We start from the raw sequence: 72089 nt of genomic DNA on the forward strand, positions 1-72089 counted from the left end.
TCTCAGCACCCAGCTTTCCCATGCTCTGCTATACATCTTCTCTCAGCACCCAGTTTTCCCATGCTCTGCTATACATCTTCTCTCAGCACCCAGCTTTCCTATGCTCTGCTATACATCTTCTCTCAGCACCCAGTTTTCCCATGCTCTGCTATACATCTTCTCTCAGCACCCAGTTTTCCCATGCTCTGCTATACATCTTCTCTCAGCACCCAGCTTTCCTATGCTCTGCTATACATCTTCTCTCAGCACCCAGTTTTCCCATGCTCTGCTATACATCTTCTCTCAGCACCCAGTTTTCCCATGCTCTGCTATACATCTTCTCTCAGCACCCAGTTTTCCCATGCTCTGCTATACATCTTCTCTCAGCACCCAGCTTTCCTATGCTCTGCTATACATCTTCTCTCAGCACCCAGTTTTCCCATGCTCTGCTATACATCTTCTCTCAGCACCCAGCTTTCCTATGCTCTGCTATACATCTTCTCTCAGCACCCAGTTTTCCCATGCTCTGCTATACATCTTCTCTCAGCACCCAGTTTTCCCATGCTCTGCTATACATCTTCTCTCAGCACCCAGCTTTCCTATGCTCTGCTATACATCTTCTCTCAGCACCCAGTTTTCCCATGCTCTGCTATACATCTTCTCTCAGCACCCAGTTTTCCCATGCTCTGCTATACATCTTCTCTCAGCACCCAGTTTTCCCATGCTCTGCTATACATCTTCTCTCAGCACCCAGCTTTCCTATGCTCTGCTATACATCTTCTCTCAGCACCCAGCTTTATCATGCTCTGCTATACATCTTCTCTCAGCACCCAGCTTTCCCATGCTCTGCTATACATCTTCTCTCAGCACTTAGCTTTCCTATGCTCTGCTATACATCTTTTCTCAGCACCCAGTTTTCCCATGCTCTGCTATACATCTTCTCTCAGCACCCAGCTTTCCTATGCTCTGCTATACATCTTCTCTCAGCACCCAGCTTTCCCATGCTCTGCTATACATCTTCTCTCAGCTCCCAGCTTTCCCATGCTCTGCTATACATCTTCTCTCAGCACCCAGCTTTCCCATGCTCTGCTATACATCTTCTCTCAGCACCCAGCTTTCCCATGCTCTGCTATACATCTTCTCTCAGCAACCAGCTTTCCTATGCTCTGCTATACATCTTCTCTAAGCACCCAGCTTTCCCATGCTCTGCTATACATCTTCTCTCAGCACTTAGCTTTCCCATGCTCTGCTATACATCTTCTCTCAGCACCCAGCTTTCCTATGCTCTGCTATACATCTTCTCTCAGCACCCAGTTTTCCTATGCTCTGCTATACATCTTCTCTCAGCACCCAGCTTTCCCATGCTCTGCTATACATCTTCTCTCAGCACCCAGCTTTCCTATGCTCTTTTATACATCTTCTCTCAGCACCCAGCTTTCCCATGCTCTGCTATACATCTTCTCTCAGCACCCAGCTTTCCTATGCTCTGCTATACATCTTCTTTCAGCACCCAGCTTTCCCATGCTCTGCTATACATCTTCTCTCAGCACCCAGCTTTCCCATGCTCTGCTATACATCTTCTCTCAGCACACAGCTTTCCCATGCTCTGCTATACATCTTCTCTCAGCACCCAGCTTTCCCATGCTCTGCTATACATCTTCTCTCAGCACCCAGCTTTCCCATGCTCTGCTATACATCTTCTCTCAGCACCCAGCTTTCCCATGCTCTGCTATACATCTTCTCTCAGCACCCAGCTTTCCCATGCTCTGCTATACATCTTCTCTCAGCACCCAGCTTTCCCATGCTCTGCTATACATCTTCTCTCAGCACCCAGCTTTCCCATGCTCTGCTATACATCTTCTCTCAGCACCCAGCTTTCCTATGCTCTGCTATACATCTTCTCTCAGCACCCAGTTTTCCCATGCTCTGCTATACATCTTCTCTCAGCACCCAGCTTTCCTATGCTCTGCTATACATCTTCTCTCAGCACCCAGCTTTGCCATGCTCTGATATACATCTTCTCTCAGCACCCAGCTTTCCCATGCTCTGCTATACATCTTCTCTCAGCACCCAGTTTTCCCATGCTCTGCTATACATCTTCTCTCAGCACCCAGTTTTCCCATGCTCTGCTATACATCTTCTCTCAGCACCCAGCTTTCCTATGCTCTGCTATACATCTCTCAGCACCCAGCTTTCCCATGCTCTGCTATACATTTTCTCTCAGGACCCAGCTTTCCCATGCTCTGCTATACATCTTCTCTTAGCACCCAGCTTTCCCATGCTCTGCTATACATCTTCTCTCAGCACCCAGCTTTCCCATGCTCTGCTATACATCTTCTCTCAGCACCCAGCTTTCCTATGCTCTGCTATACATCTTCACTCAGCACCCAGTTTTCCCATGCTCTGCTATACATCTTCTCTCAGCACCCAGCTTTCCTATGCTCTGCTATACATCTTCTCTCAGCACCCAGCTTTGCCATGCTCTGATATACATCTTCTCTCAGCACCCAGCTTTATCATGCTCTGCTATACATCTTCTCTCAGCACCCAGCTTTCCCATGCTCTGCTATACATCTTCTCTCAGCACTTAGCTTTCCTATGCCCTGCTATACATCTTTTCTCAGCACCCAGTTTTCCCATGCTCTGCTATACATCTTCTCTCAGCACCCAGGTTTCCTATGCTCTGCTATACATCTTCTCTCAGCACCCAGCTTTCCCATGCTCTGCTATACATCTTCTCTCAGCACCCAGCTTTCCCATGCTCTGCTATACATCTTCTCTCAGCACCCAGCTTTCCCATGCTCTGCTATACATCTTCTCTCAGCACCCAGCTTTCCCATGCTCTGCTATACATCTTCTCTCAGCACCCAGCTTTCCTATGCTCTGCTATACATCTTCTCTAAGCACCCAGCTTTCCCATGCTCTGCTATACATCTTCTCTCAGCACCCAGCTTTCCCATGCTCTGCTATACATCTTCTCTCAGCACCCAGCTTTCCTATGCTCTGCTATACATCTTCTCTCAGCACCCAGTTTTCCCATGCTCTGCTATACATCTTCTCTCAGCACCCAGCTTTCCCATGCTCTGCTATACATCTCTCAGCACCCAGCTTTCCGATGCTCTTTTATACATCTTCTCTCAGCACCCAGCTTTCCCATGCTCTGCTATACATCTTCTCTCAGCACCCAGCTTTCCTATGCTCTGCTATACATCTTCTCTCAGCACCCAGCTTTCCTATGCTCTGCTATACATCTTCTCTCAGCACCCAGTTTTCCCATGCTCTGCTATACATCTTCTCTCAGCACCCAGTTTTCCCATGCTCTGCTATACATCTTCTCTCAGCACCCAGCTTTCCTATGCTCTGCTATACATCTTCTCTCAGCACCCAGCTTTCCCATGCTCTGCTATACATTTTCTCTCAGGACCCAGCTTTCCCATGCTCTTCTATACATCTTCTCTTAGCACCCAGCTTTCCCATGCTCTGCTATACATCTTCTCTCAGCACCCAGCTTTCCCATGCTCTGCTATACATCTTCTCTCAGCACCCAGCTTTCCTATGCTCTGCTATACATCTTCACTCAGCACCCAGTTTTCCCATGCTCTGCTATACATCTTCTCTCAGCACCCAGCTTTCCTATGCTCTGCTATACATCTTCTCTCAGCACCCAGCTTTGCCATGCTCTGATATACATCTTCTCTCAGCACCCAGCTTTATCATGCTCTGCTATACATCTTCTCTCAGCACCCAGCTTTCCCATGCTCTGCTATACATCTTCTCTCAGCACTTAGCTTTCCTATGCCCTGCTATACATCTTTTCTCAGCACCCAGCTTTCCCATGCTCTGCTATACATCTTCTCTCAGCACCCAGGTTTCCTATGCTCTGCTATACATCTTCTCTCAGCACCCAGCTTTCCCATGCTCTGCTATACATCTTCTCTCAGCACCCAGCTTTCCCATGCTCTGCTATACATCTTCTCTCAGCACCCAGCTTTCCCATGCTCTGCTATACATCTTCTCTCAGCACCCAGCTTTCCCATGCTCTGCTATACATCTTCTTTCAGCACCCAGCTTTCCTATGCTCTGCTATACATCTTCTCTAAGCACCCAGCTTTCCCATGCTCTGCTATACATCTTCTCTAAGCACCCAGCTTTCCCATGCTCTGCTATACATCTTCTCTCAGCACCCAGCTTTCCTATGCTCTGCTATACATCTTCTCTCAGCACCCAGTTTTCCCATGCTCTGCTATACATCTTCTCTCAGCACCCAGCTTTCCCATGCTCTGCTATACATCTTCTCTCAGCACCCAGCTTTCCTATGCTCTTTTATACATCTTCTCTCAGCACCCAGCTTTCCCATGCTCTGCTATACATCTTCTCTCAGCACCCAGCTTTCCCATGCTCTGCTATACATCTTCTCTCAGCACCCAGCTTTCCCATGCTCTGCTATACATCTTCTCTCAGCACCCAGCTTTCCTATGCTCTGCTATACATCTTCTCTAAGCACCCAGCTTTCCCATGCTCTGCTATACATCTTCTCTCAGCACCCAGCTTTCCCATGCTCTGCTATACATCTTCTCTCAGCACCCAGCTTTCCTATGCTCTGCTATACATCTTCTCTCAGCACCCAGTTTTCCCATGCTCTGCTATACATCTTCTCTCAGCACCCAGCTTTCCCATGCTCTGCTATACATCTTCTCTCAGCACCCAGCTTTCCTATGCTCTTTTATACATCTTCTCTCAGCACCCAGCTTTCCCATGCTCTGCTATACATCTTCTCTCAGCACCCAGCTTTCCTATGCTCTGCTATACATCTTCTCTCAGCACCCAGCTTTCCCATGCTCTGCTATACATCTTCTCTCAGCACCCAGCTTTCCCATGCTCTGCTATACATCTTCTCTCAGCACCCAGCTTTCCCATGCTCTGCTATACATCTTCTCTCAGCACCCAGCTTTCCCATGCTCTGCTATACATCTTCTCTCAGCACCCAGCTTTCCCATGCTCTGCTATACATCTTCTCTCAGCACCCAGCTTTCCCATGCTCTGCTATACATCTTCTCTCAGCACCCAGCTTTCCCATGCTCTGCTATACATATTCTCTCAGCACCCAGCTTTCCCATGCTCTGCTATACATCTTCTCTCAGCACCCAGCTTTCCTATGCTCTGCTATACATCTTCTCTCAGCACCCAGTTTTCCCATGCTCTGCTATACATCTTCTCTCAGCACCCAGCTTTCCTATGCTCTGCTATACATCTTCTCTCAGCACCCAGCTTTGCCATGCTCTGATATACATCTTCTCTCAGCACCCAGCTTTATCATGCTCTGCTATACATCTTCTCTCAGCACCCAGCTTTCCCATGCTCTGCTATACATCTTCTCTCAGCACCCAGCTTTCCTATGCTCTGCTATACATCTTCTCTCAGCACCCAGTTTTCCCATGCTCTGCTATACATCTTCTTTCAGCACCCAGCTTTCCTATGCTCTGCTATACATCTTCTCTCAGCACCCAGCTTTCCCATGCTCTGCTATACATCTTCTCTCAGCACCCAGCTTTCCCATGCTCTGCTATACATCTCTCAGCACCCAGCTTTCCTATGCTCTGCTATACATCTTCTCTCAGCACCCAGCTTTCCCATGCTCTGCTATACATCTTCTTTCAGCACCCAGCTTTCCCATGCTCTGCTATACATCTTCTCTCAGCACCCAGCTTTCCTATGCTCTGCTATACATCTCTCAGCACCCAGTTTTCCCATGCTCTGCTATACATCTTCTCTCAGCACCCAGCTTTCCTATGCTCTGCTATACATCTTCTCTCAGCACCCAGCTTTGCCATGCTCTGATATACATCTTCTCTCAGCACCCAGCTTTATCATGCTCTGCTATACATCTTCTCTCAGCACCCAGCTTTCCCATGCTCTGCTATACATCTTCTCTCAGCACCCAGCTTTCCTATGCTCTGCTATACATCTTCTCTCAGCACCCAGCTTTCCTATGCTCTGCTATACATCTTCTCTCAGCACCCAGCTTTATCATGCTCTGCTATACATCTTCTCTCAGCACCCAGCTTTCCTATGCTCTGCTATACATCTTCTCTCAGCACCCAGCTTTCCTATGCTCTGCTATACATTTTCTGTCAGCACCCAGTTTTCCCATGCTCTGCTATACATCTTCTCTCAGCACCCAGCTTTCCCATGCTCTGCTATACATCTTCTCTCAGCACCCAGCTTTCCTATGCTCTGCTATACATCTTCTCTCAGCACCCAGCTTTCCCATGCTCTGCTATACATCTCTCAGCACCCAGCTTTCCCATGCTCTGCTATACATCTTCTCTCAGCACCCAGCTTTCCCATGCTCTGCTATACATCTTCTCTCAGCACCCAGCTTTCCCATGCTCTGCTATACATCTTCTCTCAGCACCCAGCTTTCCCATGCTCTGCTATACATCTTCTCTCAGCACCCAGCTTTCCCATGCTCTGCTATACATCTTCTCTCAGCACCCAGCTTTCCCATGCTCTGCTATACATCTTCTCTCAGCACCCAGCTTTCCCATGCTCTGCTATACATCTTCTCTCAGCACCCAGCTTTCCTATGCTCTGCTATACATCTTCTCTCAGCACTCAGTTTTCCCATGCTCTGCTATACATCTTCTCTCAGCACCCAGCTTTGCCATGCTCTGCTATACATCTTCTCTAAGCACCCAGCTTTCCCATGCTCTGCTATACATCTTCTCTCAGCACCCAGCTTTCCTATGCTCTGCTATACATCTTCTCTCAGCACCCAGCTTTCCCATGCTCTGCTATACATCTTCTCTCAGCACCCAGCTTTCCCATGCTCTGCTATACATCTTCTCTCAGCACCCAGCTTTCCCATGCTCTGCTATACATCTTCTCTCAGCATCCAGCTTTCCCATGCTCTGCTATACATCTTCTCTAAGCACCCAGCTTTCCCATGCTCTGCTATACATCTTCTCTCAGCACCCAGTTTTCCCATGCTCTGCTATACATCTTCTCTCAGCACCCAGCTTTCCTATGCTCTGCTATACATCTTCTCTCAGCAACCAGTTTTCCCGTGCTCTGCTATACATCTTCTCTCAGCACCCAGCTTTCCTATGCTCTGCTATACATCTTCTCTCAGCACCCAGTTTTCCCATGCTCTGCTATACATCTTCTCTCAGCACCCAGCTTTCCTATGCTCTGCTATACATCTTCTCTCATCACCCAGCTTTCCCATGCTCTGCTATACATCTTCTCTCAGCACCCAGCTTTCCTATGCTCTGCTATACATCTTCTTTTAGCACCCAGCTTTCCTATGCTCTGCTATACATCTTCTCTCAGCACCCAGCTTTGCCATGCTCTGCTATACATCTTCTCTCAGCACCCAGCTTTCCCATGCTCTGCTATACATCTTCTCTCAGCACCCAGTTTTCCCATGCTCTGCTATACATCTTCTCTCAGCACCCAGCTTTCCTATGCTCTGCTATACATCTTATCTCAGCACCCAGCTTTGCCATGCTCTGATATACATCTTCTCTCAGCACCCAGCTTTATCATGCTCTGCTATACATCTTCTCTCAGCACCCAGCTTTCCCATGCTCTGCTATACATCTTCTCTCAGCACCCAGCTTTCCTATGGTCTGCTATACATTTTCTCTCAGCACCCAGCTTTCCTATGCTCTGCTATACATCTTCTCTCAGCACCCAGCTTTCCCATGCTCTGCTATACATTTTCTCTCAGGACCCAGCTTTCCCATGCTCTGCTATACATCTTCTCTTAGCACCCAGCTTTCCCATGCTCTGCTATACATCTTCTCTCAGCACCCAGCTTTCCCATGCTCTGCTATACATCTTCTCTCAGCACCCAGCTTTCCTATGCTCTGCTATACATCTTCACTCAGCACCCAGTTTTCCCATGCTCTGCTATACATCTTCTCTCAGCACCCAGCTTTCCTATGCTCTGCTATACATCTTCTCTCAGCACCCAGCTTTGCCATGCTCTGATATACATCTTCTCTCAGCACCCAGCTTTATCATGCTCTGCTATACATCTTCTCTCAGCACCCAGCTTTCCCATGCTCTGCTATACATCTTCTCTCAGCACTTAGCTTTCCTATGCCCTGCTATACATCTTTTCTCAGCACCCAGTTTTCCCATGCTCTGCTATACATCTTCTCTCAGCACCCAGGTTTCCTATGCTCTGCTATACATCTTCTCTCAGCACCCAGCTTTCCCATGCTCTGCTATACATCTTCTCTCAGCACCCAGCTTTCCCATGCTCTGCTATACATCTTCTCTCAGCACCCAGCTTTCCCATGCTCTGCTATACATCTTCTCTCAGCACCCAGCTTTCCCATGCTCTGCTATACATCTTCTCTCAGCACCCAGCTTTCCTATGCTCTGCTATACATCTTCTCTAAGCACCCAGCTTTCCCATGCTCTGCTATACATCTTCTCTCAGCACCCAGCTTTCCCATGCTCTGCTATACATCTTCTCTCAGCACCCAGCTTTCCTATGCTCTGCTATACATCTTCTCTCAGCACCCAGTTTTCCCATGCTCTGCTATACATCTTCTCTCAGCACCCAGCTTTCCCATGCTCTGCTATACATCTTCTCTCAGCACCCAGCTTTCCGATGCTCTTTTATACATCTTCTCTCAGCACCCAGCTTTCCCATGCTCTGCTATACATCTTCTCTCAGCACCCAGCTTTCCTATGCTCTGCTATACATCTTCTCTCAGCACCCAGCTTTCCTATGCTCTGCTATACATCTTCTCTCAGCACCCAGTTTTCCCATGCTCTGCTATACATCTTCTCTCAGCACCCAGTTTTCCCATGCTCTGCTATACATCTTCTCTCAGCACCCAGCTTTCCTATGCTCTGCTATACATCTTCTCTCAGCACCCAGCTTTCCCATGCTCTGCTATACATTTTCTCTCAGGACCCAGCTTTCCCATGCTCTGCTATACATCTTCTCTTAGCACCCAGCTTTCCCATGCTCTGCTATACATCTTCTCTCAGCACCCAGCTTTCCCATGCTCTGCTATACATCTTCTCTCAGCACCCAGCTTTCCTATGCTCTGCTATACATCTTCACTCAGCACCCAGTTTTCCCATGCTCTGCTATACATCTTCTCTCAGCACCCAGCTTTCCTATGCTCTGCTATACATCTTCTCTCAGCACCCAGCTTTGCCATGCTCTGATATACATCTTCTCTCAGCACCCAGCTTTATCATGCTCTGCTATACATCTTCTCTCAGCACCCAGCTTTCCCATGCTCTGCTATACATCTTCTCTCAGCACTTAGCTTTCCTATGCCCTGCTATACATCTTTTCTCAGCACCCAGTTTTCCCATGCTCTGCTATACATCTTCTCTCAGCACCCAGGTTTCCTATGCTCTGCTATACATCTTCTCTCAGCACCCAGCTTTCCCATGCTCTGCTATACATCTTCTCTCAGCACCCAGCTTTCCCATGCTCTGCTATACATCTTCTCTCAGCACCCAGCTTTCCCATGCTCTGCTATACATCTTCTCTCAGCACCCAGCTTTCCCATGCTCTGCTATACATCTTCTCTCAGCACCCAGCTTTCCTATGCTCTGCTATACATCTTCTCTAAGCACCCAGCTTTCCCATGCTCTGCTATACATCTTCTCTCAGCACCCAGATTTCCCATGCTCTGCTATACATCTTCTCTCAGCACCCAGCTTTCCTATGCTCTGCTATACATCTTCTCTCAGCACCCAGTTTTCCCATGCTCTGCTATACATCTTCTCTCAGCACCCAGCTTTCCCATGCTCTGCTATACATCTTCTCTCAGCACCCAGCTTTCCTATGCTCTTTTATACATCTTCTCTCAGCACCCAGCTTTCCCATGCTCTGCTATACATCTTCTCTCAGCACCCAGCTTTCCTATGCTCTGCTATACATCTTCTCTCAGCACCCAGCTTTCCCATGCTCTGCTATACATCTTCTCTCAGCACCCAGCTTTCCCATGCTCTGCTATACATCTTCTCTCAGCACCCAGCTTTCCCATGCTCTGCTATACATCTTCTCTCAGCACCCAGCTTTCCCATGCTCTGCTATACATCTTCTCTCAGCACCCAGCTTTCCCATGCTCTGCTATACATCTTCTCTCAGCACCCAGCTTTCCCATGCTCTGCTATACATCTTCTCTCAGCACCCAGCTTTCCCATGCTCTGCTATACATATTCTCTCAGCACCCAGCTTTCCCATGCTCTGCTATACATCTTCTCTCAGCACCCAGCTTTCCTATGCTCTGCTATACATCTTCTCTCAGCACCCAGTTTTCCCATGCTCTGCTATACATCTTCTCTCAGCACCCAGCTTTCCTATGCTCTGCTATACATCTTCTCTCAGCACCCAGCTTTGCCATGCTCTGATATACATCTTCTCTCAGCACCCAGCTTTATCATGCTCTGCTATACATCTTCTCTCAGCACCCAGCTTTCCCATGCTCTGCTATACATCTTCTCTCAGCACCCAGCTTTCCTATGCTCTGCTATACATCTTCTCTCAGCACCCAGTTTTCCCATGCTCTGCTATACATCTTCTTTCAGCACCCAGCTTTCCTATGCTCTGCTATACATCTTCTCTCAGCACCCAGCTTTCCCATGCTCTGCTATACATCTTCTCTCAGCACCCAGCTTTCCCATGCTCTGCTATACATCTCTCAGCACCCAGCTTTCCTATGCTCTGCTATACATCTTCTCTCAGCACCCAGCTTTCCCATGCTCTGCTATACATCTTCTTTCAGCACCCAGCTTTCCCATGCTCTGCTATACATCTTCTCTCAGCACCCAGCTTTCCTATGCTCTGCTATACATCTCTCAGCACCCAGTTTTCCCATGCTCTGCTATACATCTTCTCTCAGCACCCAGCTTTCCTATGCTCTGCTATACATCTTCTCTTAGCACCCAGCTTTGCCATGCTCTGATATACATCTTCTCTCAGCACCCAGCTTTATCATGCTCTGCTATACATCTTCTCTCAGCACCCAGCTTTCCCATGCTCTGCTATACATCTTCTCTCAGCACCCAGCTTTCCTATGCTCTGCTATACATCTTCTCTCAGCACCCAGCTTTCCTATGCTCTGCTATACATCTTCTCTCAGCACCCAGCTTTATCATGCTCTGCTATACATCTTCTCTCAGCACCCAGCTTTCCTATGCTCTGCTATACATCTTCTCTCAGCACCCAGCTTTCCTATGCTCTGCTATACATTTTCTGTCAGCACCCAGTTTTCCCATGCTCTGCTATACATCTTCTCTCAGCACCCAGCTTTCCTATGCTCTGCTATACATCTTCTCTAAGCACCCAGCTTTCCCATGCTCTGCTATACATCTTCTCTCAGCACCCAGCTTTCCTATGCTCTGCTATACATCTTCTCTCAGCACCCAGCTTTCCCATGCTCTGCTATACATCTTCTCTCAGCACCCAGCTTTCCTATGCTCTGCTATACATCTTCTCTCAGCACCCAGCTTTCCCATGCTCTGCTATACATCTCTCAGCACCCAGCTTTCCCATGCTCTGCTATACATCTTCTCTCAGCACCCAGCTTTCCCATGCTCTGCTATACATCTTCTCTCAGCACCCAGCTTTCCCATGCTCTGCTATACATCTTCTCTCAGCACCCAGCTTTCCCATGCTCTGCTATACATCTTCTCTCAGCACCCAGCTTTCCCATGCTCTGCTATACATCTTCTCTCAGCACCCAGCTTTCCTATGCTCTGCTATACATCTTCTCTCAGCACTCAGTTTTCCCATGCTCTGCTATACATCTTCTCTCAGCACCCAGCTTTCCTATGCTCTGCTATACATCTTCTCTCAGCACCCAGCTTTGCCATGCTCTGCTATACATCTTCTCTAAGCACCCAGCTTTCCCATGCTCTGCTATACATCTTCTCTCAGCACCCAGCTTTCCTATGCTCTGCTATACATCTTCTCTCAGCACCCAGCTTTCCCATGCTCTGCTATACATCTTCTCTCAGCACCCAGCTTTCCCATGCTCTGCTATTCATCTTCTCTCGGCACCCAGCTTTCCCATGCTCTGCTATACATCTTCTCTCAGCATCCAGCTTTCCCATGCTCTGCTATACATCTTCTCTAAGCACCCAGCTTTCCCATGCTCTGCTATACATCTTCTCTCAGCACCCAGTTTTCCCATGCTCTGCTATACATCTTCTCTCAGCACCCAGCTTTCCTATGCTCTGCTATACATCTTCTCTCAGCAACCAGTTTTCCCGTGCTCTGCTATACATCTTCTCTCAGCACCCAGCTTTCCTATGCTCTGCTATACATCTTCTCTCAGCACCCAGTTTTCCCATGCTCTGCTATACATCTTCTCTCAGCACCCAGCTTTCCTATGCTCTGCTATACATCTTCTCTCATCACCCAGCTTTCCCATGCTCTGCTATACATCTTCTCTCAGCACCCAGCTTTCCTATGCTCTGCTATACATCTTCTCTTAGCACCCAGCTTTCCTATGCTCTGCTATACATCTTCTCTCAGCACCCAGCTTTGCCATGCTCTGCTATACATCTTCTCTCAGCACCCAGCTTTCCCATGCTCTGCTATACATCTTCTCTCAGCACCCAGTTTTCCCATGCTCTGCTATACATCTTCTCTCAGCACCCAGCTTTCCTATGCTCTGCTATACATCTTATCTCAGCACCCAGCTTTGCCATGCTCTGATATACATCTTCTCTCAGCACCCAGCTTTATCATGCTCTGCTATACATCTTCTCTCAGCACCCAGCTTTCCCATGCTCTGCTATACATCTTCTCTCAGCACCCAGCTTTCCTATGGTCTGCTATACATTTTCTCTCAGCACCCAGCTTTCCTATGCTCTGCTATACATCTTCTCTCAGCACCTAGCTTTCCTATGCTCTGCTATACATCTTCTCTCAGCACCTAGCTTTCCTATGCTCTGCTATACATCTTCTCTCAGCACCTAGCTTTCCTATGCTCTGCTATACATCTTCTCTAAGCACCCTGCTTTCCCATGCTCTGCTACAACACATATACAATACAACAGTCTCTGGTGGATGTAGACTATAATGTGTGACTGAGAATATGAATGATACCAGGAGAGTCGCCCCTAAAGAGACCCAAGGACAGTGGAGCCAGCAGGGGAAAGAAACCCCGTGGTTTACGTATCATGGAGCCTTATAGATTTACATTATGTAAAATATATGATGAACGCCATTAAAGCTACCGCATAAAACCCCATCATCCCGTCACCAAAAGCCGCAGACAAACTCCTGACGCGTCCAGTGCCGTCCACTATCACCCGCACTGAATATAGCCGAGTGCGTCACTGAACGCCATCCAATCAGAATGGCCCGCCCATCATCCAATCAGATTACAGAAGCACGCTCCAACGACCAATGAGGACGCACTGTTTGGTTTAAAAGCGGGTGCCGCGAAGTGTTTAGTAGTACTACTAGCGCTGAGCTGTTGATTTCGGTACGTAACGGGAGAGCGCGGCTGGGGCGGAGGAGGCGTGTGCACGCCGAGGCTCGGTGGGCTTCTCGCTGGTTGCGTATTCTCGGTGACCGGTACATGCGCCGCCGGAGGTGCTGTCGTAATTTGTCTTGTAGCCGTTTGTGTTATGGCGTTTTATCCCCTCCGGTGCCCTGGAGGCGTTTTTCCGTGAGACACTTCCCAGTATGCCTCGCTGTAACTTCATGACGGTAGTGTTTCTGTGGGTTCCCCTGGTCTCGCACGTTTAGCAGTAAACTGTACTAGGGAGAGCCCTGTATATAGGATGTGTATGGGATATTATGCCGGAATCTATACACCAGGCTCCCCCTAGTGGTGGACACAGGCATAGCATGCCGCTCTTGTCACCGAGCACTAGATACCTACAGCTTTGTGGGGCTCTGGCTGCACCCCTCATTCATTGCAGTGACTGAGGGGAGGGTTTTGGTCTCACTCTGGGGCTGAACACCCATAGTTTATCTCGTATTCCCAGTATTAGATTAGTGAGGTTGACTGTGGATGTCCTCTGCCTCTGACAGTGGCTTGAATTGGAGCATATTCACACTGCAGTCATTGGTGCAGGGAGAAAATGTTTTTTAAAAAAAAAAGTTGTTTGCCTAACACTAACCCCCCCTTCCCCCCACTCTCAATTCATCAATGGGGAAAAATACTGAGAATTTTTTATCCTGAAGATGTGAAATTGCTTGAAATCTGCAATGGGGAAAAACAAGCACCATGTGCATGAGGTCTCAGGACTGTTCACTTTGCTGAAGCTATATAAAGGGTGTGTGCTGACCTGCTGTATCCTTTACATGGCAGGTCCTGACCTGTGAGACTCTTCTGCAGGAGACCGCAGCTTCTTGTGGCCACAATCATGGTTTGGGCCGCTGCGCTGTCTCGTCTTCTCCCTGCAGAGACCGCTTCTGTCTCCGCAGCAGAGAATTGACATCCTGTGGCTTGGAAAGTTGCACCGCTGGTCAGTTTGGGGATTTCTCTAAATCCCATTCACTGTGCTTGTGCTGTACATTGCAGCATTTTGAGCACAGCTGACACACTGCCTCCAAAACTCTGTGACCCCCCCCTCCCCTCAGCATGGGTGTTAACCATTAAATGCAGGATGTTGTGCTGGTTCACATGAAGGGCATCCTGAAGTTAAGAGGTGCCCACACCTGGATGAAGTCTGCATCTTGTCCATGTCTTCCAAGGAATGCTTTGTCAGACTGGAGCAGCTTTGCTGAATTTGGCAGTTCTCCAATGTCTTGGCGCTGCCTCATCCTGGTGTGAAAACCATTGGTCTTTGTTGTGCAAAGATTGACTCTTCAAAGTATATTATGCTGTTCTAACATAAAAGCTTTTAATTGCTTCCACTGTCTTACTAATTTTTGACTGACTGCTTCTCTGTGACAACATAAGTAAAGGGGATGTCTGCTCTTCTGACAACTATTTCCAAGAGATCAAATTGCCAAAATACAATTTATAGTGGTTAGCACTTCAGTCTTGTGGTGGCTCAGTGGTTAGCACTGCAGTCTTGCAGTGCTGGGGTCCTGGGTTCAAATCCCACAAAGGACACAATCTGCAAGGAGTTAGTATGTTCTCCCTGTGTTTGTGTCAGTTTCCTCCGGGATCTCCAGTTTCCTCCCACACTCCAAAAATATACTCATAGGGAACCTAGATTGAGCCCCAATGGGGACAGTGTTGCCAATGTATGTAAAGCGCTATGGAATTAACAGCGCTATATAAATATATAAACATTACATTATAATCACTATTTGGTAAAATTGATCCTACAGGTCAATACAAGTGCGTAGATGCCAAATGCTGTTTGTCCCATTGCTTGTGCTGTGCAGTGCATCAGTTCTGCTCTGTACAGCACAAATCACGGTCTCCTAGCACACAGCTGACCCCTGTCACGAATACCTGTCGGTGCCCTGCATTCACATCACAGGTGATCCATACTGCCACATATTAAATCCCACTGTCAGAGATTGACATTGAAATATAACTAGTTATCTGTCTCGGGTGGATCTCCAATCCACCCACACCTGTTAAAGGCAAATGTCAGTTGATCATATCAGGTGATGTGCAGGGAAAGGTGCATGCTCAGTGTGTGAGCTCCCATCAAACACCGTTTTTGATGTAAATGTATGCAAAAGGTTGAAGGGGTCAAAAGATCTGTTGGCAGGTTTTTGCTGTGTAATTGTAGAGTGCCATAATGTAAAAGCGGTCCCTGATATAGATGTCACTGGACTGTTTTGCTCCTTCATACAATCCTTCTTTTTTTTTTTTTTTTAGTGTGGTGGCTCAGTGGTTAGCACTCTAGTCTTGTGGTGGCTCAGTGGTTAGCACTCTAGTCTTGTGGTGGCTCAGTGGTTAGCACTGCAGTCTTGTGGTGGCTCAGTGGTTAGCACTGCAGTCTTGCAGCACTGGGGTCCTGGGTTCAAATCCCACCAAGGACAACATCTGCAAGGAGTTTGTATGTTCTCCCTGTGTTTGTATGGGTTTCCTCCGGTTTCTCCCACACTGCAAAGACATACTGATGGGGACTCTAGATTGTGACCCCCAATGGGGACAGTGTTGTAACTTCCTGAGATCTCCTAAATCTAAACTGACTATTACTCCACCCAGTAAAGTGACACATTACTTGATTCATGGTCTGTCCATAGATCATGCTGTTCTCAGATTAATAGCAGCAAGTGGATCTCTGCTTGCCTTGCAGCAGTTGGAGGTGGATGTCTCATTGGTCCTGCCATCTACAGGCTGGTCAGTGTTGCCCCACTGCAGTTGACAGTTGGTATCAAACCCATGTGTTGGTAATGGAGAGGTGTATCAGCACCCCTTCCCCATTACTAACCTGGTAAGTGTATAGCTAAGGTGCATGTGGGATTTTGGATGTGCCAGCTGTGGGCTAGTACTCACAAGCTAGGAAGGCCCATGGCTATCCCAGCTGCTGGCTTTACCTGGTTTGTTAAAAAAAAAAAAATGGAGGGACCTCATGGCTGGGTTGGTGTTTTTTTGTTTGTGGGTTTTTTTGTTAAAAAAAAACACACAGGGTTCACTCTTTGATAACCATGGATGATAAAGCTGACAACTGCAGGCTGCAACCCTGAGCTGTCTGCTTTACCTGCTCTGGCTATCAAAAAATAGGGTTATTCCACTTCTTCCTCATTCACATTATCCTACCCCCATTTTACTCCCTTTTGCAGTGCCATAGGCCTTACTACCATTTTACAGCACGGACGTTCAAGTCCCTATTGACTTGTATGGGATCTAGGGTCAAGTTCAGAAGTTACATTGATTGAAAAAAGACTTGGGTCCCAAACATTTAGGGCTAGCACACACAGCGAGTAATACAGAGCGCAATAAAAAAAATCACATTCCAATATTACTCTGGGGTAACTACCATGAGCAAATTTTTTTTTTTTTTTCTTCTCAGCCCTAATCAGACTGAAGTCACAGCATGCTGCAGGTGGAGTGCTATCCTGTTTCACTCGCACCCATTCAAGTCTATGGGGGCGAGAGAAACATTGCATTAGTTGAGTGCAATGCAATTCTTGCAACGGAGGAGATGGGAAGAAATCTCTCCCCTCCGCAGCTGTGATCTGATTGCTGGTTTGGTCCAGTCACATGACACTCTGCTCCCACTATGCTGTGAGCAGTGTCATGCGATCACTCGCACTAATCCTGGTATGGCCCCAGCCTTAGTCTGGGCAAATCCAAACTTCCATGGGTCTAATCATCCTAACTGTAATGGTTTGTTGTGTACAGTGAAACATGCCTCGTTCTTGTACTTTCTCCTATAGAATCTGACTAAAATGGCAACTGTGATCTACATTGACCAGGAGAACGGTGATGTTAATGCCACCCTGTTATCCAAAGATCGTCCCAAACTATCAGGTGTCGGTAAGTGGTTATTTAAAGGACCTTTGCCAAATACTGCCTGTATTCATCTGTGTTCTTTTGCCAGATTCTGGCTTAAGTCTTATAAGCTGGAAAACTTCTGCATGGCTCAATGTTGTAAAAAAACATCTTTTAGAATTTAGTTTTCCCAAGCTCCACCAAAGTGGGGTGTAGAAAAGCATGCCTAATAAACATGAACGTGTGATGTAAAATTTCTAGTGTGGCGCACACCACCGATGCCCCTCATGGATTGGTTGTGCAGGAGTAAGATGCCCCTATCATAAAGGGATCTGTGTCACTGACTGCAGACTTGTGAATCCTTGCGGTGCATGCTGTCACTTAGTGCTAGCATAGGGATCAGGAAGTCCTGTCGCTCCTGGTCTGGTTTGTGGGTTTTTTTCCTCCTCCAATATAGCCATGAGGGCTTGTTTTTTGTGGGAGGAGTTATAATTTTAAATGACACAATTTAACACTAGAACTACTGAGGTAGTCATTTTGACTACTTCGCACTATGTAGTTGTAGTAGGTGTCACGAGTCCAGTAGTTCTAGTGTTAAGCCTGCTTTCACACCTCTGGTTTTAGCAGAGCCGTCCAATCCGGCTCTAAAACCTATGCAGCGACAATACTGCATCCTTTGCATAAGTTTTTTACATGTGGCCTGTCCGGTTTTTGCCGCTTGCGGCTGGCTACGGAGCATGTGCAGTGGAAAAAAAACAGATGCAGGACGCCGCATGCGGCGTCCATAGGCATGCATTGCAAATCGCGCCGCATCGGCCAGATGCAGCAAGATGCAGTTCTTTGTGCCAGGCAACGTTCCGGCCGCCGCATCAGCTAAATCTGCTGCATGCGGCAAAAACCGGACGGAACGCAAGCCCATGCAGCACAATACGGCACTAATGTAAGTCTATGCAAAAAAAAAAACAGTTGCGTTTTTTTTTCTGCAAAGCGCCAGATTGTGCTGCACAGGAAAAACCGGATGTGTGAAAGCAGCCCAAGTCTACCACATGCTGTACAGGGAAACAGGTGAAATTCCAAGTGTAGTTCCATAATGGCTACTTAGAGAAAGGGTCCCTCCAAAAAAACAATTGTTGGAAAATAAAAATCTCAGTCTCCAAGGTTTTTTTTTTTTAAGTCTTTAAAACTTAAGTGGCGCCCATTAACTATTGAAACTATTAAGAACACTGTATAACCTCTACACAGGAAACTTCTTTTGCTAAAGTGTATTGAATGGTTTCTGCACACAGTAGCTTTATTCTACTGGTACAGGGGTTGTTTGCATGGGTTAGGCTACTTTCACACTAGTTTTCTGCATTCAGGCACAATTTTTTTTGATTCAAAGGATCCGGCAAAAAAAATGAGAAACCGGATCCGGTTTTAAATGGATCCGGTTTGTTTTTTTTTTGTTTTTTTTTTTTTTTTTGAGGGATCAGCTTTTTTAACTTGGTGCATGCGCAGTTTACAAAAAACGGATCCGGTAGCCACATCCATTTTTACCGCATTGCGCCGGATCCGGCGTCCATAAGCTTTCATTGTAAAACACGCTGTATCGCGCCAGATCCGGCACAATGCGTTTTTTTTTTTGCCAGACAAAAAAAGTTGCAAGACACGTTGCCTCCGGCCGCTGCTTTGATAAATTTTGCCGCATCCGGAAAAAACCGGATACAACGCAAAGCCATCAGGTACAATCTGGTAACAATGCAAATCTATGGGGATAAAACGGATGCAGTACCGGATCCGTTTAACCCGTTTTGTTTTTTTTTCCAGATTGTACCTGATGGGAAAAAAACTGAGTAGCCTAAAAAATCCGGATCCGTTTTTGTAAACTGCGCATGCACCAAATTAATTAAAAAAAACTTATCCATCAAAAAAAACAGACAAACCGGATGCAAAACAGATCCTTTTTTTTACAGTTAAAAACCAGATCCGGTGGATATGGCTTTACTTTTTTTTTTTTTTTTTTTTTTTTTTTTCCGGATCCTTTGGATCAGGAAGAAAAAAGGATTGCCTGAATGCAGAAAACTGATGTGTGAAAGTAGCCTTACTACAGTGCTTGCCATTGGGGTGGCCATAGCTCTGTTCCTGGTGTATAAGGAAGGCTTCTGCAGCAGTGATATCCTCCACCCTTCAGTTTCCCAATGCTCTGGAACAGTCATTAAACTAATCTTTTTGCCTAAAGGAAAGCCACTTGTCAAAAGCCGCCAGAGCAAGGTTCTTGGTCCTTCAAGTGGAAAAACTTCAAGAAAAGCTCTAGGAAATGTCAACAAGCAATTAATTAACCAGAAGAGTGGCCAGAATCTGAAAGGAGACCAAAAAGTGAAGAAGCCTGTGCCATCTACTGAACAGGTATGTTACTGCGGCCCAGTCGTACACTGGCTTTGCACATCACTAATGTTTTTTGTTACTTCATTCTAAAATGCAATCAGTCAAATCTGCAATAAGAACACAAAGATGGAAACTGATGGCATTTTATAGGTAGAAGTCCAATCTACTCGTGGCCTGATCATACTATCTGGTCTGCCCAACGTCTGACTGAGGATTGTCCAGTTTTCGTTCAGTTGCCCCGTTCTCTAGATAATGCACCAGCCTTTTACCTAGCGGTCACCCTAAACTCAGACCACATGAACGCTCGGCTCACCTGTATGTTGAAGCTGCAAGACACACAGGCTGCTTGGGGTGTATGGCCAGAATACAGCTATCACAAGGGCTTAGATTGCCAGATTTTTCTATGGAAGGCAAATGCCAGTTGAATAAGCTTGTGAACTGGTTCCTGTTCTCCCACTAGGTTTCTGACACTTCTGTCAAGACTGAGAAGCAGCAGTATCCTGATATTGAAAAGTTTGTTCCCTACAATCCTGCAGGTAAGTTTTTCCACAACTTGCTCTATTTCCTTTAAAGGAAGCCTGTCATGTCTATGAATATGCAGTTATAGGGTTAATAATGCCATGAAGGTGCAGCACCCAGGAGAATGACTCCAACCTCCTCTCCCCTCTTTTGGGTACTGCAATCAGCCACCTTCATAATGATTAACCAGCAGATCAATGCTGTTATCAGAAATCACTTGCTCCCTTAAAGGAGTTGTCCGACAAACTCCAAAAAAATAAGTTAATCTCTGCTGTATTGTCATATAAAACACATTTTTTGTTTTCTAACTTTTGTTTCTCTTGATTTTTCACTTTATTCTCTGCAGCTCTTTGTTTACATTCAGCACAACCTAACATGACATGTTTGACTGCCAAACCCACAGTCACAGCTGGCACCGCCCCCGGCCTCACTGTGCAGCCCCGCCCACTGCACACATTCCCTGTCAGTATTCTCTGCCCCAGCACCTGATACATAAATGAGTACTATGTAATGAAAGAAGGGAATTTTGTTACTTACCGTAAATTCCTTTTCTTCTAGCTCTTATTGGGAGACCCAGACGATTGGGTGTATAGCACTGCCTCCAGAGGCCACACAAAGCAATTACACTAAAGTGTAAGGCCCCTCCCCTTCTAGCTATACACCCCCAGTGGGATCACTGGCTCACCAGTTTTAGTGCAAAAGCAAGAAGGAGGAAAGCCAATAACTGGTTTAAACAAATTCACTCCGAGTAACATCGGAGAACTGAAAACCGTTCAACATGAACAACATGTGTACCCGCAAACAAACCAAAAATCCCGAAGGACAACAGGGCGGGTGCTGGGTCTCCCAATAAGAGCTAGAAGAAAAGGAATTTACGGTAAGTAACAAAATTCCCTTCTTCTTCGGCGCTCTATTGGGAGACCCAGACGATTGGGACGTCCAAAAGCTGTCCCTGGGTGGGTAAAGAAATACCTCATGTTAGAGCTGCAAGACAGCCCTCCCCTACGGGGAGGCAACTGCCGCCTGCAGGACTCTTCTACCTAGGCTGGCGTCCGCCGAAGCATAGGTATGCACCTGATAATGTTTGGTGAAAGTGTGCAGACTCGACCAGGTAGCTGCCTGGCACACCTGTTGAGCCGTAGCCTGGTGTCGTAATGCCCAGGACGCACCCACGGCTCTGGTAGAATGGGCCTTCAGCCCTGATGGAACCTGAAGCCCCGCAGAACGGTAGGCTTCAAGAATTGGTTCTTTGATCCATCGAGCCAGGGTGGCCTTAGAAGCCTGCGACCCTTTGCGCTTACCAGCGACAAGGACAAAGAGTGCATCCGAACGGCGCAGGGGCGCTGTGCGGGAAATGTAGATTCTGAGTGCTCTCACCAGATCCAACAAATGTAAATCCTTCTCATACCGATGAACTGCATGAGGACAAAACGAAGGCAAAAAGATATCCTGATTAAGATGAAAAGAGGATACCACCTTCGGGAGAAACTCCTGAATGGGGCGCAGCACTACCTTGTCCTGGTGGAAGACCAGGAAGGGAGCCTTGGAAGACAACGCTGCTAGCTCAGACACTCTCCGAAGAGATGTGATCGCTACCAGAAAAGCCACTTTCTGTGATAGTCTAGAAAGTGAAACCTCCTTCAGAGGCTCGAAGGGCGGCTTCTGGAGGGCAACTAGTACCCTGTTCAGATCCCATGGATCTAACGGCCGCTTGTACGGGGGAACTATATGACAAACCCCCTGTAGGAACGTGCGCACCTTAGAAAGTCGTGCTAGACGCTTCTGAAAAAAGACGGATAGCGCCGAGACTTGCCCTTTAAGGGAACCGAGCGACAAACCTTTGTCTAACCCAGATTGGAGGAAAGAAAGAAGGGTAGGTAATGCAAATGGCCAGGGAGACACTCTCTGAGCAGAGCACCAGGATAAGAATATCCTCCACGTTCTGTGGTAGATCTGAGCAGACGTGGGCTTCCTAGCCTGTCTCATGGTGGCAACGACCCCTTGGGATAAGCCTGAAGACGCTAGGATCCAGGACTCAATGGCCACGCAGTCAGGTTGAGGGCCGCAGAATTCCGATGGAAAAACGGCCCTTGGGACAGTAAGTCTGGTCGGTCTGGCAGTGCCCACGGTTGGCCGACCGTGAGATGCCACAGATCCGGATACCACGCCCTCCTCGGCCAGTCTGGAGCGACGAGTATGACGCGGCTGCAGTCGGATCTGATCTTGCGTAGCACTCTGGGCAAGAGTGCCAGAGGTGGAAACACATAAGGGAGCCGGAACTGCGACCAATCTTGCACTAGGGCGTCTGCTGCTAGAGCTCTTTGATCGCGAGACCGTGCCATGAAGGTTGGGACCTTGTTGTTGTGCCGGGACGCCATTAGGTCGACGTCCGGCCTTCCCCATCGGCGACAGATTTCCTGAAACACGTCCGGGTGAAGGGACCATTCCCCTGCGTCCATGCCCTGGCGACTGAGGAAGTCTGCTTCCCAGTTTTCTACGCCGGGGATGTGAACTGCGGATATGGTGGAGGCCGTGGCTTCCACCCACATCATAATGCGCCGGACTTCCTGGAAGGCTTGCCGACTGCGAGTCCCTCCTTGGTGATTGATGTATGCCACCGCTGTGGAGTTGTCCGATTGAATTCGGATCTGCTTCCCTTCCAGCCACTGCTGGAAGGCTAGTAGGGCAAGAAACACTGCTCTGATTTCCAGAATATTGATCTGAAGGCTGGACTCCTGCTGAGTCCACGTACCCTGAGCCCTGTGGTGGAGAAACACTGCTCCCCACCCTGACAGACTCGCGTCTGTCGTGACCACCGCCCAGGACGGTGGTAGGAAGGATCTTCCCTGTGATAATGAGGTGGAAAGGAGCCACCACTGCAGAGAGTCCTTGGCCGTCTGGGAAAGACTTTCCTGTCCAGGGATGTCGACTTCCCGTCCCATTGGCGGAGAATGTCCCATTGAAGTGGACGCAGATGAAACTGCGCAAACGGAACCGCCTCTATTGCCGCCACCATCTTCCCGAGGAAGTGCATGAGGCGTCTTAAGGAGTGCGACTGACTTTGAAGGAGAGCCTGCACCCCTGTCTGTAGTGACCGCTGCTTGCTCAGCGGAAGCTTCACTATCGCTGAGAGAGTATGAAACTCCATGCCAAGATACGTTAGTGATTGGGTTGGTGACAGATTTGACTTTGGGAAGTTGATGATCCACCCGAACGCCTGGAGAGTCTCCAGTGCAAAATTCAGGCTGAGTTGGCATGCCTCCTGAGAGGGTGCCTTGACCAGTAGATCGTCCAAGTAAGGGATCACAGTGTCCGTGAGAGTGCAAGACTGCTACCACTGCTGCCATGATCTTGGTGAACACCCGGGGGGCTGTCGCCAGACCAAATGGCAGAGCCACGAACTGAAGATGTTCGTCTCCTATCACGAAGCGCAGAAAGCGTTGGTGCTCCGTAGCAATCGGCACGTGGAGATAAGCATCTTTGATGTCTATTGATGCTAGGAAATCTCCTTGGGACATTGAGGCAATGACTGAGCGGAGGGATTCCATCCGGAACCGCCTGGCGTTCACATGCTTGTTGAGCAGTTTTAGGTCCAGAACAGGACGGAAGGAGCCGTCCTTTTTTGGAACCACAAAGAGATTGGAGTAAAATCCTCGCCCCCGTTCCAGAGGGGGGACAGGGATCACGACTCCTTCTGCTCTTAGAGTCCACCGCCTGCAGCAGGGCATCTGCTCGGTTGGGGTGTGGGGAGGTTCTGAAGAACCGAAGTGGAGGCCGAGAACTGAACTCGATTCTGTACCCGCGAGACAAAATGTCTGTTACCCACCGGTCTTTGACCTGTGACAGCCAAATGTCGCAAAAGCGGGAGAGCCTGCCACCGACCGAGGATGCGGAGGGAGGAGGCCGAAAGTCATGAGGTAGCCGCCTTGGAAGCGGTTCCTCCATTTGCTTTCCTGGGGCGTGAGTGAGCCCGCCAGGAATCTGAGCTCCCTTGTCCTTTCTGAGTCCCTTTGGACGAGGAGAATTGGGCCTTGCCCGAGCCTCGAAAGGACCGAAACCTCGACTGCCACTTTTTCTGTTGAGGTTTACTTGCTCTGGGCTGTGGCAAGGAAGAGTCCTTACCCTTGGACTGTTTTATGATTTCAGCCAATGGCTCACCAAACAGTCTGTCTCTAGATAATGGCAAGCTGGTTAAGCATTTTTTGGAACCAGCATCTGCTTTCCAGTCCTTTTAACCATAAGGCTCTGCGCAAAACCACAGAATTGGCGGCCGCCATAGAGGTACGGCTCGTAGATTCTAGGACAGCATTGATAGCATAGGTCGCAAACGCAGACATTTGCGAAGTTAGGGACGCCACCTGTGGCACTGCTGGATGCATGATAGCATCCACCTGTGCTAAACCAGCTGAAATAGCTTGGAGTGCCCACACGGCCGCGAATGCTGGAGCAAACGACGCGCCGATAGCTTCATAGACAGATTTCAACCAAAGGTCCATCTGTCTGTCGTTGGCATCTTTAAGTGAAGCGCCATCCTCTACTGCGACTATGGATCTAGCCGCAAGCTTGGAAATTGGGGGATCCACCTTTGGGCACTGGGTCCAGCGTTTGGCCACTTCAGAGGGAAAAGGATAACGGGTATCCTTAGAACGTTTAGAGAAACGCTTGTCTGGATGAGCGTCGTGCTTCTGGATTGATTCTCTGAAGTCAGAGTGGTCCAAAAAAGCACTTAATTTACGCTTGGGATATAGGAAATGGAACTTCTCCTGCTGTGCAGCTGCCTCCTCTGCAGAAGGGGCTGGGGGAGAAATATCCAACAGTCTATTAATCGCCGATATAAGGTCATTAACCATGGCGTCACCATCAGGGGCATCCAGATTGAGAGGGGCCTCAGGATTAGAATCCTGATCACCGTCCTCAGTCTCATCACAGAGAGACTCTTCTCGCTGAGACCCTGAGCAGTGTGATGACGTGGAGGGTCTTTCCCAGCGAGCTCGCTTAGGCTGCCTGGGACTGTCATCTGAGTCAGAGACTTCAGCTTGTGATGCTTGAGACCCCCTTGAAGTACGGATTAGTTCCAACTGAGGGGGACCAGAGAGCATAGCCACAGCAGTGTCCATGGTCTGAGGAACTGGCCTGGCCTGCAAGGTCTCCAGGATTTTTGTCATAGCCTCAGACATTTTATCAGCAAACACTGCAAAGTCTGTCCCCATCACCGGGGCAGGGTTCACAGGCGTCTCTGCCTGGGCTACCACCACAATAGGCTCTGGCTGACGAAGTGCCACTGGGACTGAACATTGCACACAATGTGAATCATTGGAGCCTGCCGGTAGATCAGCCCCACATGCAGTACAAACAGTGCACACAGCCCGTGCCTTGGCAGCCTTGCGTTTTGCGGATGACATGTTGCTGCCTCCTCAGAGCAGTACAGGGTGTCCAGCCAAGAAGCGACCTTACAGTGCAACTAAATATATATATGGTACCAAGAAAAAAGTACACTAATATATCACTGAGGCACTAGTGGGGCCAGCACTACTGTGCAGCTTACCGCCCGCTTAGGAGCGGTGTGTGGTCGCCAGAAATCCCTCTAGTCTGGGTCTCCCAGAGCCTGCTGCCTTTCCCCAGCCAGATCGCATGTGTAATGGCTGCCGGCGTCCTTGTGGAGAGGGGGGGCGGGCCCTGGGCGTACACCGACGAAGAGCGGGAAGTCTGCTTCCCCCTGTGCCTAGTGAGAGGGCTGGAGCATGTAAATAAAGCTCCAGCCCTCGGCGCTGCCATTGAGCAGCGTCTCTCCCCTACCCTGATTGACAGGGTGGGGGCGGGAACGAAGCGGCGCTAGGCCGCAGAAGCCGGGGGCTAAAGTTAGAAGCGCCACCGCCGTAAAAGCGCGGTCGGCGCAAAGTCCCCGGCGCACCACAAGTCGCAGCTGCGCCGCCGCTCCAGGAGCGGTCGGCGCAGTAGTTCCCAACACACAACGTCACTCAGCAAAGTTGCAGTGACCTAACCCCCAGCGTACAGCGCCACTGTCCCCGGCGCACTACAACGCTCAGCAAGCCCTGAGAGTGTCCGTGCCTGCCGGGGACACAGAGTACCTGAAAGTTGCAGGGCCATGTCCCTGAACGGCACTCCCGCTCCCAATCCAGCAGGTTCTATGGGTCTGTGGATGGAGCCCGGCCCCAGGGCTTGGGGGCCGGTAAGATCCCACTTCCACAGAGCCCTCCAGGGGATGTGGAAGGAAAACAGCATGTGGGCTCCAGCCTCTGTACCAGCAATAGGTACCTCAACCTTACAAGCACCACCGCGGGTGAGAAGGGAGCATGCTGGGGGCCCTATATGGGCCCTCTTTTCTTCCATCCGATAGAGCCAGCAGCTACTGCTGACTACAAACAGTGGAGCTATGCGTGGATGTCTGACCTCCTTCGCACAAAGCAGAAAACTGGTGAGCCAGTGATCCCACTGGGGGTGTATAGCTAGAAGGGGAGGGGCCTTACACTTTTTAGTGTAATTGCTTTGTGTGGCCTCCGGAGGCAGTGCTATACACCCAATCGTCTGGGTCTCCCAATAGAGCGCCGAAGAAATTATATATTATACATAATCCCCCTCATGCACTCTCCTCTCCCACTGCACTGTCTCCTCTGCTCCCCAGCACTCCCCTGTCTCTCACCCCATGAAGTCTTGTCTCTGCCCCCCCTGCTGTGTCACCCATGAACTCTCTTCTCTGCCCCCCCACTGTCAGCCGTGCATGTTCTTCTCTGCCCCCTGCCCCTCACCCCACTGCTCGCTCTCCCTTCTCACCCATGCAGCATGCTATCTCTTCTCCATGCTGTGATTGCAGTGTCTTATACAGAGCTCAGTGCTGTTCGCTGGTGTAAGGTGACATCCCTGCTTATGACTGTATTCAGAAGTGAGGAGCATGGGAGGCTGCATTCATCACAGCGCATGGGGGAGGGGGGGGTCAGTTGCCCGGGCACCATACAACATAATGAGCTGAGGACACTGTTGGGCAAACAGTGCTACGGTGTCCTAGACAGAGGGCAACCTGTGTTTGTCCAGCACATACAGTGCAGAGATGGCGGGGCTCATCGCACTGTACCCACCCAGCAGGGCGGCAACATGCAGTGGCAGATTTGCATGTCGACATGGTCCTTCCCATGTTGACATGAAATGACCGGAAGTAGCAAAATCACAGCAGGAGCAGTCACATGACCACTCTGAGCCTGGGGAGAGGGGCTGACAGCAGGGCAGGTAAGTGCTCACGATCTACTTACCTGCCCCAATGTAGCCCAATGGTGTAAATTAGAAAAAGCAAAATAAGCCAGATAACCCCTTTAAGGCTAGTTTCACACATCAGTTTTGCCAGATTCAGCACACGCCAGTACAGTATGATACAGTACAATGGCAGCACCGCAACTTCTGGGTCACATGACAGCATGTGACCGGCACTTGTCATGCTGCCATTGTACTATATCACACTGTACTGGAGTGTGCCGAATCCGGCAAAACTGCGAAAAGCCAGTTGTGTGAAACTAGCCTAAGGCTAGTTTCACATGTCCAGCTTTTTGCTGGTTTGACAGATTCAGCGCACGCCAGTACAGTATGATATAGTACAGTGGCAGCACCACAACTTCTGGGTCAATGACAGCATGTGACTGGCACTTGTTGCACTACCAGTGTACTGTATGCACTGTCCTGGCGTACACCACATCCGGCAAAAAGCTGGATATGTGAAACTAGCCTTAGTCATTTAAGCTCTAACACAATCTATAGTGCTAAATCCTATACCTTTAAACTAGATCAGTTGTGTGGTTGTTGGCCCTATAAAGGGCCCTCTTGGCTGAACTTCTACTGAATCTCAGCTTCAGTGTCTGACTTGCCTAATGTGACCTCACATCTGAGTGGATCTGGATCTTCAGTACTTCACTGACATTAAACTTTGAAACCCAGTGAGACCTCTGCAATGTCCGTCAGCTGGATTTCTGATGGCTGCTTGGCTATGAAGAAAGCAACACAGACTGCTAAACACCCTGGGGCACTTGGTCATGCTCAGCAGAAGCACCAGTCATCCAGATGGCGCAGTTATGAGATCTGGGGTTCCCCAAGTAGATGGGACACTGCAAAAAAACCTGACATGTGGCTACTTGGAAAAGCTCATTGGGTGCATTGAGCCCATAAGAAAACTAATCTTAAGCTCCCTCTTTAAAACCATAGGATGTATATATTTTGGAGAAGACAGCTGCTTAAGACTTTTGATCTGTTATCTTAATTGGGTAAAATATTTTATATTTTTTTTTTTTTTTTTTTTTTTCTTGTAGACTTTGAAACTTTTGATGTCCCAGAAGAACATAAACTGAGTCATCTCTCCCTGGTTGGTGTTGGTCTTATAGTCAATATGAATGATGCTAAAAGGTTTGCGACACTACAAAGTGTAGAGCCAGCCCTAATGGAAATCCCTGCCTGTAACTGGGAGCCAGGTAGGTTTTCTTCTTCTCTGGTTTCCACCATTTTTAGTTACATATTCGGTCAGTCTTGGTAAATCTCCATTCTTAATGTGCAACTACACACCAATTCTGACACTCTATACTGAGCACTGTAAAATCCTAAAACAATTGGTGGGAATGGAAAGTGCCACTAGCTACAGCTGTAACACTCACTCTGTCCTAAATTGCCTTAGTTACCAAACTTTAAAGCAGCACTGCTGTCTTTTTAATTCTGCAACTTGTTTGGCACAGCCCTACCAAAATGAGTAGGGTTTGGGATGTGACACCACAGATCTAACACATGGCTCGCTGTGTCATGTCTTAGTCCATTCCTCCAGGGCAAGAGCGGCACAGCTGATGGGGTGAACTTTAACCCCTTCAGCCCCCAGCCTATTTTGACCTTACTGACCTCACCATTTTGCAAAATTCTGACCAGTGTCCCTTTATGAGGTTAACTCTGGAACGCTTCAACGCATCCTGGCGATTCTGACATTGTTTTTGTGACATATTGTACAAGTGGTAGATTTAGGCTGATATTTTTTTTTTTTTGCATTCATTTTCGGGAATTTCAGAAGTTTGGCGAAAATTTAGAATTGCGCAATTTTTTAAAATTTTATGCCCGTAAATCTGAGAAATGTCACACAATAGTTACTAAATAAAATTTCCCACATGTCTACTTTACACCAGCGCAATTTTCAAAACAAAATTTATTTTTTTTGGTTAGGAAGTGGTCAAAGTTAATCAGCAATTTCTCATTTTTTCCAACAAAATTTACACTTTTTTTTTTTTTTTTTTTTTTTTGGGACCACATGCGACTTTGAGAGGCCTAGGTGACAGAAAATACCCAAAAGTGACCCCATTCTAAACTGCACCAGACAGGCTACTCAAAACCACATCCAAGAAGTTTATTACCCCTTTAGGTTCTTCACAAGAATCAAAGCAATGTGGAAGGAAAAAATGAAAATTTACTTTTTTTTTTGTTTTAAACAAATGTTACTTTAGCCATAAAATGTAGCATTTCACAAGGGTATCAGGAAAAATTACACCATAAAATTTATTGTGCAATTTATCCTGAGTACAGATACCTCATGTGGTGGAAATCAAGTGTTTGGGTGCAAGGCTCGGAAGGCAAGGAGCGCTATTTGACTTTTGGAGCTAATTTTCCATTCAAAACGTCAAATGGCGCTCCTTCCCTTCCGAGCCCTGCCGTGCACCCAAACAGTGCTTTATGACCACATATGAGGTATCTATGTACTCAGGAGAAATTGCCCAACAAATTTTAGGATCCATTTTATCCTGTTGCCCATGTGAAAATGAGAAATTGAGGCTAAAAAAATTTTCTTTGTCGCTCCATTGGGAGACCCAGACAATTGGGGTGTATAGGCTATGCCTCCGGAGGCTGCACAAAGTATTACACTAAAAGTGTAAAGCCCCTCCCCTTCTGCCTATACACCCCCCGTGCTCCCACGGGCTCCTCAGTTTTTTGCTTTGTGCGAAGGAGGCAGACATGCACGCATAGCTCCACAGATTAGTCAGCAGCAGCTGCTGACTATGTCGGATGGAAGAAAAGAGGGCCCTTAACAGGGCCCCCAGCATGCTCCCTTCTCACCCCACTCTTGTCGACAGTGTTGTTAAGGTTGAGGTATCCATTGCGGGTACGGAGGCTGGAGCCCACATGCTGTTTTCCTTCCCCATCCCCCTTAGGATCCCACTTCACCCAGAGCCCTATCGGTCTCCAGGCACTGAGACCGTGCTCCATCCACAGCTCCTGAGGACCCTGCTGGATAGGAGCCGAGTATCGTTCAGGGACATGGCCCTGCTTCTTTGAGGTACTCTGTGTCCCCGTGGGGACTGCGCACAGCAACACTCCAGCATTGCTGGGTGTGCTAGTGCACCGGGGACCGCGGCGCTGACAGCGTTTGTGCCATTATACACTGCAGCATCGCTGAGTGTGTTATAACTCGAGTCCCCGGCTTTTGGGCCTAGTCTCTTTTTCTTCCCGCCCCCAGCCCTGCCAGTCAGGGGAAGGGCGGGACGCTGTACAGCACGGCAGCACTGAGGGCTGGAGCATGGTTTGCATACTCCACCCCCCCTCACTGTGCACAGTGGGGCACCAGTTCCCGCACTTTCTGGGTCACGCCCACGGCTCCCTCCTCTCCTCAGGACGCCGGCAGCCATTCCTGTCAGCTCCTCGGACGCTGCAGAGGGGAGACAAGCTCTGGGGGACCCAGGCAGGGATTCTGGTGGCCACACAACCGCTTTAAGCGGGCGGTAAGCAGCACCTCAGGTGCTGTCCCCACTTGGTGCAGAAGTGTAATTATAGTTTATATGTTTACAGGCTATACTTTACACTGTATGGTGCACAGTTGATTTCTGGCTATATACCCTGTTGTGTCGCTCAAAGGAGACAACAGCATGGCGCCCACAAGAAGCAGGGGTGCCAAAACACAGGCTTACTATGCTGCCTGCACCGCATGTACAACCTCGCTACCGGCAGGTTCCACTAACCCTCATTGTGTGCACTGCTCGGCCCCTGTGGCACTTACTCAGCCGGAGCCTCTGCTAAGGGGGGCCCAGGGGGAACAACCAGCTAACACTGTCCAGGTGACAGGGATGGAGTTTGCAGTTTTTACTGACAGACTTTCTGAGACTATGGCTAAGATTCTAGAAGCTTTGCAGTCCAGACCGGTATCTCAGACCATGGGCACTGTGGAATCACTGCCCCCTGGTTCCCCTCAGTTGGAACAACAATGTTCCCCCGGGGTGTCTCATAGATCCCAGGGTGAGGTCTCTAACACGGACCGCAGCCCCAGACCGCCTAAGCGAGCTCGCTGGGAAATCCCCTCGACCTCATCACATTGTTCAGGGTCTCAGAGGGATGACTCTCTGTATGATGAAGCGGAGGTAGCTGATCAGGATTCTGAGCCTGAGGCCGCTCTCAACCTTGATACTCCTGATGGTGACGCCATAGTGAATGATCTTATCGCGTCCATACATCAAATGTTGGATATTTCTCCCTCAGCTCCTCCAGCGGAGGAGTCAGCCTCTCAGCAGGAGAAATTCCGTTTCAGGTTCCCCAAGCGTACGAGTATGTTTCTGGATGACTCCGATTTCAGAGAGGCAGTCCAGAAACACCGAGTTTGTCCAGATAAGCGTTTTTCCAAGCGCCTTAAGGATACACGTTATCCCTTCCCCCCCCCCCCCCCCCCCCCCCCCCAACGTGGTCAAGGGCTGGACTCAGTGTCCCAAGGTGGATCCTCCAATCTCCAGACTGGCGGCTAGATCCTTAGTTGCAGTTGAAGATGGGGCTTCGCTCAAGGATGCCACTGACAGACAGATGGAGCTCTGGTTGAAATCCGTCTATGAAGCTATCGGCGCGTCTTTTGCTCCAGCATTCGCAGCCGTATGGGCACTCCAAGCTATCTCAGCGGGTCAAGCGCAAATTGACGCACTCACACGTACGTCTGCGCCGCAAGTGGCGTCCATAACTTCTCAAACGTCGGCATTTGCGTCCTACGCTATTAATGCTGTCCTGGACTCTGCGAGCCGTACGGCGGTTGCAGCCGACAATTCGGTGGCAATACGCAGGGCCTTGTGGCTACAGGAATGGAAGGCAGATTCGGCTTCCAAAAAGTCCTTAACCGGTTTGCCATTTTCTGGCGACCGTTTGTTTGGTGAGAGGCTGGATGAGATCATCAAACAATCCAAGGGAAAGGAAACATCCTTACCCCAGGCCAAACCAAAATTACCCCAACAGAGGAGGGGACAGTCGAGGTTTCGGTCCTTTCGGGGTGCGGGCAGGTCCCAATTCTCCTCGTACAAAAGGACTCAGAAGGATCAGAGGCACTCCGATCCATGGCGGTCTAAGTCACGCCCTAAAAAGACCGCTGGAGGTGCCGCTACCAAGGCGGCTTCCTCATGACTTACGGCCTCCTCACACCGCATCCTCGGTCGGTGGCAGGCTCTCCCGCTTTTCCGACATTTGGCTGCCACAGGTAAAAGACCGTTGGGTGAGAGACATCCTGTCTCACGGTTACAGGATAGAGTTCAGCTCTCGTCCTCCGACTCGATTTTTCAGAACATCTCCGCCTCCCGAGCGAGCCGATGCTCTGCTGCAGGCGCTGGGCACTCTGAAGGCAGAAGGAGTGGTGGTCCCCGTTCCTCTTCAGCAACAGGGTCACGGTTTTTACTCCAACCTGTTTGTGGTTCCAAAGAAGGACGGGTCTTTCCGTCCTGTCCTGGACCTAAAACTGCTCAACAAACACGTAAAGACCAGGCGGTTCCGGATGGAATCCCTCCGCTCCGTCATCGCCTCAATGTCCCAAGGAGATTTCCTTGCATCGATCGATATCAAGGATGCTTATCTCCACATACCGATTGCTCCAGAGCATCAGCGCTTCCTGCGCTTCGCCATAGGAGACGAACACCTTCAGTTCGTGGCACTGCGGTTCGGCCTGGCGACAGCCCCACGGGTTTTCACCAAGGTCATGGCTGCAGTAGTGGCGGTCCTCCACTCTGGGTCACTCGGTGATCCCTTACTTAGACGATCTGCTGGTCAAGGCTCCCTCTCAAGAGGCATGCCAGCACAGCCTCACCGCTACTCTGGAGACTCTCCAGAGTTTCGGGTGGATCATCAATTTTCCAAAGTCAAATCTGACACCGGCCCAATCGCTGACATATCTTGGTATGGAGTTTCATACCCTCTCAGCGATAGTGAAGCTTCCGCTGAGCAAGCAGCGTTCACTACAGACGGGGGTGCAATCTCTCCTTCAGGGTCAGTCACACCCCTTGAGGCGCCTCATGCACTTCCTGGGGAAGATGGTGGCAGCAATGGAGGCAGTCCCTTTCGCGCAGTTTCACCTGCGTCCTCTTCAATGGGACATCCTACGCAAATGGGACAGGAAGCCGACGTCCCTCGACAGGAACGTCTCCCTCTCTCAGGCAACCAAAGCTTCCCTTCGGTGGTGGCTTCATCCCACTTCATTATCGAAGGGGAAATCCTTCCTACCCCCATCCTGGGCGGTGGTCACGACGGACGTGAGTCTGTCAGGGTGGGGAGCGGTCTTTCTCCACCACAGGGCTCAGGGGACTTGGACTCAGACAGTCTTCCCTTCAGATCAATGTTCTGGAGATAAGGGCAGTGTATCTGGCCCTAAAAGCGTTCCAGCAGTGGCTGGAAGGCAAGCAGATCCGAATTCAGTCGGACAACTCCACAGCGGTGGCTTACATCAACCACCAAGGAGGAACACACAGTCGGCAAGCCTTCCAGGAAGTCCGGCGGATTTTGATGTGGGTGGAAGCCACGGCCTCCACCATCTCCGCAGTTCACATCCCGGGCGTGGAAAACTGGGAAGCAGATTTTCTCAGTCGCCAGGGCATGGACGCAGGGGAATGGTCCCTTCACCCGGACGTGTTTCAGGAGATCTGTTGCCGCTGGGGGATGCTGGACGTCGACCTAATGGCGTCCCGGCACAACAACAAGGTCACGGCATTCATGGCACGTTCTCACGATCACAGAGCTCTGGCGGCAGACGCCTTAGTTCAGGATTGGTCGCAGTTTCAACTCACTTATGTGTTTCCTCCGCTGGCACTGTTGCCCAGAGTGTTACGCAATATCAGGGCCGACTGCCGCCGCGCCATCCTCGTCGCTCCAGACTGGCCGAGGAGGTCGTGGTACCCGGATCTGTGGCATCTCACGGTCGGCCAACCGTGGGCACTACCAGACCGACCAGACTTGCTGTCTCAAGGGCCGTTTTTCCATCTGAATTCTGCGGCCCTCAACCTGACTGTGTGGCCATTGAGTCCTGGATCTTAGCGTCTTCAGGGTTATCTCAAGAGGTCATTGCCACTATGAGACAGGCCAGGAAACCAACGTCCGCCAAGATCTACCACAGGACGTGGAAAATATTCCTGTCGTGGTGCTCTGATCAGGGTTTTTCTCCCTGGCCATTTGCCTTGCCCACTTTTCTGTCCTTTCTTCAGTCCGGATTGGAAAAGGGTTTGTCGCTTGGCTCCCTTAAGGGACAAGTCTCTGCGCTCTCTGTGTTTTTTCAGAAGCGCTTGGCCAGACTTCCACAGGTACGCACGTTCCTGCAGGGGGTTTGTCACGTCGTCCCTCCTTACAAACGTCCGTTGGAACCCTGGGATCTGAACAGGGTGCTGATGGTTCTTCAGAAACCACCGTTCGAGCCAATGAGGGATATTTCTCTCGCACGCCTTTCGCAGAAAGTGGTTTTCCTAGTAGCAGTCACTTCACTTCGGAGAGTGTCTGAGCTAGCAGCATTGTCATGCAAAACCCCTTTCCTGGTTTTTCACCAGGACAAGGTGGTTCTGCGTCCGGTTCCGGAATTTCTCCCTAAGGTGGTATCCCCCTTTCATCTCAATCAGGATATCTCCTTACCCTCTTTTTGCCCTCATCCAATTCACCAATGTGAAAAGGATTTCACTTGTTAAATCTGGTGAGAGCACTCAGACTCTACATTTCTCGTACGGCGCCCCTGCGCCGCTCGGATGCACTCTTTGTCCTTGTCGCTGGCCAGCGTAAAGGGTCACAGGCTTCCAAATCAACCCTGGCTCGGTGGATCAAGGAACCAATTCTAGAAGCTTACCGTTCAGCTGGGCTTCCGGTTCCCTCAGGGCTGAAGGCCCATTCTACCAGAGCCGTGGGTGCGTCCTGGGCTTTGAGGCACCAGGCTATGGCTCAGCAGGTGTCAGGCGGCTACCTGGTCGAGCCTGCACACTTTCACGAAACACTATCAGGTGCATACCTATGCTTCGGCGGATGCCAGCCTAGGTAGGCGAGTCCTTCAGGCGGCGGTTGCCCACCTGTAGGACGGAGCCGTTACGGCTCTATTATGAGGTATTATTTACCCACCCAGGGACTGCTTTTGGACGTCCCAATTGTCTGGGTCTCCCAATGGAGCGACAAAGAAGGGAATTTTGTTTACTTACCGTAAATTCCTTTTCTTCTAGCTCCAATTGGGAGACCCAGCACCCGCCCCTGTTTTTTTGTGTACACATGTTCATGTTGAATGGTTTCAGTTCTCCGATATTCCTTCGGATTGAATTTACTTTAAACCAGTTTATAATTTCTTCAGCGCTCTATTGGGAGACCCAGACGATTGGGTGTATAGCACTGCCTCCGGAGGCCACACAAAGCAATTACACTAAAAAGTGTAAGGCCCCTCCCCTTCTGGCTATACACCCCCAGTGGGATCACTGGCTCACCAGTTTTCTGCTTTGTGCGAAGGAGGTCAGACATCCACGCATAGCTCCACTGTTTGTAGTCAGCAGTAGCTGCTGGCTATATCGGATGGAAGAAAAGAGGGCCCATATGGGGCCCCCAGCATGCTCCCTTCTCACCCGTGGTGGTGCTTGTAAGGTTGAGGTACCTATTGCTGGTACAGGGGCTGGAGCCCACATGCTGTTTTCCTTCCACATCCCCTGGAGGGCTCTGTGGAAGTGGGATCTTGCCGGCCCCCAAGCCCTGAGGCCGGGCTCCATCCACAGACCCAGAGAACCTGCTGGATTTGGAGCGGGAGTGCCGTTCAGGGACAAGGCCCTGCAACTTTCAGGTACTCTGTGTCCCCGGCAGGCACGGACACTCTCAAGGCTTGCTGAGCGTTATAGTGCGCCGGGGACAGTAGCGCTGTGCGCTGGGGTTAGGTCACTGCAGCTTTGCTGAGTGACGTTACATGTTGGGAACTACTGCGCCGACCGCTACTGGAGCGGCGGCGCAGCTGCGACTTGTGGTGCGCCGGGGACTTTGCGCCGACCGCGCTTTTACGGCGGCGGCGCTTCTAACTTTAGCCCCCGGCTTCTGCGGCCTAGCGCCGCTTCGTTCCCGCCCCCACCCTGTCAATCAGGGTAGGGGAGAGACGCTGCTCAATGGGCAGCGCCGAGGGCTGGAGCTTTATTTACATGCTCCAGCCCTCTCACTAGGCACAGTGGGAAGCAGGCTTCCCGCTCTTCGTCTGTGTACGCCCAGGGCCCGCCCCCCCTCTCCACAAGGACGCCGGCAGCCATTACACATGCGGTCTGGCTGGGGAAAGGCAGCAGGCTCTGGGAGACCCAGACTAAAGGGATTTCGGCGACCACACACCCGCTCCTAAGCGGGCGGTAAGCTGCACTTTAGTGCTGGCCCTACTAGTGCCTCAGTGTTATATTAGTGTACTTTTTTCTTGGTACCATATATATATATATATATATATATAATATATAAGTTGCACTGTAAGGTCGCTTCTTGGCTGGACACCCTGTACTGCTCTGAGGAGGCAGCAACATGTCATCCGCAAAACGCAAGGGTGCCAAGGCACAGGCTGTGTACACTGTTTGTACTGCATGTGGGGCTCATCTACCGGCAGGCTCCAATGACTCACATTGTGTGCAATGTTCAGTCCCAGTGGCACTTCGTCAGCCAGAGCCTATGGTGGTGGTGGCCCAGGCAGAGTCGCCTGTGAACCCTGCCCCGGTGACGGGGACAGACTTTGCAGTTTTTGCTGATAAAATGTCTGTGACTATGACTAAAATCCTGGAGACCTTGCAGTCCAGGCCAGTTACTCAGACCATGGACACTGCTGTGTCTATGCTCTCCGGTCCCCCTCAGTTGGAACTAATCCGTACTTCAAGGGGGTCTCAAGCATCACAGGCTGAAGTCTCTGACTCAGATGACAGTCCCAGGCAGCCTAAGCGAGCTCGCTGGGAAAGACCCTCCACGTCATCACACTGCTCAGGGTCTCAGCGAGAAGAGTCTCTCTGTGATGAGACTGAGGACGGTGATCAGGATTCTAATCCTGAGGCCCCTCTCAATCTGGATGCCCCTGATGGTGACGCCATGGTTAATGACCTTATATCGGCAATTAATAGACTGTTGGATATTTCTCCCCCAGCCCCTTCTGCAGAGGAGGCAGCTGCACAGCAGGAGAAGTTCCATTTCCTGTATCCCAAGCGTAAATTAAGTGCTTTTTTGGACCACTCTGACTTCAGAGAATCGATCCAGAAACACGACGCTCATCCAGACAAGCGTTTTTCTAAACGTTTTAAGGATACCCGTTATCCTTTTCCCTCTGAGGTGGCCAAACGCTGGACCCAGTGTCCAAAGGTGGATCCCCCAATTTCCAAGCTTGCGGCTAGATCCATAGTCGCAGTAGAGGATGGCGCTTCACTTAAAGATGCCAACGACAGACAGATGGACCTTTGGTTGAAATCTGTCTATGAAGCTATCGGCGCGTCGTTTGCTCCAGCATTCGCGGCCGTGTGGGCACTCCAAGCTATTTCAGCTGGTTTAGCACAGGTGGATGCTATCATGCATCCAGCAGTGCCGCAAGTGGCGTCCCTAACTTCGCAAATGTCTGCGTTTGCGACCTATGCTATCAATGCTGTCCTAGAATCTACGAGCCGTACCGCTATGGCGTCCGCCAATTCTGTGGTTTTGCGCAGAGCCTTGTGGTTAAAGGACTAGAAAGCAGATGCTGGTTCCAAAAAATGCTTAACCAGCTTGCCATTATCTAGAGACAGACTGTTTGGTGAGCCATTGGCTGAAATCATAAAACAGTCCAAGGGTAAGGACTCTTCCTTACCACAGCCCAGAGCAAGTAAACCTCAACAGAAAAAGTGGCAGTCGAGGTTTCGGTCCTTTCGAGGCTCGGGCAAGGCCCAATTCTCCTCGTCCAAAAGGACTCAGAAAGAACAAGGGAGCTCAGATTCCTGGCGGGCTCACTCACGCCCCAGGAAAGCAAATGGAGGAACCGCTTCCAAAGCGGCTACCTCATGACTTTCGGCCTCCTCCCTCCGCATCCTCGGTCGGTGGCAGGCTCTCCCGCTTTTGCGACATTTGGCTGTCACAGGTCAAAGACCGGTGGGTAACAGACATTTTGTCTCGCGGGTACAGAATCGAGTTCAGTTCTCGGCCTCCACTTCGGTTCTTCAGAACCTCCCCACACCCCAACCGAGCAGATGCCCTGCTGCAGGCGGTGGACTCTCTGAGAGCAGAAGGAGTCGTGATCCCTGTCCCCCCTCAGGAACGGGGGCGAGGATTTTACTCCAATCTCTTTGTGGTTCCAAAAAAGGACGGCTCCTTCCGTCCTGTTCTGGACCTAAAACTGCTCAACAAGCATGTGAACGCCAGGCGGTTCCGGATGGAATCCCTCCGCTCAGTCATTGCCTCAATGTCTCAAGGAGATTTCCTAGCATCAATAGACATCAAAGATGCTTATCTCCACGTGCCGATTGCTACAGAGCACCAACGCTTTCTATGCTTCGTGATAGACGACCATCTTCAGTTCGTAGCTCTGCCATTTGGTCTGGCGACAGCCCCTCGGGTGTTCACCAAGATCATGGCGGCAGTGGTAGCAGTCTTGCACTCTCACGGACACTCTGTGATCCCTTACTTGGACGATCTACTGGTCAAGGCACCCTCTCAAGAGGCATGCCAACTCAGCCTGAATGTTGCACTGGAGACTCTCCAGGCGTTCGGGTGGATCATCAACTTCCCAAAGTCAAATCTGTCACCGACCCAATCACTAACGTATCTTGGCATGGAGTTTCATACTCTCTCAGCGATAGTGAAGCTTCCGCTGGACAAGCAGCGGTCTCTACAGACTGGGGTGCAGGCTCTCCTTCAAAGTCAGTCGCACTCCTTAAGACGCCTCATGCACTTCCTCGGGAAGATGGTGGCGGCAATAGAAGCGGTTCCGTTTGCGCAGTTTCATCTGCGTCCACTTCAATGGGACATTCTCCGCCAATGGGACGGGAAGTCGACATCCCTGGACAGGAAAGTCTCCCTTTCCCAGACGGCCAAAGACTCTCTGCAGTGGTGGCTTCTTCCCACCTCATTATCACAGGGAAGATCCTTCCTACCACCGTCTTGGGCGGTGGTCACGACAGACGCGAGTCTGTCAGGGTGGGGAGCAGTCTTTCTCCACCACAGGGCTCAGGGTACGTGGACTCAGCAGGAGTCCACCCTTCAGATCAATGTTCTGGAAATCAGAGCAGTGTATCTTGCCCTACTAGCCTTCCAGCAGTGGCTGGAAGGAAGGCAGATCCGAATTCAGTCGGACAACTCCACAGCGGTGGCATACATCAACCACCAAGGGGGGGACACGCAGTCGGCAAGCCTTCCAGGAAGTCCGGCGGATTCTGATGTGGGTGGAAGCCACAGCCTCCACCATATCCGCAGTTCACATCCCCGGCGTAGAAAACTGGGAAGCAGACTTCCTCAGTCGCCAGGGCATGGACGCAGGGGAATGGTCCCTTCACCCAGACGTGTTTCAGGAAATCTGTCGCCGCTGGGGGGTGCCGGACGTCGACCTAATGGAGTCACGGCACAACAACAAGGTCCCAACCTTCATGGCACGGTCTCGCGATCAAAGAGCGCTGGCGGCAGACGCCCTAGTGCAAGATTGGTCGCAGTTCCGGCTCCCTTATGTGTTTCCACCTCTGGCACTCTTGCCCAGAGTGCTACGCAAGATCAGATCCGATTGCAGCCGCGTCATACTTGTCGCCCCAGACTGGCCGAGGAGGGCGTGGTATCCGGATCTGTGGCAGCTCACGGTCGGCCAACCGTGGGCACTCCCAGACCGACCAGACTTACTGTCCCAAGGGCCGTTTTTCCATCGGAATTCTGCGGCCCTGAACCTGACTGTGTGGCCATTGAGTCCTGGATCCTAGCGTCTTCAGGATTGTCCCAAGGGGTCGTTGCCACCATGAGACAGGCTAGGAAGCCCACGTCCGCTAAGATCTACCACAGAACGTGGAGGATATTCTTATCCTGGTCCTCTGCTCAGGGAGTGTCTCCCTGGCCATTTGCATTGCCTACCTTTCTTTCTTTCCTGCAATCTGGGTTAGAAAAAGGTTTGTCGCTCGGCTCCCTTAAAGGTCAGGTCTCGGCGCTATCCGTCTTTTTTCAGAGGCGTTTGGCACGCCTTCCTAAGGTGCGCACGTTCCTACAGGGGGTTTGCCATATCGTACCCCCGTACAAGCGGCCGTTAGATCCATGGGATCTGAACAGGGTACTAGTTGCCCTCCAGAAGCCGCCCTTCGAGCCTCTGAGGGAGGTTTCACTTTCTAGACTATCACAGAAAGTGGCTTTTCTGGTAGCGATCACATCTCTTCGGAGAGTGTCTGAGCTGGCAGCACTATCATCCAAGGCTCCCTTCCTGGTCTTCCACCAGGACAAGGTTGTGCTGCGCCCCATTCAGGAGTTTCTACCGAAGGTGGTATCCTCTTTTCATCTTAATCAGGATATCTCTTTGCCTTCGTTTTGTACTCATGCAGTTCATCGGTATGAGAAGGATTTACATTTGTTAGATCTGGTGAGAGCACTCAGAATCTACATTTCCCGCACGGCGCCCTTGCGCCGTTCGGATGCACTCTTTGTCCTTGTCGCTGGTAAGCGCAAAGGGTCGCAGGCTTCTAAGGCCACCCTGGCTCGATGGATCAAAGAACCAATTCTTGAAGCCTACCGTTCTGCTGGGCTTCCGGTTCCATCAGGGCTGAAGGCCCATTCTACCAGAGCCGTGGGTGCATCCTGGGCATTACGACACCAGGCTACGGCTCAACAGGTGTGCCAGGCAGCTACCTGGTCGAGTCTGCACACTTTCACCAAACATTATCAGGTGCATACCTATGCTTCGGCGGACGCCAGCCTAGGTAGAAGAGTCCTGCAGGCGGCAGTTGCCTCCCCGTAGGGGAGGGCTGTCTTGCAGCTCTAACATGAGGTATTTCTTTACCCACCCAGGGACAGCTTTTGGACGTCCCAATCGTCTGGGTCTCCCAATAGAGCGCTGAAGAAGAAGGGAATTTTGTTACTTACCGTAAATTCCTTTTCTTCTAGCTCTTATTGGGAGACCCAGCACCCGCCCTGTTGTCCTTCGGGATTTTTGGTTTGTTTGCGGGTACACATGTTGTTCATGTTGAACGGTTTTCAGTTCTCCGATGTTACTCGGAGAGAATTTGTTTAAACCAGTTATTGGCTTTCCTCCTTCTTGCTTTTGCACTAAAACTGGTGAGCCAGTGATCCCACTGGGGGTGTATAGCCAGAAGGGGAGGGGCCTTACACTTTTTAGTGTAATTGCTTTGTGTGGCCTCCGGAGGCAGTGCTATACACCCAATCGTCTGGGTCTCCCAATAAGAGCTAGAAGAAAAGGAATTTACGGTAAGTAACAAAATTCCTTTCTTTTTCCTCCTTCTTGCTTTTGCACCAAAACTGAGGAGCCCGTGGGAGCACGGGGGGTGTATAGGCAGAAGGGGAGGGGCTTTACACTTTTAGTGTAATACTTTGTGCAGCCTCCGGAGGCATAGCCTATACACCCCAATTGTCTGGGTCTCCCAATTGGAGCTAGAAGAAAAGGAATTTACGGTAAGTAAACAAAATTCCCTTCTGTGAAAATACTTTTTCTTTTTTATGGATCAATTTGTGAAGCACCTAGAGGTTCAAAGTACTCACACTGCATCTAGAAAAGTTCCTTGGGAGGTCTAGTTTCCAAAATGGGGGTCACTTTTGGGGGAGCATTAATGTGTAAGCACACAGGGGCTCTCCATACGCGACATGTCTAACAATTTGAATGGAAAATTAGCTCCAATTATTTACAGACACCATGTGGCATATGGAGAATAGTGTATGTCAGGTTGGTGTGTGTGGTGGTTACAACACACACCAAACTAACATACACTACACCACATAACCGTGTCACACACACCATCCTGACATGCACCACACACCAACCTAACACAAAGTAAGGTTGGTGTGGTATAGGGTAGTGTACCTCAGGTTGGTGTGGTGTAGTATACACCACACACCCACCAACACTCTACTTGATGTACACTATACCACACTGCATAACAACCTGACGTAGTGTATTTCAGGTTAGTGTGGTGTAATGTACTTCAGCTTGGTGTGTGGTTTAGTGCACTAGCGCTAGGTTGGAGGTTACTCACACTTTACTGTGGGTCTTCTCCATGGCCTCCGGCTATTCTCCTCCCGGCCTCCGGACGATTTCTTGTCCTGCAACATCGAGTCACTGGAGGAGGAAGAGTGGGAGAAATTGTGAGGGAGAGGGGTCCCACTTTTTCTTTATCAGCTACGGAGGGACAAGCAGGACATTTGTGTGCAAAAAAAACCCCCCAAACCCTAAACTTTGTGTGTATGCGCAAGTGTTTGAAACTTTCTACTGCAGGAGAGGGCTGAGGAGATGCAGGAGCCGCAATCACTGGGGCGCAGGGGGATGCAATCGCAGGGGCGTAATTACCAGGGCACAGGGGGACGCAGGGGGGCACAGATCGGACGCAATCGCTGGGGGTCCTGGTGATCGGCCCCCCCCCCCTCCCCCTGCTGCCCGGTGACCACCAGGGCGGGGGATTGATCACTGGCGGCAGCAGTCACTCACACCAGCTGGGTGTCAGAAGCAGGACACCAGCGGAGAGTAATCACAGGAAGCAGAGGTTGGGGAAGGTAGTGGAGGTCAGTGTGGGTTGGGGGTAGAATCGGGGAGGGGGGGATGGAAGACAGCAGAGGGGAGCGTGGAACGGCACAGAAGGGAGGGGGAAGACAGCACAAACTAAGGGAAAGACAGCAGAGGGGAGAGAAACTTACCAGATGGTGGCGGCAGATCGCAGCAGGTGACCCTCCTTCAGCATCGCAGTCCACGGTCAGGATGAAGGGGGAGGGCACCCACCGGTCACATCGCTCCTCCACATCTGATTGGAGGGATAGCGTCACATGCGACGCTATCCCTCCAATCAGATGGTAGGTGGGGTGGGGGGGGGGCACATTACACGAAGCTCTCCTGCTCCAGCCAATGGCTGATATTGCATCATCAGCCATGGCTGGAGTGTAGTATTTCACAAAGTTTCATTGGTGAAATATTACAATTGTTCTGATTTGAATGTGACAGTGACACTTTCAAAAGCCAATCAGAGCAATTGTAGCCACGGGGGGGCAAAGCCACCCCCCCAGGCTCAACTACAAGTCCTTATGTACCTGCAGTGCTGGTGACACTTCAGTGAACCCGGAACCTGGTCACCAGCGCTGCAGGAACAGAAACCCGCCATGACGCATGTGGTGCATCAAAGGTCAGGAAGGGGTTAACTGCCTAGCTTCCAACTTAGGGGTAATGTCAGTAGAATATTACAATTCTGATCTGTCTAGACTTGATGAAGTCACTTACCGTGCGCGCCCCCCCCCTAGAACTGTAATCCAGGTTCCCCCTTGCCTCCTCTTACTCCCTACAGATCATACTGCATGTGGCCAGGGTCATAGACACAACTGAATTACTATAGTGGATGAACGGTGTATCCTTCCCTAAGTGTAATTGATTCTCTTCCAGATGCTGCTGATGGGCTCCCATCTTTCCTTGCCACTCTAGAAGAGCTCACTGTGGAGATGCCCCTGAGTGAGTGGTGAAGATATTAAACAGTGAATCCTTATTTATTTTCAGTTATTGTGTATTTGTGCTTTAATAAAGGTTTTTAATCTGTTTTATACAGATCTTTACTGCTTGTATTTATTTTGGAGGTTGTCATAATGAAAGATGGTATTAGTTGGGAAATTCTACTTCTGCTAAACTATAATTACACTGAAAGATAATTGACGACACATGCATACATATTATATATAATTTTTTTTTTTATATTATGCCACCCCTGCAGCTGTCAGACTACTCGGATCCAGGGTTTGCTGTGCCTCGAGGGTCCCCAGACCCAGGGCTCAGTGGCCACTCAACTAGAAGGGGGAATATTTACAAGGGAAAGGTTTTATGCCACCTGTGGTTCACGGTAAGGGAGTACTACCAATGGGAGTACCCTGGGGCAGATGGAGTGGGGCAGCCTGAAGGGGATCTCTCCATTGGTAGGGTAGGCCCTGGGACTCTGAAGGAAGGTGGCAGGATAGTGTTGTGCAGGCTATACGGGCAGGTAGAACGCAGGGAGGGCAGTGGGCTCACTCAGGTCGTGCAGATGTTGATGCAACCAATAAGCAGATTCTGACACAGAAGTAACCAAAGTCTCTGGGTATCACTGCCGCTTTGGGGATTACACCCCCATGGGAATTAATTTATGGGTGTTTTTCCATAAAACAAGTGTACTGCCCCTGCAGCAGTCGGACTGCTCTGATCCAGGGTTCGCTGTGGCTTGAGTGGGGGGGGTATTTACAAGGGATCCCTTGGTTTGCAGTAAGGGATGTACCCAGGGGAGATGGAGTGAGGCAGCCAGATGGTGGTCCCTCCACAGGTAGGGGAGGCCCCAGGACTCTGGAGAAAGGTGGCAGATAGCATTGTGCATGTTATACGGGCAGACAGGATGCAGGGAGGGCAGTGTACTTGAGTCATGCGGATGTTGATGCAACCAATAAGCTGACTCTGACACAGAAGTAACAAGTCTGTGTATAACTGCCGCTTTGGGGAGCCCGTCCCCACTGGTATTCCTTAGTGATCTGGATCCTGCCTCCGTGCACAATTTTATAAATGTTCCTTGGTGACCTGTTGGCCTAAAGCTGTCACGGTCCTGCTCCCTTTTTATTCAGTGGAGCAATAATCTTGATGGCTGGCACTTTGGATCTCAGTGACTGTTTCTAAATACAGTGGAACCTCAGTTTACAAGTAACCCTGTTTGCGAGCATTTCGCTATACGAGCTAGGGCTGTGGAGTCGGAGTTTATTTTGGTTGAGTCGGTATAAAATGCACCGACTCCTAAAATATATAATTGGGGACAGTAGTGCAATGAAGAATGTGCTGAACATTTTTTTCATAGGAATTTGGGGAAGTTATGAAATGTCCTAAAAATGTCTGATCTGTTCCTGATCTAAGGCTGCATTCACGCAGCATTTTTTGAGGATATGTTTGTCAGCTGCAAAATCAGATCACCTTTTTAAAAAAACTGCATCACCTGAAAGGTTTTTGAGCTCATAAATGCTTTCAATAGCAAAAGCAGATTAGAAAAAGGCCACACACAGACATGCTCATTTTTTGTGAGGATTCTCAAAACGCTGTCTAAATGTCCCATCTTTTCACCCTTTGCTGGATGCCCAGAGTCACTGCATTTCAGTGAATTATTTTGCCATCAATGTTTGATATGTTTAACAAATTGTTAGCAAGTCACAGGCAGTAAAGATACTAAAGCTCATAACATCAGCCAGTTTCTCCAGGCCTTAGTGGAAAAAGTTCTGCAAGATTAGAAACTCAAAAGAACAGGTTCTTGCTATTGTAACAAACAATGCTTCAAACACAAGTACAATTAAACTGATGAGAGTAATGAACAACAGCTAGGAGAAAATTTAGGATTTAGTATGTGAGATGGAGCCACAGCACTGTTCATGTAACTGAGGAACAAACAGATTACAACAGAACAGCAAAATGGTACTTTATTATTAGATCTTGTTGAAGCTGCTTCAAAACATTCATATTAATCACATGCGCTATGTTGTGCACACACTGCAGCTGTCAATAAGAGTCTGCAACAGGGACTCTGGTTTCACACATCCGGCTTTTCGCCAGTTTGGCAGATGCGGTGCACTCCAGTACAGTGGCAGCGCAACAAATGACAGTCATATGCTGTCATGTGACCGGAGCATGTGACACGGAAGTTGTGGTGGTGCCACTGTACTGTATTGTACTGGTGTGCGCCGCATCCGCCAAACCGGTGAAAAGCCGGATGTGTGAAACTGGGAGGACATGCTGGAAATCGGATTGGAAAAGTGAGTAAGTTGATTGCCGCCAGAACTCCTAAAATTGATTCCATCGTGAAGAGACGTGCTCGGAAAGGGGCAATTGTTGATCAAGCCACTCGGTGGGGCAGAACATATTTAATGACTGAGCGATTGCTTGAACTAAAATAGTTTCTTATAGATATGGTGAACCCTCAAGTAACATTAAATGAAGGTCAATGGACACAGGTGGCAGTATCGAAGGAATTGCTTAATCACCCATTTACCGTCACTAAAAAAATTAAAAGCTGAGGATTTAACTCCTGGCATTTTCATAAGGGGGTAGAAGAACTTGCTATTTTGCCTGTCCCAAAGAGGAGGTATAATCGCAGATGGCATTTCTGCTTCAATGAAATGGAGAGCGACACAGCTATTTGAAAATAACATTCTTCTGGCAGCTGTTTATGTGGACCCAAGTCATCGTATACTGCTTGATGATCAACAACTTACTAAAGGGAAAGAAGCTTTTAGTGAGGTAGCAGTTGGGATGAGTGGCTACAGGACTGCCAGGTGCAAGAGGACATGGGGCCTGATAGTGCTACTGCTGCCATATCTTCATCCTCATCAGATGAGGAGTTTAACTTTGACAAGTATTTGGATGACATGGAGCAGGCAAAGCGTTGCCGCAAGGAAAAAGATTTCACTCCGTCTCCTATAGTAGCAGATTGACTATTTCAGCAAAATTTTTCACTTGCTCTCAAAGAAATAGAAAAATTCAAGCGTTCATCAAAACTGACTGTGCACGAGGCAATTCCTTTATACCCGGAAATTGTTAGAGATGTTGCCCATGTGGTTATGGCTTTGCCTCCAACACCAGTTAGTGTAGAGAGGTTGTTCTCTAGCCTTAACATTATTAGGTCAGATTTGAGGTCATCTGCGAAGGAGGATCTGATGGAAGCAATTCTATTTCTTACAACAAATTCATGGACTGCACAAATATTAGTGTGTTTTTGCTGAAAACTGTTTTTTTGCCACTTACATAGTTTATGTAACACTACGTATAACATATATTATCACTATATATTATATTAACACTATATATATATTATATATATATTATTATATATTATATATATATTAACACTATATATAACACTACGTAATATATAAAACACTATGTAATACTCTATGTAAGTGGCAAAAAACAGTTTTCAACAAAAACATACTAAATAATATTTAGTATAATGCTTATATTTAAGTGAAAAATGTATTGTAGTACAATGTGAACATCAAACATTTAATCATTTTTATGATACAATAATCAAGATAATTAGAGCAAAATATATTTATTGGAATACAACTTTAGAACACAAAAAACAAATTGTAAATGTGTAATACAATATGTAAGGTGTGTGTGTGTGTGTGTGTGTATATATATATATATATATATATATATATATATATATATATATATATATATATATATATATATATATATATATATATATATATATATATATATATACACACACAAGATATATATGTAATCCAGTGTATATTACATATTTACAATTTATTACAGTTTGTGTTCTAAAGTTGTATTCCAATAAATATATTTTATGTTCTATCCAAATATATTGATTATTGTATCATAAAAATGATTAAATGTCTGATGTTCACATACACATGTTCATGTACTACAATAAATTTTTCACTTAACTATAAGCAATATATGTAGGAGTCGGAGTCGGTGCAAGGGAAATTGAGGAGTCTGAGTCGAAGGTTTGGCTTACTGACTCCACCGCCCTGATACGAGCAACGGTTTACGAGCAAGCTTTACTGTACGAGAAAATACCGCGCACACACTTCCGGTTTTGTACTTTAACCGCGCTCTGACCTGCTCTTGCAGTCCGCGGAAACACACAAATACGCACAAACACACACACACATATTATGCTCACCTTACCTTCCGGTCCATCCCCGGCCTCCTGGTTCTTGTAGTTCACCGGTACAAGATGTGTATCGGGTAACCATCGCGAACGATGCCGTAGCTTCCGCTGCCAGAGCGCTGACGTCAAAGGCAGGAGCCGCTTGCCTCTGATTGGCCAGCGCACTGCTTTTGAGTAGTGGCTGACAGCGGAAGTTCCTCCATCGCGATGATTACCCGATACACATCCTGTACCGTCGAACTACAAGAACCATGAGGCCGGTGATGGAATGGAAGGTAAGGTGAGCATAATATGTGTGTGCGTATTTGTGTGTTTCTGTGGACTGCAAGAGCGGTTCAGAGCGCGGTTAAAGTACGAAACCGGAAGTGTGTGCGCGTTTTTTTTTCATACAGTAAAGCTTGCTCGTAAACAGAGTTACAAATTTACAGCAAGCTTTGCTCGTATAGCGAAATGCTCACAAACAGGGTTACTCGTAAACAGAGGTTCCACTGTAGTTAGAAAAACAGTCACTATCAATATTTGTTGGTCTACTGGGAAAAAAAAGAATTGATTCAACCAAGTGTCCACTAGATGGCAGTGGATTACACAACTTTATCAGAAGGCAGCTTTTTTCATTTATTAATTTGTGCCTTCTGATAAAGTTGTGTAATCCAGTGCCCTCTAGTGGACACTTGGTTGAATCAATTTTCTTTTCTTCCCAGTAGAACAAATATTGATATGACTGTTTTTATAAATATGTATTTATTATACAAAAATAAATTGTGCATTTTTGCTTTCATACAGGTCTATTGTGAGTGACCTCTTTTATTCTACTTTTTAAATACGTTGAATTTTTTTTTTATGTATAAGATTTTTTTTTATTTGGCTGTTATACTACCATCCTTTATAGATTTATTAATTCATGAGTAAAGCCACTACTTCAGGCCCTTTATAGGTTTTCTTGTCTATATGCTGGTTAAGTGGACCTTACCAGTAACTGCGTTGGTTAGGGCACAGGTGATGTTATTGGACACTTGCTTGTGTAGGGCACGGACAGCACACCGGGAGAAATAGCGGCGGTTGGGGACCGAGTACTGAAGGACAGACACAATCATCAGGTTGTGGAAAGCCTTCGTGTTCACAAGCCAAAACAGCACCATTTCTAGGGAAAGCAGTCTGGAAATATGGTAGTTTAGTATTTGGGCTGCGGGTAGATGGTCTGGGGGAGAGACAGCTGAGCGTTGTGCCGGAACAAGGGTGCTTGGAAGACGTGTGCCTGAGCATGCTGGTGGTGGTCAGGCTGCTAGTGGTCTGGCCCCAGCTGAGCTTCGTATGGCACAGGTTGCAAATGACCTTTTTTTTTTTTTTTCGTCTTCTGCCCATTTCATAAAAAAGCGCCAGACTAGGAAACACCTAACCTTTGCCCTGGGACATGGCTGCGTGTGGGTGCTCTTGGGAACAGTTACCCGTCTTCTCTCTCTGGCCACCCACTGCCTCTTCTTGCCTGTTGCAGTGCTGCAAATTCCTTTCCCTCTGCATTGCTGTGCTCACTCTGTATGCCACCTTCCAGGTTGGATCAGTGACTTCAAGTGTGGTGCCCCTGAGGCTTCCGTCGCCACAGGACATTGCACCCCATCCAGCGGTGTGATGTCCCATTCTGGGTGAGGAAAGGAGTGAACGCCGGTCCCCTGGCAAATCTACACAACACCCATTGTTAGGTACACACTGGGACCAGGGATAGTGGCAGCAACCCTCCCATGCTGCATGCTGGGAGGGGCTGTAAGACCCATCCCTGCTCCTATAGGGTACAGCTTAGCAACTGGGGAGGTGGGAGGAGCCACCAGAGACCAGACAGAGAAAGGAAGGTCAAGTTTAGTCAGTTGAAGTGAGGAGAAAGAGAGAGAGGAGAGAAGGAGGAGGAGGTCTGCAGGAGGCAGACGAGAAGGAGAGAAGGAAAGACAGCTCTAGTCAGACAGAAGCTAAGAAAAGAAAGTGACGCTTCCTGGTGAAGAACCTGGGACTCAGAGGGTCCAGGTGACACCAAGCAGAGGAAGAGAAGGGATTCCAGGGCCACGGATAGCTTGTGAGCTGTGGTGGCTTGTTCCACAGGAACATCGGTGGAGGGATCAAGCTGCAACAGGGGACGGTCCCTAGAAACAGAAGGAGTGAAAAATCATCTCCAACAGTGAAAACCGAGGCCCATGGAAAGCTGCAAACTTCCCGGGCCACAGCCCACAGCAGAACCTCTAGAAAGGGGGCAAGTAACCGACAGGCGAGCTCCCAGCCTGGAGGCTGTAGTGGAGGCCGAGCAGGTTCATCCTAAAAGAGCTAGGCTGAAGGAGACAGCTGAAGACAGAGACACTTTAGAGAGAAGGGTACCGGCTTTCATTCCTGAAATCACCCAGAAACGGTGGAGGTCCCTGACAGTGGGTTCCAGCCGTCCGAAGGCACCAGTGTGCACCTACCAGGAAGAGTGAGTAAAGATCTTGGAATTGCACCCTCCGGCGTTGTCTCTGTTATTTCATCTGCTTAGCCTTCCATTACACCATAGACTCTCACGAGCACCAACTGTGCCCCGGGGTACCGCTCCACCTGTGGGGAGCAGTACCATCATTGCTGCCATTCCATCACCCCGGAGGCCTCATACAGCAGCGGCGGCTTAATAGCCGCATACCACAGGGGGCGTCACGAACACAAACTTTATTCACCCCAAGTCACCAGTCATATTAATTTACACCCACCAGGGCCACGGAGCCGGGCCCCGCCACCACTGATGACCCCCGGACTAGTCCAGCCCGGCACCGGGTGTCCGATAGCCCTGGGGTGGGCGAGTCAACTTTGGCGTCACGAACAGGATTTCGTGCCCGGTCCCACTGGGTACTGTGCGCCTGAAGAATTGTGCTTAAAAGACTGTGTTATAGTGAGAAACTGCCGCCATTGAAGCCACTGAGCACGGAAAGAAGGGGTGCGTGCCTGCAGAAAGAGCGCGAAAAGAAGCCCCGCCCCCTTGTCTAAGAAAAGAGCGCGAAGCAGTGCCCGCGATGGAGAGCGGAAAAAGAAGATATGGCGACTCGAAAAGCTGGCTGGCTGGCAGAAAGAGTCTAAATGCCAGACCAGACAAGAGCAAGAATGTACCTGATTGCAAGCGGAGTGGTGCCGGCCGTGATGGGCTGGGCGCCAGTCTGGTGCCAGATGCTGGCGCAACCTCCGGCCCCGCCTCCGAGAAGGGAAAGGGTGCAGCCGAGTGGCGTGGTCGAGCACCCGAGCAGTGCAGCAGAGAGTGTTCCCCAGGCCGGTAGCATGGCAGAGAAGCCACAGAAGAGTGCACCGGGAACCAGGGGAATGGACCCTGAGCTGAGCGAGATCCGGGAGGAGATGAAGAACCTTGCCCGGAGGCTGAGCACACTGCAGTTGGAGGTGGACCGGCGGGGTGAAAACCGGAGGGCACCCGAGGACGTGGGCTACAGGATGGAGGCCGCAGAGCGACACGCGGGTGAGCAATATATTGTCCCGACCCGTCCAGACCCACGGCCCTACCAAGTGCCACGGCCCAGTCCCTCCACGGCCCTGCTAGACTTCCTCGCCAGCCCCGCTGAAGCCCCAGGGGACGCCGGAGACCTGCCAGAGGGCCCCGAAGATGGCGCCTGGTGTCACCTTGGCCCTGAGCCGCTGGTGGGCCACCTTCCGAGTCCCCCTGTTAGCCTCCTGGGAACCACATCACCGGGAGTGAACTGGGAGGCAGCGCCCATCGACAGTGGGAGACTGCAGCAGCCACTGCGCCCCAAAGAAACCCCAAAGGCAAATGAACTGGCCTGCCAGAAGCGGCTGGAGGATTACAAGCGGGAGCGGGAGAGCCGGGAGGAGAGACGCCGTGCAGAGGAGGCATCCAACCTGGCTGATAAGGCTCGGATCCGGCGAAGCCGCAGAGAGCACCAGGGCCCAGTATGCAGAGGCCGGCTGCTGGAATTTAAGTTGAAGGAAGGCTGGGGGTTTATCCAAGAGCCCGGCCTAGGAAAGGGCATCTTTATTGCGCGCCGCGATATAGAGGAGCACCTCACCAAAGGTCACCCAGGGCGTGATGTAAAGCCGGGAGATGTGCTGGAATACACCAGGCTGATGGGGAGCCACGGCTGGTATGCCCTGGGCGCCCATATCGTGCGGGAGGAAGCACCACTGGAAGAGCCAGAGTGGCGCCGTACAGCCGGTAACCCCTCACCAGCCAGCAGTCCCACGCAAGCCAGCAGTCCCATGCAAGCCGGCAGCCCCCTGCAAGCAAGCAGTCCTTTGCAAGAAAGCCGTGCTGTGCCTGCAAGCAGCCCCACTCCTACCCAGGCTGCAGCGTCCCGCAGTAGGCCAGTGACCAGCACCCGGGAGACCCAGACTATGATCTCCTCGGCCTACCTGTTGCCTGGGGCAATGCCAGAGTGGGATCCTCGTATCTACCCCCGCGAGTAAAGAAATGAAGATGTAGTAGAACTGTATATAGTCCCTGTCAGCCCCTCATCCTTTGTGAAGACGTCCCTTTTGTGCTGCCCTAATGTTCTTTTTGAAGACGACACCCTACCCTGCCTTATTGCCCCGTGTACTTTTCGAAGATGTCACCCCCCATGTGTATGTGTTACCGGGCCACTGGACTGGAATGTGGTCCCCGGTGAATGTGAATGTAATGTGTCCTGTGTAATCAGGCCACTGGACTTAGTGGCTGGTTTTGTCTTTGCCCTTTGTAGTTTGAAAAGTTGAACTAACTGCCAGGCTACTGGACTTGTTGTAGCCAAGAATGTAAATAGTTGCACCTGTTGTGCCCCCTACCAGAATTATAGGGGAAGTGCCCAAACCGTGCAATGGATGGGTAGTGCACATTTAGAGTTTCTTTATAAGAAAGTTTGCAACGTTTAAGAATCTGTGCCTCCCATAAAGGGAAGAAAAGTTGTATTGTTATTTTTTTTTGTAACAAAAATTTTGCAATTCTTTCCACATTTTCTGTTGTTTTTCAGCCCGAGGACGTGCTGGGATTCGCTGTGGGGGAGTGTGGCGCCCCTGAGGCTTCCGTCGCCACAGGACATTGCACCCCATCCAGCGGTGTGATGTCCCATTCTGGGTGAGGAAAGGAGTGAACGCCGGTCCCCTGGCAAATCTACACAACACCCATTGTTAGGTACACACTGGGACCAGGGATAGTGGCAGCAACCCTCCCATGCTGCATGCTGGGAGGGGCCGTAAGACCCATCCCTGCTCCCATAGGGTACAGCTTAGCAACTGGGGAGGTGGGAGGAGCCACCAGAGAGCAGACAGAGAAAGGAAGGTCAAGTTTAGTCAGTTGAAGTGAGGAGAAAGAGAGAGGAGAGAAGGAGGAGGAGGTCTGCAGGAGGCAGACGAGAAGGAGAGAAGGAAAGACAGCTCTAGTCAGACAGGAGCTAAGAAAAGAAAGTGACGCTTCCTGGTAAAGAACCTGGGACTCAGAGGGTCCAGGTGACACCAAGCAGAGGAAGAGAAGGGATTCCAGGGCCACGGATAGCTTGTGAGCTGTGGTGGCCTGTTCCACAGGAAAATTGGTGGAGGGATCAAGCTTCAACAGGGGACGGGCCCTAGAAACAGAAGGAGTGAAAAATCATCTCCAACAGTGAAAACCGAGGCCCAGGGAAAGCTGCAAACTTCCCGGGCCACAGCCCACAGCAGAACCTCTAGAAAGGGGGCAAGTAACCGACAGGCGAGCTCCCAGCCTGGAGGCTGTAGTGGAGGCTGAGCAGGTTCATCCTAAAAGAGCTAGGCTGAAGGAGACAGCTGAAGACAGAGACACTTAAGAGAGAAGGGTACCGGCTTTCATTCCTGAAATCACCCAGAAACGGTGGAGGTCCCTGACAGTGGGTTCCAGCCGTCCGAAGGCACCAGTGTGCACCTACCAGGAAGTGTGAGTAAAGATCTTTGAACTGCACCCTCCGGCGTTGTCTCTTTTATTTCATCTGCTTAGCCTTCCATTACACCATAGACTCTCACGAGCACCAACTGTGCCCCGGGGTACCGCTCCACCTGTGGGGAGCAGTACCATCATTGCTGCCATTCCATCACCCCGGAGGCCTCATACAGCAGCGGCGGCTTAACAGCCGCATACCACAGGTGGCGTCACGAACACAAACTTTATTCACCCCAAGTCACCAGTCATATTAATTGACACCCACCAGGGCCACGAAGTCGGGCCCCGCCACCACTGACGACCCCCGGACTAGTCCGGCCCGGCACCGGGTGTCCCATAGCCCTGGGGTGGGCGAGTCACATCCACCACCATGTCTTCCACTTCCACACTCTGGTCTTCCTCCTGACTTGTTGACTTAACATGACTTGATGGCAACTGTGTCTCATCACCAACATCTTCAGACACAAATTGCTGTTCCCCCACAGTAGCCTTTTACTGACCGTAGCTGCTCAAATATTTGGCCATCACCGCACTTGATCTTCACATGTGCCTCTTGAAACTTACATAGTGAGAGGCCAGGAGAAGTGATAAATGAAAAGGTAAAGCTCTCCTCAGAGTGTCCAAAAGTGGGGTCAACTAGTCACCTGGGACTCGCCATCGTGGGAGGTAGGATGATCAGAGTGAGGATTTTGTGGTCCAGACCCTTGACTAGTGAGACTGGACCATATGGAAGACAAGGTGGTGCTGGGAAACAGACTGGAAGTATTATCTGCTATCCAGTCCACAACATGCTGGAACTGTTCTGGCTTCAACAGTGGTGTCCCACACCCCCATTCAAAGTGAATGAGATAGGAAGTTAAGTCTAAATGATAAGCTTGTTTGCTGTGCTTCCTTGCTCATAGTCACAGCCTTTGCATGCACCACCATTAATGGCACATTCACTTCCCTGTCCCTTATCGCATGCCTTGCACATTTTAAATTATGTACACAGATAAGAGCAGTGTTATTAGAGACTACTATATGTTTAAATTAGCCCTGAAAAGGACTGTTGGTTGTACGTGGCAGCAGCAACGTACAGAAAGGCAATGAACCCTCCCTAAATACCTCTAATACATTATGCCTTCTCCAGAAAATAACCCTACACTAAATGCAGACTCAGACTGATATTATTAGAGACTAAAATATATGTAAATTAGCCCTGACAGGACTCTTGCCTGTACGTGGCAATACCACAGACTGTATCGCAATGAACCCTGCCTAAATGCCTCTAATACAGTATCCTTACTCCAGAAACTAACGCTATACTAAATTCGGGCTCAGATCGGTATTGTTAGAGGCCAGAATTTATTTAAATTGGCCCTGAAATGACTTTTACTTGTATGTGCCAGCACGTAGGACTGTACTGCAATCAACCCTACCTAAATGCCTCTAATACACTATCCTTACTCCAGAAATTAACCCTAAATTCAGGATCAGATCGGTATTGTTAGAGACCAGAATCTATTTAAATTGACCCTGAAATGACTTTTACTTGTATGTGCCAGCACCTAGGACTCTACCGCAATGAACCCTACCTAAATGCCTCTAATACATTATCCCTACTCCAGAAAGTAACGCTTCGGTAATTAAAGCTAAGTGCAGCATTATTTATTTATTATGGAACCTTTACTAAGCCCAGTCTCATGCTATCTTCTTAGTCCAGATTGGGTGATAATCAGGAGGAGGATGCTGAGGAGAAGGAACAAGAGTTGCTTGTCTGCGCTACAGAGGGGACTACCAACACCAGCTTCTTGTCTGTTCAGCGTGGATGGCCTGAAGAGGAGAGGCAGAAGGAGGATGGATAGTGTGATGCTTCCACTTGAGAGGGGGTTTAGCTGTATCCTGGTAGAGCACTAGTTTTTGGCCTGGGCGATGAACACACTGCAGCCCAACTTGCTGTGAGTAATACTTAATTTTTGGAGGATATTATCCTCTTTTTGTTGCTATTTTTATATTTAGTGTAGGGACCTACAAGCATGAGGTCCTGTGACGAGGGTTGTAGGCTTACGTTTTATGGCCATAAACACCAACAAAAACCTCATATTTTTTTGTTTGTACAGGATACAGCCAGGCCCCTTTCTGTTGGGCCTTTCATTGTAGAGTGTCTGTCCGTGCGTGATACACAGGTGGGGTACGGCTTGGCAGCCTGCCTGGTCTAATAGTATGGGCGTCACCTAATAGGCTGCGGGTTTGTGACTGTGTTATCTGCATGTGTGAACAGCGCTCTATGCAAGCCACTTGTGTGCAGTTTTATCATCTAGCATTCGCCTCCCTTCCATTCCATGGAGGTGTGTGTGTGTGATTTGCTTCTCCTGCACCTGTGACGCTTCCACTTTAGTGGGGGTTTAGCTGTATCCTGGTAGAGCACTAGTTTTTGGCCTGGGTGATGTACACACTGCAGCCCAACTTGCTGTGAGTAATACTTAATTTTTGGAGGATATTATCCTCTTTTTGTTGCTATTTTTATATGTCTTCTAAAACATCAAGCAACAATAAAGAAACCACAGAAAATTAAGGGACGTCTGAAGGTCATAAGTGTATCTCTCAAGACACAATGCTAAAAAACAAAGCTTCTGCAAGAAAAAGTAGTTAATTGATTATTGTAAAGAACAGTGTATACATTCTGAAAAACATTCTTGAAAAGTAATTCATTAGCGGAAAGCAAAACAAAATAGATTAATAACAGTAAAGAGTGTATTACTGGTATAAAACAAAAATCATGTAATCCAGATAAATCTAGAATATCCAAAGCTGCACCACAACATGAGTGAGTGTTCTGCCAAATGTATGAGTGAGGTCCCTCTCTCAAATAAAGATTTTTTTTCTTGTGCGTGTGTTTTTTCACATGCCAGGTTAATAATGGGGGTGTCTGATAGACGCCTAATCATTACTAACCCTTGTGCTTGATGCCAGCTGTCAATTCACAGCTGACATCAAACCAAAAAATGTTACCCTGATTCTCACTGCAACAGGGCAATCGAGAAGAGCTGAGGCGAATTGCCAAAATTGGCTTACCTAATGGATGCACCACTTCTGGGGCGACTGCGGGCTGCTACTTTTAGGCTGGGAGGATTCAAATAACTATGGCCCTTCTCAGCCAGATAATACCATCCCCCAGCTGTCTGCTCTACCTTGGCTGGTTATCAAAAATAGGACGGAGCCAACAACGTTTTTTTAAAATTATTTATTAAAAAATGGTGTGAGATTTCCTCCATTTTTGATAACCAGCCAAGGTAAAGCTAACAGCTCAAGGTTGTAGCCTCCAGATGTCTGCTTTACTTAGGCTGGTTATCAAAAACAGGCGGACGCACACGTTATTTTTTTTTCCCAGTTATTTCCACATTTATTCCCTCATTTTTTAATTTATTCACCACATTTATTGGCAAGGCAATTACCCCAATTTTGCTATCATTTTACAGCACAGACTTTCATGTCTCTATTGACATATACAGTTAGGTCCAGAAATATTTGGACAGTGACACAATTTTCGCGAGTTGGGCTCTGCATGCCACCACATTGGATTTGAAATGAAATCTCTACAACAGAATTCAAGTGCAGATTGTAACGTTTAATTTGAAGGTTTGAACAAAAATATCTGATAGAAATTGTAGGAATTGTACACATTTCTTTACAAACACTCCACATTTTAGGAGGTCAAAAGTAATTGGACAAATAAACCAAACCCAAACAAAATATTTTTATTTTCAATATTTTGTTGCGAATCCTTTGGAGGCAATCACTGCCTTAAGTCTGAAACCCATGGACATCACCAAACGCTGGGTTTCCTCCTTCTTAATGCTTTGCCAGGCCTTTACAGCAGCAGCCTTCAGGTCTTGCTTGTTTGTGGGTCTTTCCGTCTTAAGTCTGGATTTGAGCAAGTGAAATGCATGCTCAATTGAGTTAAGATCTGGTGATTGACTTGACCATTGCAGAATGTTCCACTTTTTTGCACTTATGAACTTCTGGGTAGCTTTGGCTGTATGCTTGGGGTCATTGTCCATCTGTACTATGAAGCGCCGTCCGATCAACTTTGCGGCATTTGGCTGAATCTGGGCTGAAAGTATATCCCGGTACACTTCAGAATTCATCCGGCTACTCTTGTCTGCTGTTATGTCATCAATAAGCACAAGTGACCCAGTGCCATTGAAAGCCATGCATGCCCATGCCATCACGTTGCCTCCACCATGTTTTACAGAGGATGTGGTGTGCCTTGGATCATGTGCCGTTCCCTTTCTTCTCCAAACTTTTTTTCTTTCCATCATTCTGGTACAGGTTGATCTTTGTCTCATCTGTCCATAGAATACTTTTCCAGAACTGAGCTGGCTTCATGAGGTGTTTATCAGCAAATTTAACTCTGGCCTGTCTATTTTTGGAATTGATGAATGTTTTGCATCTAGATGTGAACCCTTTGTATTTACTTTCATGGAGTCTTCTCTTTACTGTTGACTTAGAGACAGATACACCTACTTCACTGAGAGTGTTCTGGACTTCAGTTGATGTTGTGAACGGGTTCTTCTTCACCAAAGAAAGTATGCGGCGATCATCCACCACTGTTGTCATCCGTGGACGCCCAGGCCTTTTTGAGTTCCCAAGCTCACCAGTCAATTCCTGTTTTCTCAGAATGTACCCGACTGTTGATTTTGCTACTCCAAGCATGTCTGCTATCTCTCTGATGGATTTTTTCTTTTTTTTCAGCCTCAGGATGTTCTGCTTCACCTCAATTGAGAGTTCCTTAGACCGCATGTTGTCTGGTCACAGCAACAGCTTCCAAATGCAAAACCACACACCTGTAATCAACCCCAGACCTTTAAACTACTTCATTGATTGCAGGTTAACGAGGGAGATGCCTTCAGAGTTAATTGCAGCCCTTAGAGTCCCTTGTCCAATTACTTTTGGTCCCTTGAAAAAGAGGAGGCTATGCATTACAGAGCTATGATTCCTAAACCCTTTCTCCGATTTGGATGTGAAAACTCTCATATTGCAGCTGGGAGTGTGCACTTTCAGCCCATATTATATATATAATTGTATTTCTGAACATGTTTTTGTAAACAGCTAAAATAACAAAACTTGTGTCACTGTCCAAATATTTCTGGACCTAACTGTATAGGATTCAGGGTCCAGGTTCAAGTTCGGGTCAAGTCTGGATTCTGAACCGAACTTTTAGCTAAAGTACAGTTGAACCCGAACCTCCACGGGTCTCATCTCTAGTTTTGAGCAGTTTTTTTTTTCTTTTTTTGGTGGAGGAAGGTGCAGTTTTCAGAATGGTGTCACTTCTGAGTACTTTTTTACTTATCTCACAGCCCTCTTCTGATAAATTTTTAACCCTTCTAACTTCCTAACAAAAAATAATTATGTTTCAAAAAGGATACATAAAAAACATAAACATAGAACATAAAAAACACTTTATAACACGCTATAACACGCTCCGGTGCAGACTGGTCAAAAGGGTGGCGCCATTCTCCGGGACCGGCGCCTCTTCTTTCGGCCATCGTTGTTCTCCTTCTGAAGCCGGGGTGCATGACGCGTACTACGTCATACCCACTAGCCGGCACTGAGGTCTTGTGCAGGCGCACTTCGATCTGCCCTGAGGGCAGATCAAAGTATTGTAGTGCGCCTGTGCAGTACCTCAATACCGGCCTGTATGCATAACATAGTACGCGTCATGCACCCCGGCTTCAGATGGAGAACAAAGATGGCCGAAAGAGGAGGTGAAGGTCCCGGAGAATGGCTCCACCCATTTGACCAGTCTGCACCGGAGCGAACCCCTAGGTGAGTATTATAAAGTGTTTTTTTATGTCCTACACAGCGGCCTGGGCTCTTATATACAGCATGTTAGAATGCTGTATATAAGAGCCCACTGGTGGTGGCCGCAGCTTATATGCCCCAAATCTGGTGACAGGTTCCCTTTAAGTAGCTGAAGAATATTTTTGGATTATTTTTACTTTTTTTCTGGTAGTCTCTCTGTCTCAATTTTGCTGCCTTGATTTGGTTTTTACACAATTTATTTTTCTTCCCTCTATTTATTTTACACCTCCTCAGTACCCTCTTGCTTTAGTTCTCTAAATGTTTTTTTTTTTTTTATTTATTGCCCCCCTTACAGTTCTATTTAGCCATAGTGGTTTCCCCCTATTTTTAGCTCGTTTATTCCCATAGGGTGTATATTGTGCACAGGTCCCATTTAAGATGCTAATAAAAGTCTCCAATTTTGTTTGTGTGCTTTTATTTTCAAGGATATTGTCCTAGTGTATGGCACATTGGGCATTGTCCCAGTGAAAGATCATCTCTAGTGATGAGCGGACTCGCAGCTAACCGAGACCAACTGGTCACTTTTATCTGGTGTTTAAAATCTGGATCCGGGCCGTATTTCTGTCCCCATATAAGTCTATGGGTACCAGAATCCGAGTATTAAAAATGTTGGTAGAAGGGATAGGGGATAGGAGAAGACGAGCTGTACTTACCAAGGTTCTGGGGCGGCTGTACTCTGCTTCCAGTCCTTTCATTGTATATGCACTGCTTTCCCCACCCACCGGCCGTCCTAGTGTTTGTGATTAGTTGCAGTCAGACATGCCCCCAACCTGTCTGACAGTGTCTGCCTGCAACCAATCACAGGTGCTGTCCTCGGGTCTATATCGTACAGTAAAAATAAATGAAAATATTTGGCATAGGGTCCCCCCCATAATATGATACCCAGCACAGATAAAGTATACGGCTACAGGCTGCAGCCCCCAGCCGACAACTGGGGGGTTGGTATTCTCAGACTGGGGAGCCCCCCCCCAGCCTAAAAATAGCAGTCTGCAGCCACCCCAAAATTGTCACATTCATTAGATGTGACAATCAGGGTACTTTACCCGGCTCTTCCCGATTGCCCTGGTGAGATGGCAGTCTGTGTAATATCAGTAGTTAATGATAGCTATCATCAAGTCCAAAATTAGTGATGGGAAGAGGTCTATGAAACCCCCCATCACTAATCCTATAATTAAAAAGAAATAAACACAAACAGAGAAAAATCCTATATTTGAAATAAAATACAGCACCCTCTGTCCCCTGTTTATTAACTGTTTATTATTGGCAGCAGTGACGTCACTCAGTTCACCAGAGGTCATACCCGTGTTCCCATTGTATGACGTCTGGTGACCTGAAGCACTCTGGCAGTGGGAGATCGTAACCAGCATCCCGCCAGACCTTTAACACTGACAGAGCCGGCCGGGGGTCAGTGAGAGTGGGGCTGCCCGCTCTCCACTCCTCACGGTTGGCACTGTCACTGTCAAAAGTGCAAGACCGTGCCCTGCACCCTGCAACCCTTTAAGGTGACAGTGCCGGCTGAGGGAAGTGGGTGGTGTATTTTATTTTATAGAATTTTTCTCATAGACCTCTACCCATCACTTATTTTGGGCTTGATTACAGTTGTGCAATGACATTTAACTCCTTATTACCCCGATTGCCACCACACCAGGGCAATCGGAAAGAGCCAGGTAAAGCGCTGGGATTGTCACATCTAATGAATGCGACAACTTCAGGGTGGTTGCAGGCTGCTATTATTAGGCTGGGGGGCACGCAATAACCATGGGTCTCCCCAGTCTGAGAATTCCAGTCCCCAGCTGTCGGCTTTATCATGGCTGGGTATTAAAATTGGGGAGGGGACCGTATGCTGTTTTTTTTAAAACTATTTATTTAAATAAAGAGTTGCATGCATTTCCTCCTATTTTGATACACAACCAAGATAAGCTCATGGCTGGAGACTGCAGCTTGTAGCTGTATGCTTTATCTGTGCTGGGTAACATAATATAGGGGACCCCTATGCCAAATATCTTATTTATTTTTACTGTACGATATAAACCCGCAGACAGATTAGTTGCAGGCAGACGCTGTCACACTGGCCTGGGGCGCGTCTGACTGCAACCAAATGCAGACGCTAGGCCTGCTGCTGGACAGGGAAAGCAGTGCATATGGATAAGCAATAATCAGCGGCCCAGGAAGTGAATTTGTTCTTTAAAAATAATAATAATATTAATAAAAAAATCTTTATTTCTATAGCGCCAACATATTCCTCAGCGCTTTACAATTCAGGAGGCTCATATACAGTATAACAAATAACAGTTATAGAAAATACAATATTTAGAGTATGGAGGGAAAACAAAAACAACAACTCTGCTCGTAAAAGCTTACAATCTACAATGAGATTCGGGGGGGGGGGGGACAAAGTACAAGTGCTTATTTACAATGACAATCCAGCCATCTCAAGGAAGTGGAGGATAGATAATGGCTGCCTGGACCAGTTGGCCAGAACCTTGAGATGCATTTGGGTGCCATGGAGTTTGACGTGGAGTTATATTCTGAGAAGGCGTGGAGGGACTATGTGAATTTAGTTTGGCTAGGGAGTGTGATTGGCCGCCCTAAAAACATGCGTTTTAGGGAACCTCTGAAGCTGAGTAAGTTGTGATTCGTCCTAGCTTCTTGGGGTAGAGCGTTCCAGAGCACTGGTGCAGCTCGGGAGAAGTCTTGGATCCGGAAGTGGGAGGTTCGGATTAGTGTGGATGTTAGTCTTAAGTCATTTGCAGAGCGTAGGGATCGGATAGGGTGATAGACAGAGAGGAGGGTGGAGATGTATTTTTCCTTTATTATTTTTTTTTTATTCCATGAGTTGTTAGATCCAGATCAACCCCTGGGTCCGACACTCAGGTAAGTTTGAATCCGTGTGGATCCGGACATTTACAGTCCGGGTCCTCCCATCACTAATTATTATTATTATTATTATTTATTATTATAGCGCCATTTATTCCATGGCGCTTTACAAGTGAAAGAGGGTATACGTTCAACAATCATTAACAGTACAAAACAGACTGATATAGGAGGAGAGAGAACCCTGCCCGCGAGGGCTCACAGTCTACAGGGAATGGATGATGGTACAATAGGTGAGGACAGAGCTGGTTGCGCAGTGGTGTACTGGACTGAGGGCTATTGTAGGTTGTAGGCTTGTTGGAAGTGGTGGGTCTTGAGGTTCCTCTTGAAGCTTTCCACGGTAGGGGAGAGTCTGATATGCTGAGGTAGAGCGTTTCAGAGTATGGGGGAGGCATGGGAGAAATCTTGTACGCGATTGTGGGAAGAGGAGTAAAGAAGGAGATCTTGTGAGGATCTGAGGTTGCGTGCAGGTAGGTATCGGGAGACTACGTCACAGATGTAAGGAGGAGACAGGTTGTGGGTGGCTTTGTATGTCATGGTTAATGTGTTGAACTGGAGTCGTTGGGCGATGGGAAGCCAGTGAAGGGATTGGCAGAGTGGCTGAGGAATAGCAGGGGAGAGGTGGATTAAGCGGGCCACAGAGTTTAGGATAGATTGGAGGGGTGCAAGAGTGTTGGAAGGGAGGCCAGAGAGCAGGAGGTTGCAGTAGTCAAGGCGGGAGATGATGAGGGCATGCACTAATGTTTTTGCTGATTCTTGGTTAAGGAAAGCACGGATCTGGGAGATATTTTTGAGTTGTATAATCATTTCTTAATATACCTGGTGTATCCTATCTATAGTAGTATGCCATCAATATTATTGGAATGATGAAAACACTATTCCTAGTGTCAGAAAACCTCGATAACATTTTATTCAATGTAAGAGGCACTAAGTGTTAAAAGTGAATAACGTCTTTATTGTGCATTTTTAGCTTGCATTACTCGTGGTATTACTATTGTCTATGTACTGTATACTTGACTGATGCAAAGAATTATAATTTAAAGCTCTGTTTATTTGAGATAAATTTGAGTAAAACTGCAGATTAATGTGCTGCTATTTATTTATCGAATAGTTTCACCGAAACCAGCCTGAGAGGTTTGGCGGCTTTTGGGCAGCTGATTCTGCTCTCAGGATTTCCCCACGTCAGGCTGTGGAGTCTACAGACAGGAAGCTGAAGCAACAAGCGCCTGACCAGAGTTTCCTTTTGACATAACATGAAGGGGATGATTAATGGAAATCAATGAGTCTACAGTCAGTAATATTATGTTCCTCTAAAATCTAGATATATTAACATGTAGTAGTTTAATTGGTGACATTGTGGAGAAATATACATGTCTTTGTAGTGTACTGCTGCCTGCAGGTAGTAATGGTTCAAGGGGTGCAGTGATTGCCAGTTCTGCTGATCTAGAGAATTCTATACCCACCATATTGGAATCGCACTGCCCGTATAGCAAGAGTCTGGCACAGCAAGTGGTGAAGAGCGGCCTGGGTGTTGTGGCTTCTTTGCTTCGGTGGCCACTGTAATATCAGCACTTAGGCTATGTGCCCACATTGCATTTCTGTGTGCAGATTTTCTGCACATAAAAAGCATGTTTTGGCAAGAAAAAAGCAGCAGAAAAAAATGTGCATTTTTTTTATTGCTTTGCGCTTTGTTTCACGTGCGTTTTTTTAATGCTTTTTTTTAGTCATGGCGATTGTGGGGGTTCAGCCCCCTTAAGTCAGGATTCTCATAGACTTTGTTGGCACGTGGTTTTTCTTGCAGTATTGATTAAAATCTGCAAATATAAAAACATGAAACAAAGCATTAAAAAAGCAATGTGTGCACAGAGATTAAGGTTCTGATTTGAAAAGTCACAATACGTTTGCACAACTAGTAGTTGTATAACAATAATACAACTTTTGGCGTTTTCATGCCAGTTTTGGACAGATCTACCCATCCGACAGATTCTTCAAAAATTCACTTCAGTGGCATAACTTACAGTCCCTAACAGAAGTTCTGTCGCTTATCCATGTTATGTAAATAAAAGCTTATAACCTGACTTTAAATTCATCCATTGGTTTCATAAATTACTCTTTTGAAAGCTGAAACCCTCTCAAATTTGGTTTAGGTTATGAAAATAAAGTTGCTGCAAAGCTGAAATAATGATCATTTAATGAACTCAGAAAGGTCAGATTTTGGCTAGACAAAAGTTTTGTCGCCCACAGAAAGTAATGTGAAATTCAAACAAATAATTAACTTCTAATACAAAGATATGTTGCATAACATTGGTAAATGACGTTGTGGTGCTATTAGATCCATATTGAATATTTTGTGTGACTCCCATGAGCTTGAAGGACTGCATCCATGCGGTTCAACAATGATTCATACAATGTATTGATGAAGTCATCAAGAATAACAAATAATGCAGTCCTGCATGCTTCCCAGAGTTCATCTAGATTCTTTGGTTTTGTCTTCCAAGCTTCCTCCTTCATCCTACCCCAAACATGCTCAATGATGTTCATGTCTGGTGACTGGGCTGGCCAGTCCTTGAGCATCTTGATCTTCTTTGCCAGGAAGAACTTTGTTGTAGAGATTGATGTATGAGATGGAACACCATCCTGCTGCAGAATTTGACCCCTTTTTTGATTGGGAATGTAAGAGGTAGCTAATACTTCTTGATATTTTAGGCTATTGATATTGCCTTCCACCTTGCAAATTTTTCGCACCCCCCCATACTGAATGTAACCCCAGACCATGCTCTTTCCACCACCAAAGTGAACTGTTTTCTGGATCCATACGGGCTCCAGTAGGTCTCCTGCAGTATTTGCGGTGGCTGTGGTGTAAGTCAACTGAAGATTCATCAGAGAAATCCACATTCTGCCACTTTTCTAGCGTCCATCTGTTTAGCAGGCTGCGGGACTTTGCAAATGCCACACAGTTTTTTAATTGCCTTTTGTTTAGTGCTGGCTTTTGGACACTGATTCTACCATGGAGGCCATTTCAAGACAGAATCCTACAAACTGTTCTAGTTGACACAGGGACTTGAGGTGACCAGGCCTGTTGGAGCTCTGCTGCAGTGGAAGAGTGGCTGGCTTTGGATTTTCTAACCAACAAACATTCTTCCTGAGCAGTTGTCTTGCGGGGTCTGCCGGACCTGGGCTTGTCAAAAACATCTCCAGTCTCTTCAAATTTTTTTTCATTCTTTGTACTTGACGCTGAGACACATTAAATGTGCCAGCCACCTCTGCAGTGGATCAGATCTTCAGCCTCTTGATAATCAAGGCTTTGGTCACAGGGTGAATTTTTGGCATGTTGTCAGAGGTCAAGTTGCAGTTCAACTGAAGGTCTGGGGTGCTGGGTTTCTTTTCATACACACTCACTAATTAACCGATCATTTAGTGAGCACAGGTGAGGATGTAAACTGGGATTGGGTGCATTATATGACAAGGTGACAAAACTTTTGTCTTGTCAAAAACCTTTCTGTTTTCATTAAATGATGAATATTTCAGCTTTGCAGCAACTTTATTTTCATAACCTAAACCAAATTTGGGAGGGTTTAAGCTTTCAAAAGAGAAATTTATGAAACCAATGGATAAATTTAAAGTCAGGTTATAAGATTTTATTTACATAATATGGATAAGCGACAAAACTTGTGTCAGGGACTTTACACCAGAAATGTACTCGAGTCCCGCACACTGCTGATAACATGTCCCTAAATCATTAATTGATTTGGATATGCGTCCCTTGATGATTTAGGGTGCGTGTCCACGATCAGTGTTTGCAGCGTTTTGGATGCAGCATGCTTCGGCTGCGTCCAAAATGCTACATTGTAGACTAGAAGCATAGTGGACGGGATTTCTAGAAGTCCTGTGCCCTCTGTGCTTGTTTTTTCGGCAGCTAACACTGACCTGTGGTGCATCTTTCCAGACTGCAGCATGTCAATTGTTTGTTGCGGATTCGCAGGCGTCCTCCGTAGGGAGAACATAAGCAAGAGACCGCAGCGAACAGAACCCTGATTGTAAGTACAAGCAGCTGCGGTCTCCTGCATTCTCCTGCGGAGGAGACTCGCGGACCAGCAGGATCAGGACCCGCTACGTCCAGGACACAGTGAGTCCTGATCGTGGGCACATACCCTTAGGGCATCTTACTGCTGCACATCCAAAATTGAGACTGGTGTATACAACACCAGTCTTATTGAATGGGACCCTTAATGTCCGGGGAGTGTTTAATTGGAATACTAATTAGCAGAGTGAATTAGAACAGCACTAGAATATGAAAAAAGTGCATTATTAGCTTGCAAACTATTGTTTTTATTGGACATCATACCTTAAGCGAGTATAATGGGGCATTGTGACTGTAGGCACTTCAACTGTTATTATAGGGCTGCATGCATGGCAGTGGGCACTATGACTTTGGGCACTATAACTGCCATTAAACAAAATGGCTCTGGGCACAATAAGTGTGATTTTGAGGCTCTATTATGTCTATTTATCAAGCAGTTTTTGGACTAGAAACCCTTGAAACGTCATAAGATTTTTGGACACTTTTGGTGTTTTTGTGCCAGTCATGGCCAACTCCGTCAACTTATTGATAAGTAATGTAAATTATGGCAGTGAAGCACGGCAACTAAAAGATGCATCAAATAAATAAGGAGAGCAACCATTTTACTACAAAGCACACTTCCTCAAAACTAGTGCATGAAACGCTAGTTCTGATTAATTGGGTCCTCCTGCTCTTAAAAAGGCCCTGTCAGCAAGTCAAAAATGATCAGTATAGCTCTCATTCTATTCCTACTCCTCCATGATTTCTATGTTAACTTTTTTATAAAAAAAAAAAAAAAAATCCATTATACAGTTACAGCCATGATCAAAAGTGTTGGCAAATGTTCCAGAAAATGTAAGTATTTCTCCAAGAAAATCATTGTAATTACACATTTTGACATACACATTTATTTCCTTTGTGTATTGGAACAACACAAAAAAACAGAGGGAAAAAAGGGAAATAGGACATAATTTCACACAAAACTCCAAAAATGGGCCAAACAAAATTGTTGGCACCCTCAACTTAATATTTGGTTGCACACCCTTTGGAATAAATCATTACAATCAATGCTTCCTATAACCATCAGCAAGCTTCTTAGACCCCTCAACTGGAATTTTGGACCACTCTTCTTATGCAAACTGCTACATGTCTCTCATAAATGAAGGGCGCCTTCTCCCAATGGCAATTATAAGATCTCTCCAAAGGTGTTCAATGGGGTTTAGATCCTGACTCAATCCTGCCACTCCAGTGCTTTGTTTCTATCCATTTCTGGGTGCTTCTTGAAGTATGTTTTGGGTGATTGTACTTCTGGAAGACCCATGACCTAGGATAAAAACCCAGGTTTCTGAAACTGGGCACTGCATTGCGACCCAAAATCCTTTGGTAAATTCAGATTTCATGATTCCTTGCACACAGTCAAGGCACCCAGTGCCAGAGGCAGCACCACAACTCCAATACTTCTTTGAGCTTCCATCATATTTCTCTGTAGGTAGTGTGTTTATTTCTTTGCAGCACTCATTTTCTTTTTGGTAAACAGGAGAATGATGTGCTTTACCAAAATGCTTGATCTTGGTCTCATTTGTCTACAAGATGCTTTCCAAGAAGGATTTTGGCTTACTTACGTACATTTTGGCAAACTCTAGTGTAGCTTTTTTATGTCTCAGTGTAAGCAGTTGGGGTCCTCCTGAGTCTTTTGTCATACGGTTTAATTTAATTTAAATGTTGATGGATAATTCACACTGACACTGATGTACTGTAATCCTGCACCACAGCTTGAATTTTTGAGAACTTGATTGGGGCTGCTTATTCATTATCCAGAGCAAAGTAGCAAAATACCTCAAAAATAACCCCTCAATAGAGTACAAGAAAATAGCAACAGGGGCAGATAGTGGAAAATAATAAATCCTAAAATATAACCTTTAATAGGTATGCATTAAAAAGTGAAACTTCACTGCATAAAAATAATAAAAATGTACCGGTGGGCCACAAGAATTTTAAATTGGCCCCATCGCGTACACTAGGCACAAAAATACAGAGCACTTTATAGTCAAACTCTGAGATTAGACCCAGTAGTGCAAAAGATATACCACAATACTCAGTAAAATTGAGAATGGGAACCCACCATGATGGTATATGGGTTCTATAAAAGTAGGGCTCTGTAAGAATATTTGACCAGACTCATCACAGCATCAAAAATACTACCCTTGACTATTCTGATGGTGGATCCTGCTGAACAAGAATGAAATGGTCTTACCGTCTTCATATAGGATGCTTAGCACCCCGTCAGTAAACAAGACTGACCATCCAAAATAATGCCCCAAAACGGACAAAAGAGTCCAGCAAGGACAGACGCCAAGCTGTGTGTGCCGCCAAATTTTTTTAGATTTATTATTTTCTACTATCTGCCCCTGTTGCTATTTTCTTGTTCATTATCCAGACTATCCTGCGTTGCAACCTTTCCTCAGTTTTTCTCTGCCCTCAACATCCAGGAAGATTAGATACAGTGCCATGGTTTGTAAACATTTTGATTATGTTGCACACCATGGACAAAGAAACATCAAAATCTTTGGAGATTACCTTGTAACCTTGAGATTGTTGATATTTTTCAACAATTTCTGTTCTCAGACAGTTCTCTTCTCCTCTTTCTGTTCTCCGTGTTTATTGTGGGACACAGAGACCCACAATGCAAAGAGTGACTCAACGTCTCCCCTTTTTGTCTGGTTTCCAGTGTTACTTTCATATTGCCCACACGTTACTTACCACAGGGGAGTTTGAACAAGCATTGCATGCTTGAAACAAAGTTGTTTACCCACAATTTTGGAAAGGTGCAAACAATTTTGTCCAGCCCATTTTTGCAGTTCTGTGTGAAATTCTCCAAATTGCATTTGTTTTTCTCTTTTTTTGTGTTGTTCCAATACACATAAAGGAAAATAACATGTGTATGACAGAACATGTATAGTTGTAATAATTTTCCGGGAGAAATTCTTCATTTTCTGGAATAATTTCAAGGGTACCAACACTGAGCTTTTTTAATGGGATCAAATTTACCAAGGGGGTAGTTCAGTCTGAAGTGTCTCTTCATGTATAGTTATGGCCTATTGTTCCAAAGGCTATGACATTGTATAGTGTATTATCTGACATACAGCAGATTTCTGTCCCCAGCTTACCAAATGAAAATTTAGCCTGTAGGCAATTTCTTACAGCCCATATTGGCATTGTAATTTATCACAAAAGTTAAAACTCTTCTAATATACCAGGGAATCCAACAGAATCCTGTAGAATTTATGAACTTTGGCAAGTATATCATAAGATTCTAAAGAAGTGTTTAGGTTAAAGTGTACCTTGTAAAGAGGCATGGTGCCCTTAAAATGTAAATGATAACAAAACTATACTGCCTTATGAATATCAATCTGTTATCCTATGCCCTTCAATAAATAATTGCCTATCACTGTGTTTCCTGCATGAAAAATTGCCTCTATAGTGTATCTTATGATACATTGCCTCCATACTGTAATCTCGTATAAATTTTAACCACCACATTGTCCTCCCTTATGAATTATAATTGCCACAATGTCCTTCCTTACAGACTATGGCCTCTACACTGTCCTTTCTCATGCTATCGCCATCTTCAGTATCCCCCTCACACTGTTATCTCTCCATAATGTCACTCAGGGCAACTCCTCTCCCTATGGTCTCCCTCTACTTAGCCATACTGTTCCTAAACATTCCTTCCCCTCCACACTATCCCTCCATCCTACCATATCTCCATAGTGTCCCCTCATTCTCCTACCTATCCACACTGCCCCCCCACACTCTCATTTTTCCCAATGTCTTCCAACACTCCCACCTCTTCACACTGTACCTCTATACCCCCACCTCCCCACTGTCCCCCCACACACCCTCCTCTTCATTCTGTTCTCTTATGCTTTTACCTCTCCATAATGTCCCTACCATGTTGTCACCACTCCATACTTTCCACCCATACTGCTCCTGCTCTATAATGTCCCCCCCATGCTCCCTATCTATACTGTGTTTCCTTCTCACAATTTAAACCCTACTGCCCCATAGTATGCCTTTACAGTAGCATTCCCCAAATCTACAATGTAGTCCATAAATTCAAGTTTCAGCTCCTCCATAAAGTGCTCTTGTGATGCGCCTGGACTAGTTAGGTCGTCACAGGGTACTGCACACTCTTTATCTCCCAGTGCAGGACTCAACTCCCCATGGTTCTGTTGTCCCACCTTGCAGTACTGCCTCCATCAGCATGCACAAATCCTAATCACACCTCGCACCACACCCTGTCAGGCACACCAGTATAGGGGTCAGGCAGGGAGGTGGGAGGTGACAAGTCAATTCTGTGGTAGCCCTCGAGCAGTGAGGAACTCGAGGAAGCTGGGAGTTGAAACTCCCTGGGGAGAAGTGGATAAGGTGGCAGACGGTGGTCTGAACCTGAAGGAATCTGAGACCCGGTCGCGGGATATTGGGACTAGGTGCCTGGCTGAGTCTAGGAGGACGGTCGGCAGCTGCAGTACAATACCCGGGTTGGAGCTGAAAGCACGTCGGGGCACTGGACCCTAGGTCGGGGAGAGGCTTCAAGCAACCCAGCAATTAACCTGAGGAGGATAGGGCCTTTAAGGACTGTCCCCACGAAGCTCAGAGATCGGGGTCACTAGCGCAACGAGGGGGATAGGGCTTTCCAAGCAATGCAGCCCACTGAAATCCCAAGCATGAGCCCCTGAGAGCAAGCTCCTCTGCTATCCATAGTAGGGAGCGGGGCCCAGTCAGCTGCAAGATTACGGGCCATTTGGACACTTCTAAATTTCTGTGCACGGAGTCAGGATCCGGACCATCAGGCAGTCCTGCAGGGGAACGGGACTTGGACGAGCTTCCCCAAGAGGGCAGCGGCATCCAGAGACTTGGTTTACAATGTTGTCAGCGTCTTCTTTCCTTCTGAGTAACTGATCAGCCCCTGTTACCAGCAAGCCTGCGCTCCCCCTGCAATCCATCTCACCATCCAGAGTCCCAGGGTCTTCCCTACCCGTGGAGGGAAAACGCCATCTAGCTGCCCCCATTCCATCAGCCCCGGTACTCCCATCGACAGCGGCAGTACTCCCTATTACCTCACACCATGGATGGCGTCACAAACTATC

At 47.9% G+C, this 72089-nt stretch overlaps 1 protein-coding gene across 4 annotated transcripts; it reads left to right on the forward strand.

The window, feature by feature from the left end:
- The first annotated feature begins 13375 nt into the window (after positions 1–13375).
- On the forward strand, positions 13376–44134 carry LOC142301237 (securin-like). 4 transcript variants are annotated; one of them, XM_075342264.1, is made up of 6 exons: positions 13376–13460; positions 17276–17375; positions 19549–19715; positions 20155–20230; positions 28523–28681; positions 44011–44134. In XM_075342264.1, the coding sequence occupies exons 2-6, from the start codon at positions 17288–17290 to the stop codon at positions 44085–44087; spliced, it is 567 nt and encodes a 188-aa protein (XP_075198379.1). In that variant the 5' UTR covers positions 13376–13460; positions 17276–17287; the 3' UTR covers positions 44088–44134. The 4 variants fall into 4 exon arrangements, with proteins under 4 accessions (XP_075198379.1, XP_075198381.1, XP_075198380.1 ...); XM_075342266.1 differs by lacking the exon at positions 13376–13460 and adding an exon at positions 13482–13516; XM_075342265.1 differs by lacking the exon at positions 13376–13460 and adding an exon at positions 13484–13570.
- Positions 44135–72089: the final 27955 nt, after the last annotated feature.

This window comes from Anomaloglossus baeobatrachus, chromosome 4 (assembly GCF_048569485.1).
Source record: "Anomaloglossus baeobatrachus isolate aAnoBae1 chromosome 4, aAnoBae1.hap1, whole genome shotgun sequence".
Taxonomy (NCBI): Eukaryota; Metazoa; Chordata; class Amphibia; order Anura; family Aromobatidae; genus Anomaloglossus; species Anomaloglossus baeobatrachus.

Excerpts from the sequence above, each read along its gene's own strand:
- LOC142301237 (XM_075342263.1), top strand. The coding sequence starts at position 13,664 with ATGCCTCGCTGTAACTTCATGACG. Across the intron at positions 13,688-17,275 it reads CTCGCTGTAACTTCATGACG|AATCTGACTAAAATGGCAAC; the intron begins GTAGTGTTTCTG and ends TTTCTCCTATAG. Across the intron at positions 17,376-19,548 it reads TCCCAAACTATCAGGTGTCG|GAAAGCCACTTGTCAAAAGC; the intron begins GTAAGTGGTTAT and ends TTTTGCCTAAAG.